Consider the following 72,089-nt stretch of genomic DNA (forward strand, 5'->3'; position numbering starts at 1 on the left):
CAACAGTTCTTTTAGTGTAGCTCGTTTCAGTGCGGCATAGTTCGTCTCCATTCACCGCCCGTTCGTATAGCCAAACATATTCCCGAACTCCAGTTTATATACGAATGGCTGTTTCAACTAACTGCTGTTTTGCTGTGAGGTTTGAATCCCGTTGCTTGCCACCAATTGTAGCGGAGTAACAGTATAATCCACGGTGTCAGCGCTGGTAGTCCTATCCAGCATACAAGATACAGGTAGCATAAGTAGAATCCCTTTGTCCCAAGAACTGGCCGACACACAGTCTGGGAGTCAACAACCCTTTTATTGAAATGTAAAGGTTTATATACGAGTCCCTATGCATGTGGTTTCCATAATGGCATTCCAGGAGTTTCCCCATGCAAGGGGTTTCCATAAAAACTTAACCTGCCATGCTATTCCCTCATTGTTCATTACTTGTAAGATAAAAGTAATCAGGGACCCGCCGAGCCCTCGTCTGGCTATTCAGCAGAAACACAATGGCTACAATGTCAATTGGGTTATCCCTCAGCTGAGGGGGGAGGGGATGTGTGGCATACACATCTGTTCCTGAACCCAGCATAGGAATGCCCTCCGTCTTGTACAGTGTGAAATTGACACATGAACCCAGTCTTTGATATACTGAAGTGGCTAGGTTTGCAAAAGTTGTCTTATCCAATATTCAGGCAGACACCGTTGACAATGCCTTGGTCGGGATATTCGCTAGGGTGGGTTTCCCTAGGGAGATCCTCTCCGACCAAGGGAGCCAGTTCACCGCTAAACTGACTCACCAATTGTGGAACGTCAGCCAAATCAAGTCCCTACTTAGCTTCCCGACCAACGGCCTCTCTGTGAGCTTTTTAATGGTACCCTCAAGCAAATTGAGCAGTTGAATGGATTAGGCAGTGGCTGAGGGACAGACAACAGAGGGTTGTAGTCCATGGAGTATATTCAGACCATGGTCTTGTTACCAGTGGGGTACCTCAGGGATCTGTTCTGGGACCCATATTGTTTAATATCTTTATCAGCGACATTGCAGAAGGCCTCGATGGTAAGGTGTGTCTTTTTGCTGATGACACAAAGATTTGTAACAGGGTTGATGTTCCTGGAGGGAAACGCCAAATGGAAAAGGATTTAGGAAAACTAGAGGAATGGTCAAAAATCTGGCAACTAAAATGTAATGTTGATAAGTGCGAGATAATGCACCTGGGGCGTAAAAACCCAAGAGCAGAATATACAATCAGTGACACAGTCCTAACCTCAGTATCTGAGGAAAGGGATTTAGGGGTCATTATTTCAGAAGACTTAAAGGTAGGCAGACCATGTCATAGAGCAGCAGGAGATGCTAGCAGAATGCTGGGGTGTATAGGGAAAGGCATTACCAGTAGACAGAGGGGGGCGCTCATGCCGCTCTACAGAGCACTAGTGAGACCTCATCTGGAGTATTGTGCTCAGTACTGGAGACCATATCTCCAGAAGGATACTGATACTTTGGAGAGAGTTCAGAGAAGAGCTACTAAACTGGTCCATGGATTGCAGGATAAAACTTACCAGGAAAGATTAAAGGACCTTAATATGTATAGCTTGGAAGAAAGACGAGACAGAGGGGATATGAGAGAAACTGCTAAATACATAAAGGGAATCAACAAAGTAAAAGAGGAGAGAAGATTTACAAGAAGAAAAACTGCTACAAGAGGACATAGGGTTAAATTAGAGGGGCAAAGGTTTAACAGTAATATCAGGAAGTATTACTTTACTGAGAGAGTAGTGGATGCATGGAATAGCCTTCCTGCAGAAGTGGTAGCTGCAAATACAGTGAAGGGTTAGGGTTAGGGTTAGGGTTAGGCATAAGGCCATCCTTCATATAAGATAGGGCCAGGGGCTATCCATAGTACTCAGTATATTGGGCAGACTAGATGGGCCAAATGGTTCTTATCTGCCGAAAAATCTAGGTTTCTATGTAAATGTTCACAAACGAATACCGTGACTGGGAACGGTTCCTGCCTCACCTCCTGTTTGCGTACAGAGAGGTGCCGCAGGAATCCACGGGGTTCTCTCCTTTTGAGCTACTGTACAGGCGAAGTGTGCGAGGCCCCCTGGATTTCATCAGGGAGCACTGGGAGGGAACCAACGAACAAGAGGGAGCCCCCATCGTGTCATATGTGGTGCAGCTCCGGGACCGCATGGAACAGCTGGCACGGATGGTTAAGGAAAACCTCCAGGCGGTGGTATGATCGGGGTGCTCGCCAACGGACGTTCCAAGTAGGACAGAAAGTCCTAGTGTTGAAACCGACCAAACAGGATAAGTTGCAAGCAGCCTGGCAGGGCCCTTACACGGTGGTAGACCAACTCTGCGATACCACATATGTAATCGCCAGCGACAAAGATGAGAGGGTACGTAAAGCCTTCCACATTAATATGTTCAAAGCATATCAAGAAAGACCCAAGGACATAGCTGCCGTTTGCGCCCCAACCACTGACGATCCAGACAGCTTACCGTTACCTGACCACTTGAGTAGACAGCCCCAGACCAATCCCCTTAGTCAGATAAAGCTAGGGGACCGACTGACAGCCACCGAGAGGGAGCAGATAAACTGCTTAATAGCCAGTAAGAGCCACACGTTCTCCCAAGAACCACACTAGCTACTCATAGGGTAGAAACCCCAGACCAGGCTTCGATTAGGCGACCCCCATACCGGATACCTGACGCCGTCAGAGCCGGCATGAGGGAGGAGATACAGGAAATGTTGAGGCTAAGAGTCATTGAGCCCTCCGATAGTCCCTGGGCATCCCAAGTAGTCCTGGTACCAATGAAGGATGGGACTACCCGGTTCTGCGTGGACTATCTGCGACTAAATGACAAAACCATGACAGATGCCTACCCCATGCCCCGAGTGGATGAGTTATTGGATCGCATTGCCAGGGGACGATATCTGACCACCATTGACCTCTGTAAGGGGTACTGGCAGAGTCCCCTGGCCGAGGAGGATATCCCCAAGTCGGCCTTTGTCACCCCGTTTGGCTTATACCAATTTAGGGTCATGCTATTCGGGATGAGAAACGCCCCAGCCACGTTCCAACACTTGGTGGATAGACTTAATGGCTTCCAGGATTTTGCTTGTGCGTACCTGGATGACATTTCGATCTATAGCGAGTCCTGGGATGAACAAGTGTTCATCCCAGGTGCATGTGGGATGCATGTGGGGGCAGTGCTGGATCAGATTCGGGCGGCTGGCCTGACTCTGAAACCAGACAAATGTCATATAGGCATGGTGGAGGTCCAGTATTTGGGCCACCAGGTCGGGTGTGGGCGGCAGTGGCCAGAGCCCGCCAAGATAGACGCTGTCGCTAACTGGGCCACACCCCGGACCAAGACCCAGGTCCTGGCCTTCCTGGGGACAGCAGGGTATTACAGACGGTTTGTACCAGACTACAGCACCCTAGCTAAACCCCTGACTGACCTCACGAAAAAGAACCTTCCCAGACAGGTCCTGTGGTCTACCGCCTGTGAAACTGCTTTTCAAGCCTTGAAAGATGCTCCTGTGTTGGCTGCCCCAGTCCCTAACAAACGTTTTACCGTTCACACAGACGCTTCCATGTTCGGACTGGGGGCAGTTCTAAGCCAAGTGGGAGAGGACGGAGGAGAGCACCCGTTCGCCTACATCAGCCGCAAACTATTGCCCCGGGAAGTGAGCTATGCGGCAGTTGAAAAGGAGTGTTTAGCTATGGTGTGGGTGCTGAAGAAACTCACCCCCCCCCCCTACTTGTATGGGCAAGAATTCACAGACCACAACCCATTTGTTTGGTTAACCACCTCAGCCCCCCTAGCTTAAACCCCCTTAATGACCAGACCACTTTTTACACTTCTGACCTACACTACTTTCCCGGTTTATTGCTCGGTCATGCAACTTACCACCCAAATGAATTTTACCTCCTTTTCTTCTCACTAATAGAGCTTTCATTTGGTGGTATTTCATTGCTGCTGACATTTTTACTTTTTTTTTATATTAATCAAAATTGACCGAAATTTTTGCAAAAAAATGAAATTTTTCACTTTCTGTTGTAAATTTTTTCAAATAAAACAACATTTCTATATAAATTTTTCTCTAAATTTATTGTTCTACATGTCTTTGATAAAAAATAATAATGGAATAAGTGTATATTTATTGGTTTGGGTAAAAGTTATAGCGTTTACAAACTATGGTGCAAAAAAATTAATTTACGCACTTTGACTTTCCGAGCACCTGTCATGTTTCCTGAGGTTCTACAATGGCCTAGACAGTAGAAACACCCCACAAATGACCCCATTTCGGAAAGTAGACACCCTAAGGTATTCGCTGATGGGCATAGTGAGTTCATGGAACTTATTATTTTTTGTCACAAGTTAGCGGAAAATGATGATTTTTTTATTTATTTTTTTCCCTACAAAGTCTCATATTCCACTAACTTGTTACAAAAAATCAAATTTTACATGAACTCGCCATACCCCTCACGAAATACCTTGGGGTGTCTTTTTTCCAAAATGGGGTCACTTGTGGGGTATTTATACTGCCCTAGCATTTTAGGGGACCTAAAGCGTGAGAAGTAGTTCGGAATCCAAATGCGTAACAAAATGCCCTGTGAAATCGTAAAAGTACTCATTGGAATTTGGGCCCCTTTGCGCACCTAGGCTGCAAAAAAGTGTCACACATGTGGTATCGCCGTACTCGGGAGAAGTAGGGCAATGTGTTCTGGGGTGTATTTTTACATATACCCATGCTGGGTGAGATAAATATCTCTGTAAAACACAACTTTTCCAATTTTTTTATACAAAGTTGTCATTTTACAGAGATATTTCTCTCACCCAGCATGGGTATATGTAAAAATACACCCCAGAACACATTGCCCTACTTCTCCCGAGTACCGTGATACCACATGTGTGCCACTTTTTTGCAGCTTAGGTGGGCAAAGGGGCCGAAATTCCAATGAGTATCTTTAGGATTTCACAGGGTATTTTTTACGCATTTGGATTCCAAACTACTTCTCACGCTTTAGGGCCCCTAAAATGCCAGGGCAGTATAAATACCCCACAAGTGACCCCATTTTGGAAAGAAGACACCCCAAGGTATTCCGTGAGGGGCATAGTGAGTTCATAGAATTATTATTTTCTTGGCACAAGTTAGCGGAAAATGTTATTTTATTTTTTTTCTTACAAAGTCTCATATTCCACTAACTTGTGACCAAAATTTTTTTTTTACATGAACTCACCATGCCCCTCACAGAATACCTTGGGGTGTCTTCTTTCCAAAATGGGGTTACTTGTGGGGTATTTATACTGCCCGGGCTTTTTAGGGGCCCTAAAGCGTGAGAAGTAGTTTGGAATCCAAATGCGTAAAAAATGCCCTGTGAAATCCTAAAGGTACTCATTGGAATTTCGGCCCCTTTACGCACCTAGGCTGCAAAAAAGTGTCACACATGTGGTATCGCCGTACTCGGGAAAAGTAGGGCAATGTGTTTTGGGGTGTATTTTTACATATACCCATGCTGGGTGAGATAAAGATCTCTGTAAAAGACAACTTTTCCCATTTTATTATACAAAGTTGTCATTTTACAAAGATATTTCTCTCACCCAGCATGGGTATATGTAAAAAGACACCCAAAAACACATTGCCCAACTTCTCCTGAGTACGGCGATACCACATGTGTGACACTTTTTTGCAGCCAAGATGCTTTAGGGCCCCTAAAATGCCAGGGCAGTATAAATACCCCACATGTGACCCCATTTTGGAAAGGAGACACCCCAATGTATTCCGTGAGGGGCACGGCGAGTTCATAGAAGATTTTTTTTTTGGGCACAAGTTAGCGGAAATTGATTTTTATTTTTTTTTTCCTCACAAAGTCTCCCTTTCCACTAACTTGTGACAAAAATTTCAATCTTTCATGGACTCAATATGCCCCTCTGCGAATACCTTGGGGTGTCTTCTTTCCAAAATGGGGTCATTTGTGGGGTGTTTGTACTGCCCTGGCATTTGAGGGTCTCCGCAATCATTACAAGTATGGCCAGCATTAGGAGTTTCTGCTATTCTCCTTAGGCCTCATGCACACGACCGTTGTTTGGGTCCGCATCCAAGCCGCCGTTTTGGAGGCTCGGATGCGGACCCATTCATTTCAATGGGGCCGCAAAACATGCGGACAGCACTCCGTTCCGCGACCCCGCTAAAAAAATATAACATGTCCTATTCTTGTCCGCGCTTTGCGTTTTTTGCGCATCCGCAGTTTGCGGACCGCAGAAAACGGCACGGTCGTGTGCATGAGGCCTTATATTGAGCATACGGGTAATGAGATTTCTTTTTTTCGTTCAGCCTCTGGGCTGAAAGAAAAAATGAACGGCACAGATTTCTTCATTCGCATCGAGCAATGTGGATGAAAAAATCTCTGCCAAAAAATGTGCAAAAAAAAAAGAAGCTGCGATCGCTAATAAAGATCCAAAAAACTCAAAAGTGATCTTTATAGCACTGCAGCGATTTTACTGTGTTTTTGCAGTGATCAGAAAAAAAACATTTCTGTCACTGCGGTGGGGCGGACTGAACGCAAGTGTGCGCACAAGATCAGGCCTGATCGGGCGAACACTGCGTTTTTTGTAGAGCCTAAGGTGACCCTAATGTACTGACATACAGTACAGACCAAAAGTTTGGACACACCTTCTCATTCAAAGAGTTTTCTTTATTTTCATGACTATGAAGGCATCAAAACTATGAATTACCACATGTGGAATTATATACATAACAAACAAGTGTGAAACAACTGAAAATATGTCATATTCTAGGTTCTTCAAAGTAGCCACCTTTTGCTTTGATTACTGCTTTGTACACTCTTGGCATTCTCTTGATGAGCTTCAAGAGGTAGTCCCCTGAAATGGTCTTCACTTCACAGGTGTGCCCTGTCAGGTTTAATAAGTGGGATTTCTTGCCTTATAAATGGGGTTGGGACCATCAGTGGCGTTGAGGAGAAGTCAGGTGGATACACAGCTGATAGTCCTACTGAATAGACTGTTAGAATTTGTATTATGGCAAGAAAATAGCAGCTAAGTAAAGAAAAACGAGTAGCCATCATTACTTTAAGAAATGAAGGTCAGTCAGTAAGCTGAAAAATTGGGAAAACTTTGAAAGTAAGGGCTATTTGACCATGAAGGAGAGTGATGGGGTGCTGCGCCAGGTGACCTGGCCTCCACAGTCACCGGACCTGAACCCAATCGAGATGGTTTGGGGTGAGCTGGACCGCAGAGTGAAGGCAAAAGGGCCAACAAGTGCTAAGCATCTCTGGGAACTCCTTCAAGACTGTTGGAAGACCATTTCAGGGGACTACCTCTTGAAGCTCATCAAGAGAATGCCAAGAGTGTGCAAAGCAGTAATCAAAGCAAAAGGTGGCTACTTTGAAGAACCTAGAATATGACATATTTTCAGTTGTTTCACACTTGTTTGTTATGTATATAATTCCACATGTGTTCATTCATAGTTTTGATGCCTTCATAGTCATGAAAATAAAGAAAACTCTTTGAATGAGAAGGTGTGTCCAAACTTTTGGTCTGTACTGTAGATCTGATTGCGATCAGTCTTGATCACTTCCAGACACTATATAGTACTAGTGCTGATTAGCGACAGCGATGACGCTAATCAGCGACTAATCAGTGACTGCGGTACGGTGGGCGCTAACTACCTAACAAGTGGCTAACTAACTGGCGGTGATAAGGGACCCTAAGGCCCCATTCACACGTCCGCAATTCTGTTCCGCATTTTGCGGAACGGAATTGCGGACCCATTTATTTTTATAGGAACAGACTTTGTCCCGCTCGGATCTGGAATTGCGGATCTGCACTTCCGTTCCGCAAAAATATAGAACATGTCCTATTCTTGTCCGCAATTGCAGACAAGAAAAGGCATTTTCTATATAGTTCTGGCAATGTGCGGATCCGCAAAACACATACGGACGTCTGAATGGAGCCTTACAGTGGGGTGATCAATGATAGGGGGGTGATCAGGGAGTCTATATGGGGTGATCATGGGTTAATAAGTGACGGGGGGGGCGGGTGTGGTGTAGTGTGGTGTTTGGTGCTACTTATTACTGAGCTGCCTGTGTCCTCTGGTGGTCGATCCAAGCAAAAAGGGACCACCAGAGGACCAGGTAGCAGGTATATCAGACGCTGTTAACAAAACAGCGTCTAATATACTTTTCTGGGGTTAAAAAAAATCGTATCTACAGCCTAGCAGCGAATGATCGCCGCTGGCAGGTTGTAGATCAGCTCGTTTACCTTCCGATCCTGTGAACGCGCGCTCTTGTGTGCGCGCGTTCACAGGAAATCTTGCGTCTCGCGAGATGACGCGCCGATGCGTCAACGAGGAATAACCCGGCCGCCCGCAGGACGTATCCCTGCGTTAGGCGGTCGGGAGGCGGTTAAACAGGGTGGCCGGAGACAACGGACGATTATTGAGATGGAGCCTAGCATTACAGGCATATAACTTTAACATCCAGTACCGCCCCGGGAAACAGAACGGGGACTCTGATGGGCTGTTTGCCAGACTGACCTCAGTCTTTGATTTGTCATCCAGGCAGCCTCCAGTTGACCCGAAAAGGATCAAACCGGGTCTGCTGGAGTGTTCCACAAAGAGGGAGCCATGTAACAGATAACAGATCCCCCTGTTTTAAAGATGGTTTTTAGCCAGGGCCTTGGATACCTGCTCTTAACAATGGAGCAGACATCTATGTGTATCAGGGACATAGGTGTAGACACACCTCCAGACATTCAGTCTGCTCTAACCACAAGACTGACCTACTTAATTACAATACACAAGATAACACTCTGGTCTATTGTCTTGGTAAAGACACAGTGTCTACTTGTAAGCCATGTGACCAAGCCCCTGTTTTGTGAGAGCGTTATCTGTTACTGTATACTGATTGGCTGCTGTAGTTTGTGTTCCTGCATAAAAGGCCGAGCTGTGGCCATCAATAAAGAGAGTTCTTCTTCACCCTCATTCTAGAGTCTTGTCTCTTATTGGGAGTAACAACTATGCTGAGAAGACTCCTCAATAATCGGGAAAAGGACACCCTCCAGCGGTGGAAACCCCTATATGCTCCGGGGTAACCGCTACAAGGGGAGATCTAATAACTATGTATAAATATATCAGGGGTCAGTACAGAGATCACTCCCATCATCTATTTATCCCCAGGACTGTGACGAGGGGACATCCTCTGCGTCTGGAGGAAAGAAGGTTTGTACACAAACATAGAAGAGGATTCTTTACTGTAAGAGCAGTGAGACTATGGACTCTGTACTGTAAGAGCAGTGAGACTATGGACTCTTTACTGTAAGAGCAGTGAGACTATGGACTCTTTACTGTAAGAGCAGTGAGACTATGGACTCTTTACTGTAAGAGCAGTGAGACTATGGACTCTTTACTGTAAGAGCAGTGAGACTATGGACTCTATACTGTAAGAGCAGTGAGACTATGGACTCTTTACTGTAAGAGCAGTGAGACTATGGACTCTTTACTGTAAGAGCAGTGAGACTATGGACTCTTTACTGTAAGAGCAGTGAGACTATGGACTCTTTACTGTAAGAGCAGTGAGACTATGGACTCTATACTGTAAGAGCAGTGAGACTATGGACTCTATACTGTAAGAGCAGTGAGACTATGGACTCTTTACTGTAAGAGCAGTGAGACTATGGACTCTTTACTGTAAGAGCAGTGAGACTATGGACTCTGTACTGTAAGAGCAGTGAGACTATGGACTATATAGTATAAGAGCAGTGAGACTATGGACTATATAGTATAAGAGCAGTGAGACTATGGACTATACTGTAAGAGCAGTGAGACTATGGACTCTTTACTGTAAGAGCAGTGAGACTATGGACTCTTTACTGTAAGAGCAGTGAGACTATGGACTCTTTACTGTCAGAGCAGTGAGACTATAGACTATATAGTATAAGAGCAGTGAGACTATGGACTCTTTACTGTAAGAGCAGTGAGACTATGGACTCTTTACTGTAAGAGCAGTGAGACTATGGACTCTTTACTGTAAGAGCAGTGAGACAATGGACTCTTTACTGTAAGAGCAGTGAGACTATGGACTCTTTACTGTAAGGGCAGTGAGACTATGGACTATATAGTATAAGAGCAGTGAGACTATGGACTATACTGTAAGAGCAGTGAGAATGTGGACTCTTTACTGTAAGTGCAGTGAGACTGTGGACTCTTTACTGTAAGAGCAGTGAGACTATGGACTCTATACTGTAAGAGCAGTGATACTATGGACTCTTCACTGTAAGAGCAGTGAGACTATGGACTCTTTACTGTAAGAGCAGTGAGACTATGGACCCTTTACTGTAAGAGCAGTGAGACTATGGACTCTATACTGTAAGAGCAGTGAGACTATGGACTCTTTACTGTAAGAGCAGTGAGACTATGGACTCTTTACTGTAAGAGCAGTGAGACTATGGACTCTTTACGGTAAGAGCAGTGAGACTATGGACACTTTACGGTAAGAGCAGTGAGACTATGGACTCTTTACGAGAAGAGCAGTGAGACTATGGACTCTTTACTGTAAGAGCAGTGAGACTATGGACTGTTTACTGTAAGAGCAGTGAGACTATGGACTCTTTACTGTAAGAGCAGTGAGACTATGGACTCTATACTGTAAGAGCAGCGAGACTATGGACTCTTTACTGTAAGAGCAGTGAGACTATGGGCTCTTTACTGTAAGAGCAGTGAGACTGTGGACTCTATACTGTAAGAGCAGCGAGACTGTGGACTCTTTACTGTAAGAGCAGCGAGACTGTGGGCTCTTTACTGTAAGAGCAGTGAGACTATGGACTCTTTACTGTAAGAGCAGTGAGACTATGGACTCTTTACTGTAAGAGCAGTGAGACTATGGACTCTATACTGTAAGAGCAGTGAGACTATGGACTCTTTACTGTAAGAGCAGTGAGACTATGGACTCTTTACTGTAAGAGCAGTGAGACTATGGACTCTATACTGTAAGAGCAGTGAGACTATGGACTATATACTGTAAGAGCAGTGAGACTATGGACTCTTTACTGTAAGAGCAGTGAGACTATGAACTCTTTACTGTAAGAGCAGTGAGACTATGGACTCTTTACTGTAAGAGCAGTGAGACTATGGACTCTTCACTGTAAGAGCAGTGAGACTACGAACTCTTTACTGTAAGAGCAGTGAGACTACGGACTCTATACTGTAAGAGCAGTGAGACTATGGACTCTTTACTGTAAGAGCAGTGAGACTATGGACTCTTTACTGTAAGAGCGGTGAGACTATGGACTCTATACTGTAAGAGCGGTGAGACTATGGACTCTTTACTGTAAGAGCAGTGAGACTATGGACTCTTTACTGTAAGAGCAGTGAGACTGTGGACTCTTTACTGTAAGTGCAGCGAGACTGTGGACTCTTTACTGTAAGAGCAGCGAGACTATGGACTCTTTACTGTAAGAGCAGTGAGACTATGGACTCTTTACTGTAAGAGCAGTGAGACTATGGACTCTTTACTGTAAGAGCAGTGAGACTATGGACTCTTTACTGTAAGAGCAGTGAGACTGTGGACTCTTTACTGTGAGAGCAGTGAGACTATGGACTCTTTACTGTAAGAGCAGTGAGACTATGGACTCTTTACTGTAAGAGCAGTGAGACTATGGACTCTTTACTGTAAGAGCAGTGAGACTATGGACTCTTTACTGTAAGAGCAGTGAGACTATGGACTCTACGGTAAGAGCAGTGAGACTATGGACTCTTTACTGTAAGAGCAGTGAGACTATGGACTCTATACTGTAAGAGCACTGAGACTATGGACTCTTTACTGTAAGAGCAGCGAGACTATGGACTCTTTACTGTAAGAGCAGTGAGACTATGGACTCTTTACTGTAAGAGCAGTGAGACTATGGACTATATACTGTAAGAGCAGTGAGACTATGGACTCTATACTGTAAGAGCAGTGAGACTGTGGACTCTTTACTGTAAGAGCAGTGAGACTATGGACTCTGAAATGTAAGAGCAGTGAGACTATGGACTCTATACTGTAAGAGCAGTGAGACTGTGGACTCTATAATGTAAGAGCAGTGAGACTATGGACTCTGAAATGTAAGAGCAGTGAGACTATGGACTCTATACTGTAAGAGCAGTGAGACTATGGACTCTTTACAGTAAGAGCAGTGAGACTATGAACTCTGTACTGTAAGAGCAGTGAGACTATGGACTCTTTACTGTAAGAGTAGTGAGACTATGAACTCTTTACTGTAAGAGCAGTGAGACTATGGACTCTTTACTGTAAGAGCAGTGAGACTATGGACTCTATAATTTAAGAGCAGTGAGACTATGGACTGTTTACTGTAAGAGCAGTGAGACTATGGACTCTGTACGGTAAGAGCAGTGAGACTATGGACTCTATACTGTAAGAGCAGTGAGACTATGGACTCTATACTGTAAGAGCAGTGAGACTATGGTTTTTGTGCATTTTCTCTACCCTCTCCTGTCTTCTTGGGCTATTAAACAAAATGTCAAATAATATTAGAAACACAGCGTTAGTGTTTAATATTACACCGCGCCGTCTCACGTGTTCTGCTTTTTCATACTCCGAAGCTTCCACAAATCCCTCCTAAAATGTCAGTTATTGGGAGCAGATGATGTTTACATACACGGTGTTATGGTGAAAAACTGGTTGAAACCAAGCATCCAAAAATCCTGCCTCGACAAGGTCAGATCCTCGCCTCTATAAGTGATGAGCGGCAGGGGCAATATTCGAATTCGCAATATTTCGCGAATATTCATCATAAATTTGAGAATTTGCTATTATTTTATTGATTGCGAAAATCGGCAACGTAATATGCGCGTAATGCGAGCGCAATACCGGCGTGGGTCACTGTTGCTACATTTTTCCAGCTGCTAGAAGTTTCCTGAGACTGGAGACAATGGTCGGCAGAACGTTACAATCGCTTTATATGCAGATAGAATGCTCCAATATATTCGCGATTGCAAAATCGGCACTAATGATGCGAATATTTCGGCGCAATATGTGAACCTTATTTCATCAGGTCTGACTACTGATTAGTGATTGGCGTAGTAAGTATTGTTGTGAACTTGTGACATCACAGCACTATGTCTGTATGGACAGCAGAACCTGTCAGCTCCACTATATCAGGATACAACCTGCACTGACTATCTGTATTATGTATATCAGCTAACTAACTAACTAACTAACTCTTAACTATCTAATGTAATTGGATAAGGAATAGGATCCAGATGAAAGCCCAGAGCTCAGCAATGTCACTGCTCTCTCTCTCAGATCTGCAGGATACAAGGGCTGTTGGGGAGGTTCTTATATAGTAAGGGGGAGGGGCAGCTTTCCTATTGGTTGCTAGGGATGTTGCTAAGCTCTGACAAAGACATTGCCGCCTTCTCATTGGCCCACAACCAAGAAGGGAGGTTACTGATGAAAAAAAGATCTAGAATATTCGTGAATACAAATATATACACTATTTTCTAAATCTTCACGACATTTGCGATTAAAATTCGCAATTTCGAATATTCGCGCCCAACACTACTATCTATACACGTTAATGTCAGAAGAAACTATTCATTCTGCACAAGTGTCCAAAAATTATGCTTCAAGGTCTCATTCACACAAGCATATTTTTGGTTCGCTGGTTGGATGTGGAACCATTCACTTCAAAGGGTGCCGCAAAAGATGCGGACGGCAGACCCATATGTCCGTTCTACAGTCCTGCAAAAAAATAGGACAAGACAGACGCCTCTGATGAGCTGCCACCGCCTCCCCTCCAAACAACATTTGCTCCCTGCTAAAGCTGGCTGATGCATGACAAAAACGACGATTTCTCACGGGTAATTGGATTTTCCAGAGCCCATCACAGCACCACGAGAGAGAGGATCGCCCCCCCCACAGCCAGGAAACCTGCAGAATAAAGGGCGGACACTCTCCTCCCAATTCAGTGTGATATCCAAGCATCTGGAGAAGTCCGCCCACATAATCTTTAGATAACAATAAGTTTCAACTTAATATACAAATTTTTTTTTTTTTGATATGCTACACGCGTGTGAGACTAGAAGAACCAGAAACAAACCCAGAAGGGAGGGAAAGTAAGGGTGCTGTCATGGGCTCTGGAAAATCCAATTGCTGGTGAATAATCATCATTTTTCCCTTCACCGATGACAGCACCATGATTTACCAGAGGAAAAAAATCAGGTTGGGAGAGCAGAAAGAAGCACCTTTTTTCAGAAGAAAACGCGTTCAAATCAAGCCGATAGTGCTTAACCCCTTCAGGACCAGGCCATTTTTTGCAAATCTGACCAGTGTCACTTTATGTGGTGATAACTTTAAAACGCTTTGACTTATCCAGGCCGTTCTGAGATAGTGTTTTCGTCACATATTGTACTTCATGACACTGGTAAAATGGAGTCAAAAAAATTCAAATTTGCCCAAAATTTGCAAATTTCCAAGTTTCAATTTCTCTACTTCTATAATACATATTAATACCTACAAAAATAGTTATTACTTTACATTTCCCATATGTCTTCTTCATGTTTGGATCATTTTGGGAATGACATTTTATTTTTGGGGGACGTTACAAGGCTTAGAAGTTTAGAAGTAAATCTTGAAATTTCTCAGAAATTTTCAAAAACCAACTTTTTAAAGGACCAGTTCAGGTCTGAAGTCACTTTGTAAAGCTTACATGATAGAAACCACCCAAAAATGACCCCATTCTAGAAACTACACCCCTCAAGGTATTCAAAACTGATTTTACAAACGTTGTTAACCCTTTAGGTGTTCCACAGGAATTAATGGAAAATAGAGATACAATTTAAAAATTTCACTTTTTTGGCAGATTTTCCATTTTAATATTTTTTTTACAGTTACAAAGCAAGGGTTAACAACCAAACAAAACATTATTTATGGCCCTGATTCTGTAGTTTACAGAAACACCCCATATGTGGTCGTAAACTGCTGTACGGGCACACGGCAGGGCGCAGAAGGAAAGGAACGCCGTATGGTTTTTGGAAGGCAGATTTTGCTAGACAGTTTTTTTGGACACCATGTCCCATTTGAAGCCCCCCTAGAGTAGAAACTCCATAAAAGTGACCCTATCTAAGAAACTACACCCTTCAAGGTATTCAAAACTGATTTTACAAACGTTGTTAACTCTTTAGGTGTTCCACAAGAGTTATTGGCAAATGGAGATGAAATTTTGGGCAAATTTTTCCTTTTAATCCATTTTTTCCAGTAACAAAGCAAGGGTTAACAGCCAAACAAATAACTCAATATTTATGGCCCTGATTCTGTAGTTTACAGAAACATCCCATATGTGGTCATAAACCGCTGTACGGGCACACGGGAGGGCGCAGAAGGAAAGGTGCGCCATATGGTTTCTGGAAGGCAGATTTTGCTGGATTGGTTTTTAGACACCATGTCCCATTTGAAGCCCCCTGATGCACCCCTAGAGTAGAAACTCCAAAAAAGTGGCCCCATTTTGGAAACTACGGGATAAGGTAGCAGTTTTGTTGGTACTATTTTAGGGTACATATGATTTTTGGTTGCTCTATATTACACTTTTTGTGAGGCAAAGTAACAAAAACTAGAAATTCTGAAATTTCATCTCCATTTGCCATTAACTCTTGTGGAACACTTAAAGGGTTAACAAAGTTTGTAAAATCAGTTTTGAATACCTTGAGGGGTGTAGTTTCCAAAATGGGGTCACTTTTTGGAGTTTCTACTCTAAGGGTGCATCAGGGGGGCTTCAAATGGGACATGGTGTCAAAAAAACAGTCCAGCAAAAACTGCCTTCCAAAAACCCTATGGCGCTCCTTTCCTTCTGCGCCCTGCCGTGTGGCCATACAGCAGTTTACGGCCACATATGGTCTACAGAATCAGGGCAATAAATATCGAGTTTTGTTTGGCTGTTAACCCTTGCGTTGTTACGGGAAAATAATGGATTAAAATGGAAAATTTGCCAAAAAAATAGATGTTTTGGCACGGTTTTTATTTTTTATTATTTACAATGTTCATCTGACAGGTTAGATTATGTTCTATTTTTATAGAGCAGGTTCTTACGGACGTGGCGATACCTAATATATATACTTTTTTTTATTTATTTAGGTTTTACACAATATCATCATTTTTGAAACAAAAAAAATATCATGTTTTAGTGTCTCCATAGTCTGAGAGCCATAGTTTTTTCAGTTTTTAGGCGATTGTCTCAGGTTGGGTATCAATTTTGCGGGATGAGATTACGGTTAGATTGGTACTATTTTGGGGTACATATGACTTTTTGATCGCTTGCTATTACACTTTTTGTGATGTAAGGTAACAAAAAAAATAGCTTTTTTGACACCGTTTTTCTTAAAAAATTTTTACAGTGTTCACTTGAGGAGTTAGGTCATGTGGTATTTTTATAGAGCAGGTTCTAACGGACGTGGCAATACCTAATATGTCCACCTTTTTTTAATTTATCTAGGTTTTACACAATAATATTTTTGAAACAACAAAAAAAATATGTTTTAGTGTCTCCATAGTCTGAGAGCCATATTTTTTTTATTTTTTGGGCGATTGTCTTATGTAGGGGGTCATTTTTTGCGGGATGAGATGACTGTTAGATTGGCACCATTGTGTGGGGGGGGGGCATACGCTTTTTTGATAGCTTTTTTTAGCACAGTTTTTATTTTATTTTTCTGACAGTGTTCCCCTGAGGGGTTATGTCATATGATATTTTTATAGAGCAGGTAGTTACGGACGTGGCGATACCTAATATGTATACTTTCTTTTATTTTTTTGTTTTACACAATAATATCATTTTTGAAACAAAAAAAAAATCATGTTATAGTGTCTCCATAGTCTGAGACCCATAGTTTTTTTTATTTTTTGGGCCATTGTCTCATGTAGGGGCTCATTTTTTGCGGGATGAGGTGACGGTTTTATTTGTACTATTTTGGCGTACATGCGACTTTTTTGATCACTTTTATTACCTTTTTTGGGAAGTAAGGTGGGCAAAATGTCAATTTCCTCATAGTTTTTATTTCCATGGCGTTCACCGTGCGGGGAAAGTAACATGATCATTTTATAGATCAGGTCCTTACAGACGCGGCGATACCTTATATGTGTAGTGTATTTAATTTTTTTAATTTTTATTCAGTGATAAGTGTTTTTTTTAACTTTACTATTTTCACATTTTTTTTTTAATTTTTTTGACCCAGACCCACTTGGTTCTTGAAGATCCAGTGGGTCTGATGTCTGTATAATACAGTACACTATATAGTGTATTGTACTGTATTTTACTTACACTTTGAACAGATCTATGCCTTTAGCACAGATCTGTTCAGCACCATGGACAGCAGGATGCCTGAGAAGGCGTCCTGTTGCCATGGGAACCTTCCCCATCTGCCACAACTGAGCAGACGGGGAAGGGGAAGGAGGGGGGCTCCCTCTGTAACACCATCCTGTCCGGGGACTGCAAAGGCACAGCAGCCCCCCGATGGGAGTGGGAGGGAGCTCCCTGACTGTTAACCTTTTCCATACAGCGGTCTGACTGTTAACCTCTTCCATATGTGCTGACACTCTGGTATACCCACTGGACGCCAATGAATATTCAAGAGGAGGCGGGGCGGGGGATCGCAATCCCGCCTGCAACCCCCCCCCTGCACCACCCGCCGGTATAAAATCATTCAGGGGTGCAGGGGGGGGTAAAAAAAATCTTTATTTTCGGCATTTAAAAGTTTCTGATCCCCACTGTCAGGGACCACGGCAATCAGAAACTGCAGAAAGCGCTGCAAACCGTAGGTCTGAATTGACCTGCGGTTTGCAGCAATCGCCAATACGAGGGGGTCATAGGACCCCCCTCGGCATTGACCCAAGGTGCCTGGCTGTGTGTAACAGCCGGGGTCTCAGCGCTGTCACCATGTCTGCAGACATGGTGACAGTTTAATGCCATGACATGTATACTCGTCATGGAGCGCTAAGTAGCAGTGTTCCATGATGAGTATACTCGTCATAGGTCGGGAAGGGGTTAAAAAAAGGTTGAAGGAGAAGACCAGGTAGCTGCCCTGCAAATATCCTCTATGGAAGCAGAGGTTCTTTCTGCCCAGGAGGTAGCAACTGCTCTGGTAGAATGTGCTTTTAGATTCACCAGAAGAGATAGAAATAGCAGAAACAATCATCTAGCAATGAAACCTTTGGTGGTCACTTTCCCCTTATTCACTCCTTGGAGGAGAACAAAGAGTGAAGAAGATTTTCGCCAACTTTCAATGCAAGACAGATACATAATCAAGGCTCTTCTTACATCCAAGCAATGACGCAACTTTTCTTCTTCCGACCTCGGGTTCTTAAAAAACGTAGCAAGGACAATTTCCTGGGATCTATGGAAACTGGAAGCTACTTTTGGAAGAAAAGCTGGATCAGGACGAATCTTCCTAAATAGTAGTGTATGGAGGTGAATGGATATGACTTGGATTTCATTAACCCTTCAAACTGATGTTAATGCTACTAGAAGACATCATTTTAAGGTAAGACATTTTATAGAGCTGACATCCAATGGTGGCTGTGTCAAGGCCCTTAAAACCAGGTTAAAGTCCCATGGAGGGGGGCTACGGGAGATTATCGGGGTGGATCTGCTTACTGCTCTAAAAAATCTTGAAACCCACGGGCACCCTGCAATATCCTGATCAAACAAGGCAGAAAGGGCCAAGACCTGAACTTTCAAGGTACTACCTGCAAGACGTAGTTCTAATCCCTTTTGAAGAAATTCTAAAACTAAGCTAATGGTAGCAGAGGAGGCAATTTCTTTAAACTGGATACCTGAAAACACCCAAAAAAAATTGCCAAACCCTAGCATAAATGGCCACCGTCAGCTTTTTCCTATTCTTAAGAGTGGAGATCAAGACGTCAGAAAACCCCTTCCTACCTAGTAAGTACCTTTCAAGTTCCAGAGATTTTTTATGCCGGGGTGAAATACTGGACCCTGGTTCAATAGGTTTCGGACCTCTGGAAGTACCCAAGGGTCTGAGACCAACATGATCCAAAGCCACGTGAACTACGATCTCCTTGGCCAAAACGGCGCTATGAGGGTAACCCTCGCACTATTTTCCCTGATTTTTCTTACAACTCTTGGAATCAATGGGAGGGGAGGAAAGGCGTAAGCTAGAGGGAAACTCCATTTTTGGAGAAAGGCATCTATCCCACAAGGGGATCCCGCTGGGTCTAGGGAAAAGAAATTCTGAACCTTCCTGTTCCGGAAAGTGGCAAAAAGGTCTATTACTGGATGACACCAGAGAACAGTTATTTTCTCGAAAATTGACTGGTTCAGACTCCATTTGCCCTGCGAGAGAAAATGGCAACTCAAAGTCTGACTGCCCACTTTCCACCGCCTTGATATGTACTGGAGATTGAGGCACACGCTCTTTCTGCTAATAAGAGGATATTCTGTGCTTCCTGCATCACAATTTAGCATTTTGTACCCCTTGTCTGTTCAGATAAGAGACCAGCGTTATGTGGTCTGTCATAATTCTGAGATTCTTCCCCCTTATTCTCGGAAGGACTGACCTCATCGCTAGACCTACTGCTGCCAGTTCTTTTAGGTTGGAGGAGCCCCCCTTTTTGGTCATCCCCCCAAGACCCTGTAGGGAGATTCCCTGAATATGAGCCCCCCAACCCCAGAGACTTACATCCATGGTTAGACATATCAGGTTTTCTAATCTCAATGGAACTCCCTGAATCAAGTTTTTTCTTTCTAACCACCATCCTAAGCTCAGGAGAGTTTGGTCTGAGATTCCTATTTTTTATTCTAGGGAGCCACTTTTCCCCAGAAAGAAAGGATTTCCCACTGGAGACCCCTTGAGTGAAGCTGTGCCCATTTTACCACCGGAATACATGATGTGAGGGACACCAAGATAGACATTCCTTTTCTCATAGAAATTATTGGGTTTCTGATCAGATCTCCGATTCTTTCCTAATTGCGTTTGACCTTTTCTTCTGGCAACATACATTTCTGGGAGTTCAGAATCAACCCCAAAAATATCTGAGTTCTGGTAGGAAGAGGCCTTGACTTTTCTAGGTTTAAGACCCAGCCCAACCTGTCTAGAATTTTTGATACTGCAGAAACTGCTCTTCCACAGGCCTCTTCTGTTTCGCCCAGGAATGGTATAAAAATATATTTTCCTTTTATATGAGCCGCCATCTCCTTTATTATTTTCGTGAAGACTCTTGGAGCCATGGAAAGGCCAAACGGGAGAGCCTGGAACTGAAGATGTTGTAGCTGCCCTCTCAAGAACTTTTGATGTCCCTGGAAAATTGGAATGTGATAGTATGCATCCCTGAGATAGAGTACTGCCATGAAACAGTGAGGAGGAAGAAGGTTTATTACTGATCTTATAGCTTCCATCTTGATTTTTTTTTTTTTTTAGCAACCGGTTTAGCTTTTTTAAGTTTATAATTCTGAAAGAACTTTATTTTTATTTTTTACTAGAAATAGGGGAGTGTAAAACCCATCGCTGCCTTCTCCTTTTGGGACGGGCACTAAAACCGATTTTTCAACTATATTAGTTCTTCCATAGCTGATTTTCCTTGAGCCAAAGTCTGAGCTTTTGTTATTAAGAAACTCACTGGAGGGACCATACGAAAAGGTTAATTACTCTTAATGGTAATTGGATTTTCCAATAGCCTCCCCAACTGCACTGACAGGAGGGTGCTCCCCGCCTCCAGGATAGGAAACAACACGGAAGCTCAAGCTTTAAAAGGGGCCTCCACCCCTTACCTAATCAGTGTTGTTTCCTGTCCCGGATAGCATGGAAGCTCCTGCGTTCCCGAGCAGGTTCACTTGGGGGAGGGCCATTGCAGTGGACAGGGGCTCCGGGGACGCGTAGCCTCCCTTCCCTGTACCTCTGGCATAAGTCCTGTTGAAGGGCATTCTTGCGGCATTCCGATGGGCGGAGACTCCCGGAGGTTGGGTAGTCTCGTTCTGGATTGCAGGAGTTGCGTGTGTCAGGGCGCTACAGCATCACACAAGTACGGACGTCATGCGTCACGGACGTCCTTCAGAAGGGCGAGAAATTTAAATGGAAGCCAGATTCAGGGAGCAGCGACACGTGCTGTTCCCTTCCTTGCAATGTTGGCTCCTACTGACCCGGATACCACCCGCAAGCCTCTGGATGTGGCCGCAAGCACCATCAGCCCGGTAAGCCTCCTCTCCTGACTTGGGCAGATTTTGGTGTATGGGTTACGCCTATTATCCACCTTGGGTGCCTGGTGTTGGTGTCTGTTCCTTGGAAGTTTTCTGAACCCCATTTCATTTATTTTTTTAAATTTTGTAGGGTAGAGACAACTCCACCTCCAAGGCAAAAAATCCACTATCTGCAAAAAGTCATTTATCTAAAGCCAAAAAATCACTTTGCCCCAAATGTGCTGAAAAAGTGGTGGCTGGAGAATCTCCTTCCTTCTTAGACTCCATGCGGAGTATGATTCGTGAAGAGGTTAATGCTGCAGTGGAGTCTAGGCTACCTCCCTCTTCACCGCAAGCCTCTACGTCTCAAAAATCCCAGAATTCCCAATTATTCGAGTTGGATTTGGATGAAGGGGAGATTGCTTCTGACAGACTCTAATTCATCTGACGACGGGGCAGGGGAGACCATTGTTTCTCCCGCAAGATACGGTCTCTTAAAAACTATAAGAACTACTATGCACCTGGAGGAGTCTAAATAAAGTCGTTCCATCCAGGATCAGATGTTTCAGGGTGTAGGAAAAATGAAAAGAAGTGTATTTCCGATCCATAATAATGTCAAGGCCCTAATCTCAAGGGAGTGGAAGGATCCCAAAAAGAGAACCGCGATTACAAACACTTTCAAAAGAAAGTATCTATTTTCGGGCTCTGACGCTCCAGTGGCACGGATATCCCAAAAATCCTCCCTCCCGTTTGAGGACATGGGATTACTTCGGGATCCAATGGATAAGAAGTGTGAGAACCTACTGAAAAAGGCTTGGGAAGTAGATACAGCTATGTTCAGACCAAGCATTGCATCGACCTATACCACCAGATCCCTATTTGTATGGCTTAAATCAGCTAGAGAATCATCTTCCAGCAGTAACCCCAAGGGAAGAGATTTTGGCCTCATTGCCCATGCTTAAACAAGCCTCAAATTTTCTGGCCGACGCCTTGGCAGATTTAGTCAGGTTCTCAGCAAGATCAGCTGCTATTTCAAATGCCGCCCGCAGGGCCGTATGGCTCCGCTCTTGGTCAGGAGATGCTGGTTCGAAAAACCGGGTATGTTCCATCCCATGTGAGGGGGATAGGCTTTTTGGGTCAGTGTTGGATGACGATTTAGAGCAAGCTTCCGATAAGAAAGATTTTCCCACTGACTCAAAATATTTTCATCAGAGACTCCTTTCGTAGGAAGCCTAAACCAGAACAAAAGAAGCGAGAGTACTCAAGATGGCAATCATCAAGAGGAAGAAACAAGGGATTCCTCTTCAATCCTGACAACTCGTCAAAAGCCGCTCAATGACAAAGGCCAGGTGGGGGCAAGATTAAAAAATGTTGTTCCACAATGGAGAGATATAGGAACCTACCCTTGGATACTAGCTGCCATTCTAAGGGGTTTCATGCTAGAATTCAGCACTTACCCACCAGACCACTTTATCGTCAACAAACCGTTGGCAAAGAAAGAGGAACAGTCTTCCCTAGAGGCAGAGATAACCAACTTAATTCAAAAAGAGGTCCTGCTACTAGTTCCAGAAAGAGAGCAACAGCAAGGATTTTATTCCCGTTTTTTTTTTTTTTAATGAATGCACATGTCGCTGCTCCCTGAATCTGGCTTCCATTTAAATTTCCCAGCCTTCTGAAGAATGTCCGTGACACATGACGTCCATACATGTGCAATGCCATAGAGCCATGACACACGCAACTCCCACAATCCAGAACGACACTCTCCAACGTCCGGGAGTCTCTGCCCATCGGAATGCCGCAAGAATGCCCTGCGCTCCTCCAACGGAGAATACAGGATAGAGCCCGGGCTGGCTCCAACAGGACTTATGGCAGAGGTACAGGGAGGGGAGGAGACGCGTCCCCGGAGTCCCTGTCCACTGCAACGGCCCTCCCCCAAGTGGGAAGGCAAGAAGAGACCAGGCCGTGTGGTTGAAATTTTTTGCAAACCTGCCCTGGAAGACAGGAGCTTCCATGCTATTCGGAGCAGGAAACACTGATTAGGTAAGGGGCAGAGGCCCCTTTTAAAGTTGGAGCTTCCGTGTCGTTTCCTGTCCTGGAGGCGGGGAGAACCCTCCTGTCAGTGCCGTTGGGCGAGGCAGCGGGGAAAATTCTAGTTATAGTCCGGTGAGAATAGTGTCTGAAATCCACAAGTTGCAAGAACTTTGAGACCAGGCAGGGAAAAAGTTTTAATCTGCCCCCTACCTGACCTCGGGCGTCATTGCTGATCCCGTTTCTTCTTTTTGTCTCCAAAGGGCTGGTTGAAGAAAACATTTCTTCCTATTCTTTGGGTTTTAAATCTATCATGCCTTGATTTTTTGTCTCCTTTTCTGTTATTCCTACAGGAACGACAAGGAAAGCGGAATCTACTTCATGAGGAGAAGGAACCATTTTATCCGCTGCTTTGTCTAGTAGGTCATCTAGAGCCGGCCCAAAAACATATTCCCCTTCACACGGACCACCACGTGGCTTGTTCCCTTTGTTTATGGGACGTCACCAACCCAGTTTTTAAGCCAGAGCGCTCTACTAGCAGAATTTGATAATGCAGCGGATCTAGCCACCAATCTTACAGGATCGGCCGAGGCATTGGCCAAGAAATCTGCCGCTTTTTTCATAGTGGGCAAAGAAGCGAATATCTCTTCCCTAGGACATTTATTTTTATTTCTTTTCTAGCTCAGAGAGCCAGACCATAAGGGAACGGGCCGTACACGTGGAAGCAATACTTGGTCTAAAGGAGGAGGGTGACTCCTCCCAGGCTCCTTTTAAAAAAGCCTCAGCTTTCTTATCTAAAGGGTCCCCAAGTACCCCCATATCATAAAAGGGAAGGGCCGTTTTCCTAGTGACTAGATATAGCCACATCCATTCTAGGCGCCTTATGTCTGAACTTTCTGTTTCATATCACTGGTATGAAAATGGCGTTTAAGGAGATGGATCTAGTGTGCGATTGCTCAGTATTGGGGCGCTGTAGCAGAGTATTTCAGGGGAATAATGTGCCGGTGTCGGACAGCAGGAGCACAGGACACAACGCCATGCTCACATCCAGCAGATGGCCACGTTGGCTGTATCTTCTGGCCGTTACCACTCATGCTCGCCACACACGGCTCCTCGCTGCATCCTCCATCGCTCCCAGTACAACTGGTCAGACTGGGGGCAATGGACTAATTATATGAGGTGAACGAGCAGCACCCAGTACGGACCACCGGCCCGGCTGCTGAACAAGCAACTCCTGCACACCTTGGTTATAAAATACTTTTTTACATTTTATTGTTGGGTTTATACACTAAAAAAGTAATAAATACCATAAAAAGCAAGTAATTGAGGCACTTAACTCCCCGCAGTGGGAGGGCACGCTTGCCACACCGCGGGGTCACATACTACTACCTTCTCTCCCACAAGGCACAGGCCACGTCCTGAAGACACCGTACTCATCTGTGATCCCTGGGAGAAGGAGCCATCAGGTTCACAGCCACAGCATTACATAGGTATAACATGTCAGTAACATAAGCTTAAACCGCTCGTACAAGTCCCTCCCCTCCCCCACCTAACGCTGAGGGAGGAACAAAACAAGAACACTGCTAATATGGAGAAACAATAATACTTCATAGTAACGGCGGCGTCCGTACCGTCTGCTCTACGTCATACATGTGCGCGTATATAATTAGTGTCCGAGGCCGATAGAGGTCTCCACGTCCTCGCGTACCTTAATAAAGATGGCTCCTGACCAGAGCCACCATCTCAGATGCTAGTTTTGGTCATTGGGTATAAATGGTGGACTTTTTCGTCCCGAATTCCTCACCATCGGCCTCTACACTCGTCTAGAAGATGACTGAAATGTATTGGTTTTAATGGCCGCACAGACTTACAGCTCCTCCCCCTCGTCACATGACATCGACAAAAAACTCGCTGGGGTTGCCCATGGCCATGTGAAAGGACTGGCGGCTGGCCGTCAGCTCAGGAGGAACGGATGCCAGGTCTCGAACAAGAGGCGGAGCTCCAGGAGGAACGGAAGAGGAAGGGCATGAGGATGGTGGAGGGAGAGGCGGGGGAGGCATCATCATCAGCATCATGGGGTTGTAGGACAGCGGGACCCCCGGAGCATGATACGAGTGCACAGAGGGAGGGTGGTGAGCAGCTTGAGAGCGAGCGGATGCGGAGCGTTCACTGGGGGGCCCAGCCTCCCCACCTCTCCTCAGGCTGCTCCGGGTGGAGTATTCAGACTCGCTACCAGAGCCGGACTTGGAGTCTCCTCCACCTGCAGAACGATCCTCCTTCTGGACACCGCGACCCCCATCACTGCGTGTAGAGCCACTGCTCCTGCTCCCTGTGGAGGAAACAAAAGGATTCACACACCGTTTTCAGAGCTCAGTTACTCGGCAGCACCAGCCAAACTGACTGGATTCTGAGGAGCAACTAGGGCTCTAGTGACAATGGCGTCCTCGTGGAACGTTCTGGAGGCTGTGGGCACTCACCTTCACTATGCTGGCTTCCAGCACTGCCCAGGCCATAGCTGTAGGAGGACAGCTCGTGGTAGGCAGGCGGCTGGGCGCTGTACGGATGGGGGGCAGGATACTGATAGGAGAAGGTGGGAAGAAGAGGCCATGGTGATGCTCCAGGAAGAGGCAGAGGAGCCAGTGTGTCCTGGTCAGATGCTCCACTCGACCCATCATTATCATTAAGGGACAGGTTGGCCATGTCTGAGAAAGTAGAGGACAGCAACATGACTACCGCGGCCCTCACAGGCACAGCCACCATACTGCAACACAACAGACACTCACAGTTCTCGCAGCTGGTCAGGTCACCAAAGATGTAGTAGCACTGCTCGGAGAAGGTGATCTTATTGACCGTGTGACGGATGAATCCGGCCTTCAGCAAATTGCTGGCAAATTTCCGAGCCTCGCGTCGGTCCTGGAAGCCTTCAACGTGGTGATACAACCAGTCCACCACATCTGAACCTGAGGGAGGGCCCGGAAGGCAACATGAGCTTTGTACAGGCAGTCTACATTACCCTCCTCCATCCCTCACCAGGATCACAGGTTGCGTGGACACTCACCTAGGAAAGCATTGGGGATCGTGATCTTCAGCCACATACGATCTCTAACTTCAAGGCCAGATTCGGGAGAGGCCATGACCTTGACCACAGAGGCCAAATCTGTATGTATGGAGAGGCTGAAGAGAGACACTGGAGGGAGGGCATGAGAGACTGCAAATAGAGAGAGAGTCAGTAAGGAGAGCACTACCTCAGAACATGTATGACACACGTGGAGCACACTCACGTTCAGTCTCGGTCACAGATGTGCTGGAGTTCATACTACTCATGGATGCACTGCCCGGATACACGGGGAACGAGCCGCTCATGGCAACAGAGTGAGACACCCAGGCTGCAGGGTCGATTGGCTGAATGGGCTCATCTACAAAGAAGAACCACCTGTCAAAAGGGGAGGCGGCGAGGGAGAGACAGAGGGGAGGCGGCGAGGGAGAGACAGAGGGGAGGCGGCGAGGGAGAGACAGAGGGGAGGCGGCGAGGGAGAGACAGAGGGGAGGCGGCGAGGGAGAGACAGAGGGGAGGCGGCGAGGGAGAGACAGAGGGGAGGCGGCGAGGGAGAGACAGAGGGGAGGCGGCGAGGGAGAGACAGAGGGGAGGCGGCGAGGGAGAGACAGAGGGGAGGCGGCGAGGGAGAGACAGAGGGGAGGCGGCGAGGGAGAGACAGAGGGGAGGCGGCGAGGGAGAGACAGAGGGGAGGCGGCGAGGGAGAGACAGAGGGGAGGCGGCGAGGGAGAGACAGAGGGGAGGCGGGAGAGAGAGTGATGAGGAATGTAAGAGGAGTTGAAGACCACGAGGGATGGGAGAGAAGAAGGGGGCTTGGAATGGAGCGATGAGAGAAGAGGAAGTACTCACTGCGTGGCAGAGTGAAGTAACCCTGCGGAGATGGATCCCAGCATTTTGCCACAGTTAAGACAATCGGCCTGAAAGACAGTTACAAAAAAATTACCCAGAAGCTGTGAGACCCCCAAGCCAAGGCTGTAAGACCCCACCTCCATTCTCCACTCCTGCCCCTACATATATAACCGTACACCTCACCTCCATCCTCCACTTCTGCCCCTACATATATAACCGTACACCTCACCTCCATTCTCCACTCCTGCCCCTACATATATAACCGTACACCTCACCTCCATCCTCCACTCCTGCCCCTACATATATAACCGTACACCTCACCGCCATCCTCCACTCCTGCCCCTACATATATAACCGTACACCTCACCGCCATCCTCCACTCCTGCCCCTACATATATATGACCGTACACCTCACCGCCATCCTCCACTCCTGCCCCTACATATATATATCCGTACACCTCACTGCCATCCTCCACTCCTGCCCCTACATATATATGACCGTACACCTCACCGCCATCCTCCACTTCTGCCCCTACATATATATATCCGTACACCTCACCGCCATCCTCCACTCCTGCCCCTACATATATAACCGTACACCTCACCGCCATCCTCCACTCCTGCCCCTACATATATAACCGTACACCTCACCGCCATCCTCCACTCCTGCCCCTACATATATATATCCGTACACCTCACCGCCATCCTCCACTCCTGCCCCTACATATATAACCGTACACCTCACCGCCATCCTCCACTCCTGCCCCTACATATATAACCGTACACCTCACCGCCATCCTCCACTCCTGCCCCTACATATATATGACCGTACACCTCACCGCCATCCTCCACTCCTGCCCCTACATATATAACCGTACACCTCACCGCCATCCTCCACTCCTGCCCCTACATATATAACCGTACACCTCACCGCCATCCTCCACTCCTGCCCCTACATATATATATCCGTACACCTCACTGCCATCCTCCACTCCTGCCCCTACATATATATGACCGTACACCTCACCGCCATCCTCCACTTCTGCCCCTACATATATATATCCGTACACCTCACCGCCATCCTCCACTCCTGCCCCTACATATATAACCGTACACCTCACCGCCATCCTCCACTCCTGCCCCTACATATATAACCGTACACCTCACCGCCATCCTCCACTCCTGCCCCTACATATATAACCGTACACCTCACCGCCATCCTCCACTCCTGCCCCTACATATAACCGTACACCTCACCGCCATCCTCCACTCCTGCCCCTACAGATATACAACACCAAAAGCCTCCCCACCATCCTCCACTCCTGCCCCTACAGATATACAACACCAAAAGCCTCCGCTCCCGCCCGCATCGCTAGAGTGACGCCCCTCACGCACCCAGGTTTATGGACGATGTCTCGCAGGACTCGGACGGCGTCATCGTTGCTCATGTTTTCAAAGTTTATGTCATTCACCTGCAAAACAGATCAGAGTCAGCACCAGGAAAGATCATGAGGAGAGCAGAGAACGGGGGCGTGGACTCACCTGCAGCAGCATATCCCCCGGCTCAATCCTCCCGTCAGCGGCTACCGCCCCACCCTTCATTATGGATCCAATGTAAATCCCTCCATCGCCGCGCTCGTTACTCTGCCCCACAATGGAAATGCCGAGGAAGTTGTACTTCTCTGCAGGTAAACAGGACAGCAGAGTGAGGAGGGGGCCCTGGACCCCACAGGACAGCAGAGTGAGGAGGGGGCCCAACAGGACAGCAGAGTGAGGAGGGGGCCCAACAGGACAGCAGAGTGAGGAGGGGGCCCCCGCCCCAATACATGACATACAGGACCCACACTCACCCATGTTTAATGTCACAGTGATGATGTTCAGGGACATGGTGGAGTCGGTCACACTGCTGAGCGAGGACGCCTGAAAGACACAGAGACAGCGGCTGTAGAGGAGCAGTGCGGGGGATGGGCATTACAGCACTCGACACTCTGCTCACCCTCTCCAGGCGCGGGGGCCGCAGCTTACGCCTTCGGCGGTGACGTTTCAGCAAACGAGACGCGCTGCTCTGCTCAGTAGAACTGCTGAACCTAAAGGGAGCGAAACAGAGGTTCCAACATCAGAAAACAGCCCCCAATAGAGAGCAGCGCATGCTGGGAGCACAGACCCCGGACATGAGAACCCTTCGGGGCGCAGCACATGCTGGGAGCACAGACCCCGGACATGAGCGCCCCCAATAGAGAGCAGCGCATGCTGGGAGCACAGACCCCGGACATGAGCGCCCCGTAGAGAGCAGCGCATGCTGGGAGCACAGACCCCGGACATGAGCGCCCCGTAGAGAGCAGCGCATGCTGGGAGCACAGACCCCGGACATGAGCGCCCCGTAGAGAGCAGCGCATGCTGGGAGCACAGACCCCGGACATGAGAACCCTTCAGGGCGCAGTGCATGCTGGGAGCACAGACCCCGGACATGAGAACCCTTCGGGGCGCAGTGCATGCTGGGAGCACAGACCCCGGACATGAGCGCCCCGTAGAGAGCAGCGCATGCTGGGAGCACAGACCCCCGACATGAGCGCCCCGTAGAGAGCAGCGCATGCTGGGAGCACAGACCCCGGACATGAGCGCCCCGTAGAGAGCAGCGCATGCTGGGAGCACAGACCCCCGACATGAGCGCCCCGTAGAGAGCAGCGCATGCTGGGAGCACAGACCCCGGACATGAGCGCCCCGTAGAGAGCAGCGCATGCTGGGAGCACAGACCCCGGACATGAGAACCCTTCGGGGCGCAGTGCATGCTGGGAGCACAGACCCCGGACATGAGAACCCTTCGGGGCGCAGTGCATGCTGGGAGCACAGACCCCGGACATGAGCGCCCCGTAGAGAGCAGCGCATGCTGGGAGCACAGACCCCCGACATGAGCGCCCCGTAGAGAGCAGCGCATGCTGGGAGCACAGACCCCGGACATGAGCGCCCCGTAGAGAGCAGCGCATGCTGGGAGCACAGACCCCCGACATGAGCGCCCCGTAGAGAGCAGCGCATGCTGGGAGCACAGACCCCGGACATGAGCGCCCCGTAGAGAGCAGCGCATGCTGGGAGCACAGACCCCGGACATGAGAACCCTTCGGGGCGCAGTGCATGCTGGGAGCACAGACCCCGGACATGAGAACCCTTCGGGGCGCAGTGCATGCTGGGAGCACAGACCCCGGACATGAGAACCCTTCGGGGCGCAGTGCATGCTGGGAGCACAGACCCCGGACATGAGCGCCCCGTAGAGAGCAGCGCATGCTGGGAGCACAGACCCCGGACATGAGCGCCCCATAGAGAGCAGCGCATGCTGGGAGCACAGACCCCGGACATGAGCGCCCCGTAGAGAGCAGCGCATGCTGGGAGCACAGACCCCGGACATGAGCGCCCCGTAGAGAGCAGCGCATGCTGGGAGCACAGACCCCGGACATGAGCGCCCCGTAGAGAGCAGCGCATGCTGGGAGCACAGACCCCGGACATGAGCGCCCCGTAGAGAGCAGCGCATGCTGGGAGCACAGACCCCGGACATGAGAACCCTTCGGGGCGCAGTGCATGCTGGGAGCACAGACCCCGAACATGAGCGCCCCGTAGAGAGCAGCGCATGCTGGGAGCACAGACCCCGGACATGAGAACCCTTCGGGGCGCAGTGCATGCTGGGAGCACAGACCCCGGACATGAGAACCCCGTAGAGAGCAGTGCATGCTGGGAGCACAGACCCCGGACATGAGAACCCTTCGGGGCGCAGTGCATGCTGGGAGCACAGACCCCCGACATGAGCGCCCCGTAGAGAGCAGTGCATGCTGGGAGCACAGACCCCGGACATGAGAACCCTTCGGGGCGCAGTGCATGCTGGGAGCACAGACCCCGGACATGAGCGCCCTGTAGAGAGCAGCACATGCTGGGAGCACAGACCCCGGACATGAGCGCTCCGTAGAGAGCAGCGCATGCTGGGAGCACAGACCCCGGACATGAGCGCCCCGTAGAGAGCAGTGCATGCTGGGAGCACAGACCCCGGACATGAGCGCCCCGTAGAGAGCAGTGCATGCTGGGAGCACAGACCCCGGACATGAGAACCCCGTAGAGAGCAGCGCATGCTGGGAGCACAGACCCCGGACATGAGAACCCTTCGGGGCGCAGTGCATGCTGGGAGCACAGACCCCGGACATGAGAACCCTTCGGGGCGCAGTGCATGCTGGGAGCACAGACCCCGAACATGAGCGCCCCGTAGAGAGCAGCGCATGCTGGGAGCACAGACCCCGGACATGAGAACCCTTCGGGGCGCAGTGCATGCTGGGAGATGGGCTTGGTACCTGCTCATGGTGTCGTCCTCCTCAGAGTCACAGATGCTGGTCTCTATCTCACTGGTCAGGAGGGTTGAGGACGACTCGTACCCGGACAGGTGACGATCAATGCGACCATTCACGGCCCGGACGCCTGCTGCAACGAAACCAGCATAATCAGCACCTGGAGGGACCTCAAAAGGGCATCCCAAAACGCTTCCCCCCGCCACCTGGAGAAGACTAGATCTCTTCCTGTCACCTTGGTCTCCACTTTCTCTCCTCCGCGGCCGCTCCCGGCGTACAGACACCACAGAGTCCGTCTCCGTCTCCTGGTCCAGGTTCTCGGCGCTGTCAGACACCAGAGGACTGAAAGCGACAAATCCTTATAATCCGACCACAACATCACACCGCGCGATACACGGGTCAGGTGGGGGGTGGTGGGACAGCCGCGCCAATACACGGGTCAGGTGGGACAGCCGCGCCAATACACGGGTCAGGTGGGACAGCCGCGCCAATACACGGGTCAGGTGGGACAGCCGCGCCAATACACGGGTCAGGTGGGACAGCCGCGCCAATACACGGGGCAGGTGGGACAGCCGCGCCAATACACGGGTCAGGTGGGACAGCCGCGCCAATACACGGGTCAGGTGGGACAGCCGCGCCAATACACGGGTCAGGTGGGACAGCCGCGCCAATACACGGGTCAGGTGGGACAGCCGCGCCAATACACGGGTCAGTGGGACAGGCGCGCCAATACACGGGTCAGGTGGGACAGGCGCGCCAATACACGGGTCAAGTGGGGGATGGGGGAACAGCCGCACCAACACACGGATCAGGTGGGGGATGGGGAACAGCCGCACCAACACACGGATCAGGTGGGGGATGGGGGAACAGCCGCCCCAACACACGGTTCAGGTGGGAGGTGGGGGGAACAGCCGCGCCAATACACGGGTCAGGTGGGGGGTGGGGGAACAGCCGCGCCAATACACGGGTCAGGTGGGGGGTGGGGGAACAGCCGCGCCAATACACGGGTCAGGTGGGGGGTGGGGGAACAGCCGCGCCAATACACGGGTCAGGTGGGAACAGCCGCGCCAATACACGGGTCAGGTGGGAACAGCCGCGCCAATACACGGGTCAGGTGGGACAGCCGCGCCAATACACGGGTCAGGTGGGACAGCCGCGCCAATACACGGGTCAGGTGGGACAGCCGCGCCAATACACGGGTCAGGTGGGACAGCCGCGCCAATACACGGGTCAGGTGGGACAGCCGCGCCAATACACGGGTCAGGTGGGACAGCCGCGCCAATACACGGGTCAGGTGGGACAGCCGCGCCAATACACGGGTCAGGTGGGGGGTGGGGGAACAGCCTCGCCAATACACGGGTCAGGTGGGAACAGCCGCGCCAATACACGGGTCAGGTGGGACAGCCGCGCCAATACACGGGTCAGGTGGGACAGCCGCGCCAATACACGGGTCAGGTGGGACAGCCGCGCCAATACACGGGTCAGGTGGGACAGCCGCGCCAATACACGGGTCAGGTGGGACAGCCGCGCCAATACACGGGTCAGGTGGGACAGCCGCGCCAATACACGGGTCAGGTGGGACAGCCGCGCCAATACACGGGTCAGGTGGGACAGCCGCGCCAATACACGGGTCAGGTGGGACAGCCGCGCCAATACACGGGTCAGGTGGGACAGCCGCGCCAATACACGGGTCAGGTGGGACAGCCGCGCCAATACACGGGTCAGGTGGGACAGCCGCGCCAATACACGGGTCAGGTGGGACAGCCGCGCCAATACACGGGTCAGGTGGGACAGCCGCGCCAATACACGGGTCAGGTGGGACAGCCGCGCCAATACACGGGTCAGGTGGGACAGCCGCGCCAATACACGGGTCAGGTGGGACAGCCGCGCCAATACACGGGTCAGGTGGGACAGCCGCGCCAATACACGGGTCAGGTGGGACAGCCGCGCCAATACACGGGTCAGGTGGGACAGCCGCGCCAATACACGGGTCAGGTGGGACAGCCGCGCCAATACACGGGTCAGGTGGGACAGCCGCGCCAATACACGGGTCAGGTGGGACAGCCGCGCCAATACACGGGTCAGGTGGGACAGCCGCGCCAATACACGGGTCAGGTGGGACAGCCGCGCCAATACACGGGTCAGGTGGGGGGTGGGGGAACAGCCTCGCCAATACACGGGTCAGGTGGGAACAGCCGCGCCAATACACGGGTCAGGTGGGTGGTGGGGGAACAGCCGCGCCAATACACGGGTCAGGTGGGGGGTGGGGGAACAGCCGCGCCAATACACGGGTCAGGTGGGGGGTGGGGGAACAGCCGCGCCAATACACGGGTCAGGTGGGAACAGCCGCGCCAATACACGGGTCAGGTGGGGGGTGGGGTAACAGCCGCGCCAATACATGGGTCAGGTGGGAACAGCCGCGCCAACACACGGTTCAGGTGGGGGGCGGGGGGGGGGGGGGGGTGGAACAGCCGCGCCAATAGACGGGTCAGGTGGGGGAGGACAGCCGCGCCAATACACGGGTCAGGGGGGGGGGGGAACAGCGGATGGACTTGGGGAGGTGATGCTGAGGGGTCATCTTTGCAGATGGAGGAGAAGGGGCAGTATGTACTCACTGGAAGGAGGGGGGCCTCGAGTCCCCAATGCCACTGGTTCTCTCTGCCGGGGGCGGTGGCAGTGGAGGCGGCACCGGGGAAGGCTCAGGTCTGATATCTGGAGGAGGGGGTGGAGCCGGCTCAGGAGGCGCGTTCTCAGCAGATACCAGCTGTCGTGGAATAAAAAGGGTTAATTACATCAGCATAGCGGGGAAGGGGGAGAAGACAACGGTCCAAAACAGACTCACCCAGGACACCACACGGCCGTTAAAACACGGCAGCTTAGCGTTATCATCCGAGATCTCCTCCTTCACCACCCTGCAGACAAGCAGACATCATGTCAAGATGGCGGAAAATGGGTGGAGCTAGAGCAGAAGGAGACCGCGGGAAAAGCAGCCAGCTGTAATATCCCATCCCGGGAGCGGAAGGGGGAAGAGGGAGCGGAAGGCGGAAGAGGGAGCGGAAGAGGGAGCGGAAGAGGGAGCGGAAGAGGGAGCGGAAGAGGGAGCGGAAGAGGGAGCGGAAGAGGGAGCGGAAGAGGGAGCGGAAGAGGGAGCGGAAGAGGGAGCGGAAGAGGGAGCGGAAGAGGGAGCGGAAGAGGGAGCGGAAGGGGGAGCGGAAGGGGGAAGAGGGAGCGGAAGGGGGAAGAGGGAGCGGAAGGGGGAAGAGGGAGCGGAAGGGGGAAGAGGGAGCGGAAGGGGGAAGAGGGAGCGGAAGGGGGAAGAGGGAGCGGAAGGGGGAAGAGGGAGCGGAAGGGGGAAGGGGGAAGAGGGGGGGGAAGAGGGAGCGGAAGGGGGAAGAGAGGGGGGGGGCGGAAGGGGGAAGAGAGGGGGGGGCGGAAGGGGGAAGAGAGGGGGGGGCGGAAGGGGGAAGAGAGGGGGGGGCGGAAGGGGGAAGAGAGGGGGGGGCGGAAGGGGGAAGAGAGGGGGGGCGGAAGGGGGAAGAGAGGGGGGGGCGGAAGGGGGAAGAGAGGGGGGGGCGGAAGGGGGAAGAGAGGGGGGGGCGGAAGGGAAGAGAGGGGGGGGGGCGGAAGGGAAGAGAGGGGGGGGCGGAAGGGAAGAGAGGGGGGGGCGGAAGGGAAGAGAGGGGGGGGCGGAAGGGAAGAGAGGGGGGGGGCGGAAGGGAAGAGGAAAAGGCTGAGATGTGGGGGGCTGTAGAGGGGGTAGTTATGGAGATGTGGGGGCTGTAGAGGGGGTAGTTATGGAGATGTGGGGGCTGTAGAGGGGGGTAGTTATGGAGATGTGGGGGGTAGTTATGGAGATGTGGGGGGCTGTAGAGGGGGGCAGTTATGGAGATGTGGGGGGCTGTAGAGGGGGGCAGTTATGGAGATGTGGGGGCTGTAGAGGGGGTAGTTATGGAGATGTGGGGGGTAGTAGTTATGGAGATGTGGGGGGCTGTAGTTATGGAGATGTGGGGGGCTGTAGTTATGGAGATGTGGGGGGCTGTAGTTATGGAGATGTGGGGGGCTGTAGTTATGGAGATGTGGGGGGCTGTAGTTATGGAGATGTGGGGGGCTGTAGTTATGGAGATGTGGGGGGCTGTAGTTATGGAGATGTGGGGGGCTGTAGTTATGGAGATGTGGGGGGCTGTAGTTATGGAGATGTGGGGGGCTGTAGTTATGGAGATGTGGGGGGCTGTAGTTATGGAGATGTGGGGGGCTGTAGTTATGGAGATGTGGGGGGCTGTAGTTATGGAGATGTGGGGGGCTGTAGTTATGGAGATGTGGGGGGCTGTAGTTATGGAGATGTGGGGGGCTGTAGTTATGGAGATGTGGGGGGCTGTAGTTATGGAGATGTGGGGGGCTGTAGTTATGGAGATGTGGGGGGCTGTAGTTATGGAGATGTGGGGGGCTGTAGTTATGGAGATGTGGGGGGTAGTAGTTATGGAGATGCGGGGGGTAGTAGTTATGGAGATGGGGGGCTGTAGTTATGGAGATGCGGGGGGTAGTAGTTATGGAGATGCGGGGGGCTGTAGTTATGGAGATGTGGGGGGCTGTAGTTATGGAGATGGGGGGCTGTAGTTATGGAGATGTGGGGGGGTAGTAGTTATGGAGATGTGGGGGGCTGTAGTTATGGAGATGTGGGGGGCTGTAGTTATGGAGATGTGGGGGGCTGTAGTTATGGAGATGTGGGGGGCTGTAGTTATGGAGATGTGGGGGGCTGTAGTTATGGAGATGTGGGGGGTAGTAGTTATGGAGATGCGGGGGGGATGTAGTTATGGAGATGCGGGGGGTAGTAGTTATGGAGATGTGGTGGCTGTAGTTATGGAGATGTGGGGGGCTGTAGTTATGGAGATGTGGGGGGGTAGTAGTTATGGAGATGTGGGGGGCTGTAGTTATGGAGATGTGGGGGGTAGTAGTTATGGAGATGCGGGGGGCTGTAGTTATGGAGATGCGGGGGGGCTGTAGTTATGGAGATGTGGGGGGCTGTAGTTATGGAGATGTGGGGGGTAGTAGTTATGGAGATGTGGGGGGTAGTAGTTATGGAGATGGGGGGTAGTAGTTATGGAGATGGGGGGCTGTAGTTATGGAGATGTGGGGGGCTGTAGTTATGGAGATGTGGGGGGCTGTAGTTATGGAGATGCGGGGGGGCTGTAGTTATGGAGATGTGGGGGGCTGTAGTTATGGAGATGTGGGGGGTAGTAGTTATGGAGATGTGGGGGGTAGTAGTTATGGAGATGGGGGGTAGTAGTTATGGAGATGGGGGGTAGTAGTTATGGAGATGTGGGGGGCTGTAGTTATGGAGATGTGGGGGGCTGTAGTTATGGAGATGTGGGGGGTAGTAGTTATGGAGATGGGGGGTAGTAGTTATGGAGATGCGGGGGGTAGTAGTTATGGAGATGGGGGGCTGTAGTTATGGAGATGCGGGGGGTAGTAGTTATGTGTTTATCTGGAGGCGGTTACCCGAAGTCCTGGTCCATGGCCTTGAAGAAATACTTGGCATGGCCCCGGCCCAGCGCCGCCTTGAAGTCCCGCAGGCGGATGTCGGCGGCCGGCACGGGCACCTTCACCAGGTACGGCGTCTCCTCCTCGTCCAGGTGGTAGATCACCTTGGTCTCCCCCATTGTGAGGCCTAGCGGAGCCCGGAGCCGCGGCCTCGATTACCTCCCAGCACGGCCGCGTCCCGGGGCCAGCGTCTGACGTCAGAGCGAACGCGCCGAGTACCCGCCTCCTCCGCGCGAGCTCCGCCCAATGCCGTGTAGCAGAGCCATGTGACCCTCCCACTGAGTCGAACACGTCTCATCCACGAGCAAACCCCGCCCAGACCTCAAAAGAACAACAGAAGAAATCTCCGCCCACTTCCCTGGCCACACCCACAAGCGGTGATGTGCTCACTGCTGACCCCCGGAGAGCGGCAGACTGAGGGGAACACCCGAATATAGACCGGACACCCGAAAAAAGCCGGCTACACCCGAATATAGACCGGACACCCGAAAAAAGCCGGCTACACCCGAATATAGACCGGACACCCGAAAAAAGCCGGCTACACCCGAATATAGACCGGACACCCGAAAAAAGCCGGGTACACCCGAATATAGACCGGACACCCGAAAAAAGCCGGCTACACCCGAATATAGACCGGACACCCGAAAAAAGCCGGCTACACCCGAATATAGACCGGACACCCCAATATATATAGACCGGACACCCGAAAATAGCCATGTACACCCCAATATAGACCGTACACCCCAATATATATAGACCGAACACCCCAATATATATAGACCGTACACCCCAATATATATAGACTGTACACCTGAATATATTTAGACCGTACACCCCAATATATATAGACCGTACACCCCAATATATATAGACCGTACACCCCAATATATATAGACCGTACACCTGAATATATATAGACCGTACACCTGAATATATATAGACCGTACACCCCAATATATATAGACCGTACACCTGAATATATATAGACCGTACACCCCAATATATATAGACCGTACACCCCAATATATATAGACCGTACACCCCAATATATATAGACCGTACACCTGAATATATATAGACCGTACACCCCAATATATATAGACCGTACACCCGAATATATATATATAGACCGTACACCCCAATATATATAGACCGTACACCCCAATATATATAGACCGTACTCCCGAATATATATAGACCGTACACCCCAATATATATAGACCGTACACCCGAATATATATATATAGACCGTACACCCCAATATATATAGACCGTACACCCCAATATATATAGACCGTACACCTGAATATATATAGACCGTACACCTGAATATATATAGACCGTACACCCCAATATATATAGACCGTACACCCCAATATATATAGACCGTACACCTGAATATATATAGACCGTACACCCCAATATATATAGACCGTACACCCCAATATATATAGACCGTACACCTGAATATATATAGACCGTACACCCCAATATATATAGACCGTACACCCCAATATATATAGACCGTACACCTGAATATATATAGACCGTACACCCCAATATATATAGACCGTACACCTGAATATATATAGACCGTACACCCCAATATATATAGACCGTACACCCCAATATATATAGACCGTACACCCCAATATATATAGACCGTACACCCCAATATATATAGACCGTACACCCCAATATATATAGACCGTACACCTGAATATATATAGACCGTACACCCCAATATATATAGACCGTACACCTGAATATATATAGACCGTACACCCCAATATATATAGACCGTACACCCCAATATATATAGACCGTACACCCCAATATTTATAGACCGTACACCTGAATATATATAGACCGTACACCCAATATATATAGACCGTACACCCCAATATATATAGACCGTACACCTGAATATATATAGACCGTACACCTGAATATATATAGACCGTACACCCCAATATATATAGACCGTACACCCGAATATATATAGACCGTACACCCCAATATATATAGACCGTACACCCGAATATATATATATAGACCGTACACCCCAATATATATAGACCGTACACCCCAATATATATAGACCGTACACCTGAATATATATAGACCGTACACCCCAATATATATAGACCGTACACCCGAATATATATAGACCGTACACCCCAATATATATAGACCGTACACCCTATATATATAGACCGTACACCTGAATATATATAGACCGTACACCCCAATATATATAGACCGTACACCCGAATATATATAGACCGTACACCCCAATATATATAGACCGTACACCTGAATATATATAGACCGTACACCCGAATATATATAGACCGTACACCCCAATATATATAGACCGTACACCCCATATATATAGACCGTACACCTGAATATATATAGACCGTACACCCGAATATATATAGACCGTACACCCCAATATATATAGACCGTACACCTGAATATATATAGACCGTACACCCGAATATATATAGACCGTACACCCCAATATATATAGACCGTACACCTGAATATATATAGACCGTACACCCGAATATATATAGACCGTACACCCCAATATATATAGACCGTACACCCGAATATATATAGACCGTACACCCGAATATATATAGACCGTACACCCCAATATATATAGACCGTACACCCGAATATATATAGACCGTACACCCCAATATATATAGACCGTACACCCTAATATATATAGACCGTACACCCCATATATATAGACCGTACACCTGAATATATATAGACCGTACACCTGAATATATATAGACCGTACACCCCAATATATATAGACCGTACACCTGAATATATATAGACCGTACACCCCAATATATATAGATCGTACACCTGAATATATATAGACCGTACACCCGAATATATATAGACCGTACACCCCAATATATATAGACCGTACACCTGAATATATATAGACCGTACACCCCAATATATATAGACCGTACACCCGAATATATATAGACCGTACACCCCAATATATATAGACCGTACACCCCAATATATATAGATCGTACACCCCAATATATATAGACCGTACACCCCAATATATATAGACCGTACACCTGAATATATATAGACCGTACACCCCAATATATATAGACCGTACACCCCAATATATATAGATCGTACACCCGAATATATATAGACCGTACACCCGAATATATATAGACCGTACACCCCAATATATATAGACCGTACACCTGAATATATATAGACCGTACACCCGAATATATATAGACCGTACACCCGAATATATATAGACCGTACACCCCAATATATATAGACCGTACACCCCAATATATATAGACCGTACACCCCAATATATATAGACCGTACACCCGAATATATATAGACCGTACACCCCAATATATATAGACCGTACACCTGAATATATATAGACCGTACACCCGAATATATATAGACCGTACACCCGAATATATATAGACCGTACACCCCAATATATATAGACCGTACACCTGAATATATATAGACCGTACACCCCAATATATATAGACCGTACACCCCAATATATATATATAGACCGTACACCCGAATATATATAGACCGTACACCCGAATATATATAGACCGTACACCCCAATATATATAGACCGTACACCCCAATATATATAGACCGTACACCCCAATATATATAGACCGTACACCTGAATATATATAGACCGTACACCCGAATATATATAGACCGTACACCCCAATATATATAGACCGTACACCCGAATATATATAGACCGTACACCCCAATATATATAGACCGTACACCCGAATATATATAGACCGTACACCCGAATATATATAGACCGTACTCCCGAATATATATAGACCGTACACCCCAATATATATAGACCGTAAACCTGAAAATATATAGACCGTACACCCCAATATATATAGACCGTACACCCCAATATATATAGACCGTACACCTGAATATATATAGACCGTACACCCCAATATATATAGACCGTACACCCCAATATATATAGACCGTAAACCTGAATATATATAGACCGTACACCCCAATATATAAAGACCGTACACCCCAATATATATAGACCGTACACCCCAATATATATAGACCGTACACCCCAATATATATAGACCGTAAACCTGAATATATATAGACCGTACACCTGAATATATATAGACCGTACACCCCAATATATATATATATAGACCGTACACCCCATATATATATATAGACCGTACACCCCAATATATATAGACCGTACACCCCAATATATATAGACCGTACACCCCAATATATATAGACCGTACTCCCGAATATATATAGACCGTACACCCCAATATATATAGACCGTACACCCCAATATATATAGACCGTACACCCCAATATATATAGACCGTACACCCCAATATATATAGACCGTACACCCCAATATATATAGACCGTACACCCCAATATATATATATAGACCGTATACCCCAATATATATAGACCGTACACCTGAATATATATAGACCGTACACCCCAATATATATAGACCGTACACCCCAATATATATAGACCGTACTCCCGAATATATATAGACCGTACACCCCAATATATAGACCGTACACCCCAATATATATAGACCGTACACCTGAATATATATAGACCGTACACCCGAATATATATAGACCGTACACCCCAATATATATAGACCGTACACCCCAATATATAGACCGTACACCCCAATATATATAGACCGTAAACCTGAATATATATAGACCGTACACCCCAATATATATAGACCGTACACCCCAATATATATAGACCGTACACCCCAATATATATAGACCGTACACCCCAATATATATAGACCGTACACCCCTTATATATAGACCATACACCCCAATATATATAGACCGTACACCCCAATATATATAGACCGTACACCCCAATATATATAGACCGTACACCCCATATATATAGACCGTACACCCCAATATATATAGACCGTACACCCGAATATATATAGACCGTACACCCCAATATATATAGACCGTACACCCCAATATATATAGACCGTACACCCCAATATATATAGACCGTACACCCCAATATATATAGACCGTACACCCCATATATATAGACCGTACACCCCAATATATATAGACCGTACACCCCAATATATATAGACCGTACACCCCAATATATATAGACCGTACACCCCAATATATATAGACCGTACACCTGAATATATATAGACCGTACACCTGAATATATATAGACCGTACACCCCAATATATATAGACCGTACACCCCAATATATATAGACCGTACACCCGAATATATATATATAGACCGTACACCCCATATATATATATAGACCGTACACCCCAATATATATAGACCGTACACCCCAATATATATAGACCGTACACTAGAATATATATAGACCGTACACCCCAATATATATAGACTGTACACCCCAATATATATAGACCGTACACCCCAATATATATAGACCGTACACACCATATATATATAGACCGTATACCCCAATATATATAGACCGTACACCCCAATATATATAGACCGTACACCCCAATATATATAGACCGTACACCCCAATATATATAGACCGTACACACCTTATATATATAGACCGTACACCCCAATATATATAGACCGTACACCCCAATATATATAGACCGTACACCCGAATATATATAGACCGTACACCACAATATATATAGACCGTACACCCGAATATATATAGACCGTACACCTGAATATATATAGACCGTACACCCCAATATATATAGACCGTACACCCCAATATATATAGACCGTACTCCCGAATATATATAGACCGTACACCCCAATATATATAGACCGTACACCTGAATATATATAGACCGTACACCCGAATATATATAGACCGTACACCCCAATATATATAGACCGTACACCCCAATATATATAGACCGTACACCTGAATATATATAGACCGTACACCCCAATATATATAGACCGTACGCTCGAATATATATAGACCGTACACCCCAATATATTTAGACCGTAAACCTGAATATATATAGACCGTACACCCCAATATATATAGACCGTACACCCCAATATATATAGACCGTACACCCCATATATATAGACCGTACACCCCAATATATATAGACCGTACACACCATAAATATATAGACCGTATACCCCAATATATATAGACCGTACACCTGAATATATATAGACCGTACACCCCAATATATATAGACCGTACGCTCGAATATATATAGACCGTACACCCCAATATATTTAGACCGTAAACCTGAATATATATAGACCGTACACCCCAATATATATAGACCGTACACCCCAATATATATAGACCGTACACCCTATATATATAGACCGTACACCCCAATATATATAGACCGTAAACCTGAAAATATATAGACCGTACACCCCAATATATATAGACCGTACACCCCAATATATATAGACCGTACACCCTATATATATAGACCGTACACCCCAATATATATAGACCGTAAACCTGAAAATATATAGACCGTACACCCCAATATATATAGACCGTAAACCTGAATATATATAGACCGTACACCCCAATATATATAGACCGTACACCCCAATATATATAGACCGTACTCCCCAATATATATAGACCGTACACCTGAATATATATAGACCGTAAACCTGAATATATATAGACCGTACACCTGAATATATATAGACCGTACACCTGAATATATATAGACCGTACACCCCAATATATATAGACCGTACACACCAATATATATAGACCGTACACACCAATATATATAGACCGTACACCCCAATATATATAGACCGTACACCCCAATATATATAGACCGTACACCTGAATATATATAGACCGTACACCCCAATATATATAGACTGTACACCCCGTATATATAGACCGTACACCCCAATATATATAGACCGTACACCCCAATATATATAGACCGTACACCCCATATATATAGACCGTACACCCCAATATATATAGACCGTACACCCCAATATATATAGACCGTACACCCCAATATATATAGACCGTACACCCCAATATATATAGACCGTACACCTGAATATATATAGACCGTACACCTGAATATATATAGACCGTACACCTGAATATATATAGACCGTACACCCCAATATATATAGACCGTACACACCAATATATATAGACCGTACACACCAATATATATAGACCGTACACCCCAATATATATAGACCGTACACCCCAATATATATAGACCGTACACCTGAATATATATAGACCGTACACCCCAATATATATAGACCGTACACCCCAATATATATATAGACCGTACACCCCAATATATATAGACCGTACACCTGAATATATATAGACCGTACACCCCAATATATATAGACTGTACACCCCGTATATATAGACCGTACACCCCAATATATATAGACCGTACACCCCAATATATATAGACCGTACACCCCAATATATATAGACCGTAAACCTGAATATATATAGACCGTACACCCCAATATATAAAGACCGTACACCCCAATATATATAGACCGTACACCCCAATATATATAGACCGTACACCCCAATATATATAGACCGTAAACCTGAATATATATAGACCGTACACCTGAATATATATAGACCGTACACCCCAATATATATATATATAGACCGTACACCCCATATATATATATAGACCGTACACCCCAATATATATAGACCGTACACCCCAATATATATAGACCGTACACCCCAATATATATAGACCGTACTCCCGAATATATATAGACCGTACACCCCAATATATATAGACCGTACACCCCAATATATATAGACCGTACACCCCAATATATATAGACCGTACACCCCAATATATATAGACCGTACACCCCAATATATATAGACCGTACACCCCAATATATATATATAGACCGTATACCCCAATATATATAGACCGTACACCTGAATATATATAGACCGTACACCCCAATATATATAGACCGTACACCCCAATATATATAGACCGTACTCCCGAATATATATAGACCGTACACCCCAATATATAGACCGTACACCCCAATATATATAGACCGTACACCTGAATATATATAGACCGTACACCCGAATATATATAGACCGTACAACCCAATATATATAGACCGTACACCCCAATATATAGACCGTACACCCCAATATATATAGACCGTAAACCTGAATATATATAGACCGTACACCCCAATATATATAGACCGTACACCCCAATATATATAGACCGTACACCCCAATATATATAGACCGTACACCCCAATATATATAGACCGTACACCCCTTATATATAGACCATACACCCCAATATATATAGACCGTACACCCCAATATATATAGACCGTACACCCCAATATATATAGACCGTACACCCCATATATATAGACCGTACACCCCAATATATATAGACCGTACACCCGAATATATATAGACCGTACACCCCAATATATATAGACCGTACACCCCAATATATATAGACCGTACACCCCAATATATATAGACCGTACACCCCAATATATATAGACCGTACACCCCATATATATAGACCGTACACCCCAATATATATATAGACCGTACACCCCAATATATATAGACCGTACACCCCAATATATATAGACCGTACACCCCAATATATATAGACCGTACACCTGAATATATATAGACCGTACACCTGAATATATATAGACCGTACACCCCAATATATATAGACCGTACACCCCAATATATATAGACCGTACACCCGAATATATATATATAGACCGTACACCCCATATATATATATAGACCGTACACCCCAATATATATAGACCGTACACCCCAATATATATAGACCGTACACTAGAATATATATAGACCGTACACCCCAATATATATAGACTGTACACCCCAATATATATAGACCGTACACCCCAATATATATAGACCGTACACACCATATATATATAGACCGTATACCCCAATATATATAGACCGTACACCCCAATATATATAGACCGTACACCCCAATATATATAGACCGTACACCCCAATATATATAGACCGTACACACCTTATATATATAGACCGTACACCCCAATATATATAGACCGTACACCCCAATATATATAGACCGTACACCCGAATATATATAGACCGTACACCACAATATATATAGACCGTACACCCGAATATATATAGACCGTACACCTGAATATATATAGACCGTACACCCCAATATATATAGACCGTACACCCCAATATATATAGACCGTACTCCCGAATATATATAGACCGTACACCCCAATATATATAGACCGTACACCTGAATATATATAGACCGTACACCCGAATATATATAGACCGTACACCCCAATATATATAGACCGTACACCCCAATATATATAGACCGTACACCTGAATATATATAGACCGTACACCCCAATATATATAGACCGTACGCTCGAATATATATAGACCGTACACCCCAATATATTTAGACCGTAAACCTGAATATATATAGACCGTACACCCCAATATATATAGACCGTACACCCCAATATATATAGACCGTACACCCCATATATATAGACCGTACACCCCAATATATATAGACCGTACACACCATAAATATATAGACCGTATACCCCAATATATATAGACCGTACACCTGAATATATATAGACCGTACACCCCAATATATATAGACCGTACGCTCGAATATATATAGACCGTACACCCCAATATATTTAGACCGTAAACCTGAATATATATAGACCGTACACCCCAATATATATAGACCGTACACCCCAATATATATAGACCGTACACCCTATATATATAGACCGTACACCCCAATATATATAGACCGTAAACCTGAAAATATATAGACCGTACACCCCAATATATATAGACCGTACACCCCAATATATATAGACCGTACACCCTATATATATAGACCGTACACCCCAATATATATAGACCGTAAACCTGAAAATATATAGACCGTACACCCCAATATATATAGACCGTAAACCTGAATATATATAGACCGTACACCCCAATATATATAGACCGTACACCCCAATATATATAGACCGTACTCCCCAATATATATAGACCGTACACCTGAATATATATAGACCGTAAACCTGAATATATATAGACCGTACACCTGAATATATATAGACCGTACACCTGAATATATATAGACCGTACACCCCAATATATATAGACCGTACACACCAATATATATAGACCGTACACACCAATATATATAGACCGTACACCCCAATATATATAGACCGTACACCCCAATATATATAGACCGTACACCTGAATATATATAGACCGTACACCCCAATATATATAGACTGTACACCCCGTATATATAGACCGTACACCCCAATATATATAGACCGTACACCCCAATATATATAGACCGTACACCCCATATATATAGACCGTACACCCCAATATATATAGACCGTACACCCCAATATATATAGACCGTACACCCCAATATATATAGACCGTACACCCCAATATATATAGACCGTACACCTGAATATATATAGACCGTACACCTGAATATATATAGACCGTACACCTGAATATATATAGACCGTACACCCCAATATATATAGACCGTACACACCAATATATATAGACCGTACACACCAATATATATAGACCGTACACCCCAATATATATAGACCGTACACCCCAATATATATAGACCGTACACCTGAATATATATAGACCGTACACCCCAATATATATAGACCGTACACCCCAATATATATATATAGACCGTACACCCCAATATATATAGACCGTACACCTGAATATATATAGACCGTACACCCCAATATATATAGACTGTACACCCCGTATATATAGACCGTACACCCCAATATATATAGACCGTACACCCCAATATATATAGACCGTACACCCCAATATATATAGACCGTACACCCCAATATATATAGACCGTACACCCCATATATATAGACCGTACACCCCAATATATATAGACCGTACACCCCAATATATATAGACCGTACTCCCGAATATATATAGACCGTACACCCCAATATATAGACCGTACACCCCAATATATATAGACCGTACACCCGAATATATATAGACCGTACACCCGAATATATATAGACCGTACACCCCAATATATATAGACCGTACACCCCAATATATAGACCGTACACCCCAATATATATAGACCGTAAACCTGAATATATATAGACCGTACACCCCAATATATATAGACCGTACACCCCAATATATATAGACCGTACACCCCAATATATATAGACCGTACACCCCAATATATATAGACCGTACACCCCAATATATATAGACCGTACACCTGAATATATATAGACCGTACACCCCAATATATATATAGACCGTACACCTGAATATATATAGACCGTACACCCCAATATATATAGACCGTACACCCCAATATATATAGACCGTACACCTGAATATATATAGACCGTACACCCCAATATATATATATAGACCGTACACCCCAATATATATAGACCGTACACCTGAATATATATAGACCGTACACCCCAATATATATAGACTGTACACCCCGTATATATAGACCGTACACCCCAATATATATATATAGACCGTACACCCCAATATATATAGACTGTACACCCCGTATATATAGACCGTACACCCCAATATATATATATAGACCGTACACCCCAATATATATAGACCGTACACCTGAATATATATAGACCGTACACCCCAATATATATAGACCGTACACCCCAATATATATAGACCGTACACCCCAATATATATAGACCGTACACCACAATATATATAGACCGTACACCCCAATATATATATATAGACCGTATACCCCAATATATATAGACCGTACACCTGAATATATATAGACCGTACACCCCATATATATAGACCGTACACCCCAATATATATATAGACTGTACACCCCGTATATATAGACCGTACACCCCAATATATATATATAGACCGTACACCCCAATATATATAGACCGTACACCTGAATATATATAGACCGTACACCCCAATATATATAGACTGTACACCCCATATATATAGACCGTACACCCCAATATATATAGACCGTACACCCCAATATATATAGACCGTACACCTGAATATATATAGACCGTACACCCCATATATATAGACCGTACACCCCAATATATATATAGACCGTACACCCCAATATATATATAGACCGTACACCCCAATATATATAGACCGTACACCCCAATTTCCCTTATCGTCCTCGGCAGCACAGAATGGGTTAACGTTGACCTCTTTAGTTTCATAGGACCGCCCACCTAGATTTAAACAATCAAACAATTAGTTAATCACATAATCAATACGCCTATAAGGTCTGGTGAATTGCAACTGCCCCTTGTATTTTTTTATGTCCTCATTTCTGAGGAATCTGCCCACCTGTCTGGTGTGGTGAAGATCGGCCACCTATGCCGTGGGGTGTGTCCCAGGCTCCAGGCCAGGTGTCCAGCATTGCCACGGGTGTGTCCTTGGCGCTGGCACTATGCCGCATCCACGATGTGCGCGCCGGCAGGAAAGATCCATTGCGGTCTGATAGCCGCTGCCCTGCCGATTGTTCGCGCGAGTGCGCCCGGCATTAACATCCCCAGCATTTGACATCCCCAGCATGCCTCTCCTAGGATCACAGGCCACCGCCGCTCTTCCGGGTTCGGGCAGCGTCTGACGTCATCAGTCAGCGCGCCCTCTGGGGCCAATGGGAAGCCGCAGGAGCGGCTGACGTCATCGGTCTGCGTCCAGGGCGCCAGATTCAAGTATTTAAAGCTGGATGCAGGCTGGAGCAAGCTGCCATAAGTGCCTGGCAGCCGAGCTCCTGTGAGATTAAGGTATTGTGTCAGCTGGGGCCCTTCGGACAGAGATCCTTGCTGGTTTTGCTCATGATATGTCTGTTTTTCTCTGTTCCAGATGTCTGGGCTTCCTGGTTCTGTGAGAAAGAGGTCTAAGAAGCACAGACACAGATATTGCCTGTCATGTGAGCAGCCCCTACCTGATGAACAGCGAGAGGACTACTGTGACAACTGTATGGCGGCTGATTCTGTCCATTCTTATAGATCTTCTGCTGGTTCAAAAAAGTCTAGGAAGAAGCAATCCCGCTGCATCTCCTGTATTCAGCCCTTACCGGAGGATTCACAGTCCAATATCTGCGCTTCCTGTACTCAGCCTGAAGACGAGTCTGACGCAGAGTCCAGAAGACTAATGAGCCTCTTTAAGTCCTTTCTGACAAAGCAGAAACAGAAAGCCAAAAAGAGAAAGCGCGATCCTATCTCCTCATCCTCTGACGAGTCTCTGACGTCTGAGAGCGAAGACTCAGGCTCGGATTGGGAAGTCTCTAATATGGAGGAGAATTTCCTTTTTGAGAGGAAAAATGCGAACCGCTTAATCAAGGTAGGAAGGGACATCGAGGACGGAGTCTCCAGAGAAGACCTGCTTCTCCAACTGCCGTCCCTTAAAATGGCCGCTGAGTTTTTGTGCGACTTTCCAGTGGATTCGCTGAGATTTCTGGCTAAAGATATGGCTCTCTCAAATTCGATAAGAAGAACCTTGTGGCTCCAGCTATGGGCAGGAGATGTTGCCTCTAAGACCAACCTCTGCGCTCTACCCTTTGAGCCTGGGAGACTGTTCGGCTCTCAGCTAGACAAGCTGTTAGAAGCCAACTCTGACGAAAAATCTCTGAAGTTCCCTCAGTTTAAGACTAAGAATCGTCCGAAGAATTTTCGTCCCTTTGGTAGGCAGCCTTACCGCAGAACAGGTGTCACAACCAGACAGCTGAGAAGCTCTGACAGAAACTGTTCAGATCCTCCTCCTTGAGTTTTCTTTGTTTTGGTTTCAGTTCCTCACCTTGTTAGCCTATCTCAGCTGTCATGCAGTTGGACTGATTGCTTCCCTTTAAATTCCTCCCCATAATGCAGTAGTGTGCGGCTTATACAACTTCCTGGAGTGTGTGTGCATGCTGTTCCTAGTTCCCAGTTCCCAGTCGTCTGCAAGATAAGTGCTGTATATGTATTTGTGATTTTCTGTTTGCTGGATCCAGGTGACCCTGACTCCCTCCGTGTCTAGTGTAGGGAGCCGGTGGTCGTGTCCCCTCACTATTGTAGGGTCTTCAGGTATTAGATAGCCGAGGTACGTGGATATGCGACCATTCACCTTTGGGGTGTTCGCATAGGCTGAGCAGTGAGGGAGAGCGGCAGGTCTATTGCAGGGGTCTCCCTTTTGTTCCTTAGTTGTGGATCCAGAGAGACATTGTTTATATGGTTTTGTCTTGTTTCCTGTACACCATCCGTGACATTATAAGCCGCCAAAACCGTCTCAAGCATGGATCCGGTTTCACTTTTGGCTGAACGCTTCCAGGGTCTTTCATTGGAGGTAGCTGATCTCCGTAAGACTTTTTCTCAGTTTCAAGTGACCGGTTCAGCTTGCGTTCATGGAGTTTGTTCTGAGCCTAAGATCTCGCTCCCGGATACGTTCTCCGGGGGTAGTGAGAATTTTGTGCGTTTTAAAGAGGCTTGCAAACTCCATTTTCGCCTTCTTCCCCATTCCTCTGGTGATGAGGAACGGAGGGTGGGAATCATTATATCGCTGCTCAGGGGTAACGCTCAGTCCTGGGCCTTTTCGCTACCGGAGGGGGCACGGCCCCTCCGCTCAGTGGATGAATTCTTTTTAGCCCTGGGTCAGATATATGATAATCCGGATCGTATTGCTCTGGCTGAGTCTAGACTACGTCTGTTATGCCAGGGTAAACAATCCGCAGAGATATACTGCTCAGAATTTCGGAGATGGGCAGCTGATACTGGTTGGAATGATGCTGCACTCCGAAGTCAATTTTGCCATGGTCTTTCAGAGGGATTGAGAGATGCATTTTCCTTTCATGAGAGACCTTCCTCCTTGGATTCTGCTATGTCTCAGGCCGTTCGTATTGACAGGCGTCTTAGAGAGAGAGGAGAGATCTCTCCTTCCTGTCATACTCAGTCCCGGGACAGTGCAGCGGTCTCATTCTGTGCACAGGGGTCTCAGTCGCTGTCAGCCCCTTCTGAGCAGGAGTCCATGCAGCTGGGGTTGATTGCCTCTGACAATAGAAGATTCAGCCCGCAGGGGAGGGTTTGTTTTTGTTGTGGAGGTATAAATCATCTGGCAAATGTTTGTCCCTCTAGGAGATTCAGGCAGTTTTCTGGGAGTAATAAAGAAACAAAAAGGAAAAAATCTTTTAAAAATGTTCCGTCTGTTACTATTGGCAGGGTTGAGGCGGAAATTGAAGGTTTTCCGTTTGCTTGTAGTTCCCGTTTTGTCCTGCCTGCTAGGGTGGCGCTAGAGAGCAAGAGCATTTTTTTGTGAGATTTTTGTAGATAGTGGAGCAGCTGTCAATCTCATTGATAATCAATTTGCAATAACTCATGGTTTCCAGGTATGCACTTTGGGAAAGGACATTCCTGTTTTTGCTATTGATTCAGCTCCACTTTCTCAGAAATCATTAAAGGACATAGTTCACAATATCCGTTTAATTGTGAGTGATGCTCATGTTGAGGATGTGTCATGTTTCGTCCTTAGCGGTTTGCCTACTCCTCTAGTGTTGGGGCTACCCTGGCTCACTAAACATAACCCCACCATTGATTGGCAAGCGAGGCAAATAAATGGTTGGAGTAACTTTTGCAGAGAGAATTGCCTCATAACATCTGTTTCTGAGGTTTCTACTAAGACTGTACCACCTTTCCTCTCTGAATTTTCGGATGTCTTCTCTGAGAGTGGAGTTCAGGGTTTGCCTCCGCACAGGGAGTACGATTGCCCTATTAATCTCATCCCAGGCGCCAAGCTGCCTAAATCTCGTTTATACAATCTCTCCCAACCTGAGAGGGTCGCTATGCGGGCTTATATCTCTGAGATTCTGAGAAAAGGACACATACGACCCTCGAAGTCACCTGTTGCCGCTGGTTTTTTCTTTGTTAAGAAAAAAGATGGTTCTTTAAGACCTTGTCTGGATTTCAGGGAGCTGAACAGTATCACTATTCGTGACCCTTATCCGCTTCCTCTGATCCCGGACTTGTTTAACCAGGTTGTTGGGGCGAAAGTCTTTTCCAAATTAGACCTAAGAGGGGCATACAACCTGGTCAGGGTCAGAGAAGGAGACGAATGGAAGACGGCTTTCAATACCCCTGAGGGCCATTTCGAGAGTTTGGTTATGCCTTTTGGTTTGATGAATGCCCCAGCCGTTTTTCAGCATTTCGTCAACAGCATTTTTTTTCATTTAATGGGAGAATTTGTATTAGTGTATCTGGATGACATTTTGATTTTTTCTCCTGATTTCAAGACTCATAAGGAACACTTACGTCAGGTCTTGCTCATCCTGCGGAAGAATAAATTATACGCAAAACTGGAAAAATGTGTGTTTGCGGTTCCAGAGATCCAATTTCTGGGGTTTCTTGTCTCCGCTTCTGGTTTTCGCATGGACCCCGAGAAGGTCCGCGCTGTGCTTGAGTGGGAGCTTCCTGAGAATCAGAAGGCGCTGATGCGTTTTTTGGGCTTTGCCAATTATTACAGGAAATTTATTTTGAATTATTCCTCTGTTGTTAAACCACTCACTGATATGACCAGAAAGGGGGTAGATTATTCTTCCTGGTCGGTAGAGGCGCGTAAGGCCTTTTCTAATATCAAGGAGAGTTTTGCTTCCGCTCCCATCCTAGTACAACCTGATATTTCGTTACCCTTCATAGTTGAGGTTGATGCTTCTGAGGTAGGGGTGGGTGCGGTCTTGTCTCAGGGTTCCTCTCCTGCCAAATGGCAACCGTGTGCCTTTTTCTCGAAGAAACTCTCCTCCGCAGAGAGAAATTATGATGTGGGAGATAGGGAATTGTTGGCCATCAAGTTGGCTTTTGAGGAATGGCGCCATTGGCTAGAGGGAGCCAGACACCCTATTACCGTGTTTACTGACCATAAAAATCTGGCCTACTTGGAGTCAGCCAAGCGTCTGAACCCGAGACAGGCCAGATGGTCTTTGTTCTTTTCAAGGTTTAATTTTGTTGTCACGTTCCGCCCTGGGGTTAAGAATGTGAAGGCAGATGCCCTGTCACGTTGTTTTCCGGGAGGTGGGAATTTTGAAGACCCGGGTCCCATTTTGGCTGAAGGTGTGGTGGTCTCTGCTCTTTTTCCTGAATTGGAGGCAGAGGTGCAGGCAGCCCAGTCAGAAGCTCCTGATCTTTGTCCTCCTGGGAGGTTGTTTGTGCCTCTCGCTTTGAGACACAAGATTTTTAAAGAACACCACGATACTGTCCTTGCTGGGCACCCGGGGACAAGAGCCACACTGGATCTCATTGCCCGGAGATTCTGGTGGCCTGCGCTTCGTAAGTCGGTTGAGGGTTTTGTGGCAGCCTGTGAGACTTGCGCTCGTGCCAAAGTCCCTCATTCACGGCCATCAGGTCCTCTCCTTCCCTTACCCATTCCTTCCCGTCCTTGGACACATCTGTCCATGGACTTTATAACGGACCTGCCTCGTTCCTCGGGGAAGACTGTGATTCTGGTGGTGGTGGACCATTTTAGCAAAATGGTGCATTTCATTCCTTTTCCTGGTTTGCCCAATGCTAAGACGCTGGCGCAGGCATTTATTGATCACATTGTCAAATTGCATGGGATTCCTTCAGACATAGTCTCTGATAGGGGCACGCAGTTTGTTTCCAGATTCTGGAAGGCTTTCTGTTCTCGCTTGGGGGTTCGGTTGTCATTCTCTTCTGCTTTCCACCCGCAGTCGAATGGCCAGACAGAGCGTGTCAATCAGAATCTGGAGACATATCTGCGCTGTTTTTATGGCGGAGAATCAGGAGGATTGGTGTTCTTTTTTGTCCCTTGCTGAGTTTGCTTTAAATAACCGTCGTCAGGAGTCCTCTGATAAGTCACCATTTTTTGGTGCATATGGGTTTCATCCGCAGTTTGGGACTTTCTCGGGAGAGGGGTCTTCTGGTTTATCTGATGAGGAGAGATTTTCCTCGTCTTTGTCATCTATTTGGCAAAAGATTCAGGATAATCTAAAGAGCATGAGTGAGAGATATAAGCGTGTGGCAGATAAGAGACGTGTGCCTGGTCCGGACCTGAATGTTGATGATCTGGTGTGGTTGTCTACCAAGAATATCAAATTGAAGGTTCCCTCCTGGAAGTTGGGTCCTAGGTTTATTGGGCCTTACAAGATCCTGTCTGTCATCAATCCTGTTGCCTACCGTCTTGATCTTCCTCAGACTTGGAAGATCCATAATGTTTTTCATAAGTCCTTATTGAAACCTTATGTTCAACCCATTGTACCCTCGCCTTTGCCTCCTCCTCCGATTATGGTTGATGGGAATCTTGAATTTCAGGTCTCTAGGATTGTGGATTCTCGACTTGTCCGCGGTTCTCTCCAGTACCTCGTTCATTGGGAAGGTTATGGTCCTGAGGAGAGGATGTGGGTCCCAGTGACGGACATTAAGGCCACTCGTCTCATCAGGGCTTTCCATAGGTCCCATCCTGAGAAGGTGGGCTCTGAGTGTCCGGAGTCCACTCGTAGAGGGAGGGGTACTGTCACAACCAGACAGCTGAGAAGCTCTGACAGAAACTGTTCAGAACCTCCTCCTTGAGTTTTCCTTGTTTTGGTTTCAGTTCCTCACCTTGTTAGCCTATCTCAGCTGTCATGCAGTTGGACTGATTGCTTCCCTTTAAATTCCTCCCCATAATGCAGTAGTGTGCGGCTTATACAACTTCCTGGAGTGTGTGTGCATGCTGTTCCTAGTTCCCAGTTCCCAGTCGTCTGCAAGATAAGTGCTGTATATGTATTTGTGATTTTCTGTTTGCTGGATCCAGGTGACCCTGTCTCCCTCCGTGTCTGTGTAGGGAGCCGGTGGTCGTGTCCCCTCACTATTGTAGGGTCTTCAGGTGTTAGATAGTCGAGGTACGTGGATATGCGACCATTCACCTTTGGGGTGTTCGCATAGGCTGAGCAGTCAGGGAGAGTCTGTCAGGTCCATGCAGGGCTCTCCCTTTTGTTCCTTAGTTGTGGATCCAGTGAGTCATTGATTATATTGCATTGTCTTGTTTCCTGTACACCATCCGTGACAACAGGCTATCGTGGGCGATCTAGCAGAGGCCGGTCAGACAGAAGAGTCCTTCCCAGTTCTTCTGAAAAAGCAAGAGGAAAGGAGGACATCAGTAAAAGCTCCAAGGCTGATTTCTGACGGCGAAAGCCAGTCTGTAGGAGGTCGCTTATCCTACTTCTCCAACAACTGGGAGAGAATCACTACAGACAAATGGGTTCTGGATCTAGTAAGAGACGGATACTCGCTAGAATTTCTGCACCATCCAAGGGACAGATTTCTGTATCAAAGAGAAGACCCTCGTATAGATCACCTGGTGGACCAATTTCTAAAGAAAGGAGCTTTAGAACGGGTGCCAAGAGGTCAAGAAAAAAAGGGAGTCTACTCCAGGTTGTTTCTAGTCCCAAAAGCAAGCGGGGATTGGCGTCTCGTTATAGACCTCAGATACCTAAACACTTTTCTAAGAAAAATCCATTTCAAAATGGAAACTTTAAGATCGGTGGTGTCCACACTTCAGCGAAACCAGTTCATGGCCTCCCTGGACTTGGAGAACGCCTACCTGCATGTACCCATAAGATCTTCCTCAAGGAAATTCCTGAGAGTAGCCGTCAGAAGAGCAGGGAAAATCCTGCACTTTCAATTCAGAGCATTGCCCTTCGGGCTGACGTCCGCACCCAGAATTATTACCAAGATATCAGTGTTGGCAGCGGTGCATCTACGCCTACAGGCCATTCAAGTCTACCCTTACCTGGACGACTGGCTAGTGGCAGCAGCAACGGAGGAACAGTTACAACTTCATCTCCGTACAGTCATCTCGCTTCTCCAGTCCCTCGGTTTCATAATGAGTTGGAAGAAATCTCAGCTCTCCCCAACAACATCAAAAAGATTCTTGGGGATGGTGATAGACACCCGCTGCATGAAGGTTTTTCTTCCTTCAGACAAGAGTCAGAAGATCAGAGAGGAAGTGAAAACCTTGAGGTCCATTCACAAGCCATCCATACGCAGAGTGATGAAGACCTTGGGCCATCTGACTTCTACCATAGATGCGGTCCCCTGGGCGAAGATCCATATGGGAGACCTTCAATGGAATATGATACAGGCAAGACGCACCAGTGATTACGATTTGGAGAGAAGAGTCAGCCTAAGACCATCCGTTATTCAGAGTCTGAACTGGTGGTTACAGACGGAGAAGCTCACAGTAGGGAAATCATTTCAGTATCTGTCACCGATAATAATGACCACGGATGCCTCAGCCAGAGGCTGGGGAGCTCATGTGCAGAACAGATGGGTCCAAGGGAAATGGTCTCCCCAGGATCTGCGACAGTCCTCGAACTTCAAGGAAATGAAGGCTGTTCTGAAATCGCTAGTCCGTTTTCAAACTCTCCTGGAAGGAAAGTCCGTGCTGGTTCGCTCAGACAACCTCTCCACTGTGTTCTACCTGAACAAACAGGGAGGAACGAGGAGCCCGTCCTTGATGAAATTATGCAAGCAGATTTTCACCTGGGCAGAATCACATCTTGTGCAATTAAGAGCGATTCATATAAGAGGCTGTTACAATATACAAGCAGATCGTCTGAGTCGGATGACAATCAGTCCGAGCGAGTGGGGTTTGAATCCGGTTTACTTCAATCAAATCATAACCAGATGGGGTTGTCCAACCTGGGATCTGATGGCCTCCAGACTAAATCGGAAACTCCAGAAGTTCTGTTCCCGGAGCGAACACGACGGGCCGACAGTGGTAGACGCCTTCTCGATGTCTTGGAGTCACCTATTTGTCTACCTATTTCCACCAGCTTCCCTCATACCGAGGGTTCTACAGATCGCGGTAGAAAGACCCAAAGTAATACTAATAGCACCATTTTGGCCCCGCAGGCCATGGTTTCCTCTTCTTCTCCAACTGTCCAAAGGGAACTATTGGAAGCTTCCAAGAGCCCCCGACCTTCTCCTCCAGCAGGGTCTATTCCATCAGAACCTAGACAGGTTACACCTCACGGCCTGGATGTTGAGAGAAGCAGATTAGAGGAAGAGGGCCTACCAGCTTCGGTCATTGACACACTAATGAATTCCCGCAAGCGTTCTCCTAATGTGAAATATGCCAAAGTATTAAGAAAATTCCGGTCCTGGTTGTCTGAGAAAGGTTATACGGAAATAAACATCTCCAGTATTCTTCAGTTCCTTCAAGAAGGATTTGATATGGGCTTGAAGCTGAATACCTTAAAATCCCAGATGACTGCCATTAATATCTTGACAGAGAATAAATATCTGTTCCATCCTCTGATAGTCAGATTCTTCAAGGCCTTGAAGAGGCTAAGACCGGTGATTCACGAACCCTTTCCTGTGTGGGACTTATCCCTAGTACTAAGGGGACTCACAAGACCACCCTTTGAGCCGTTGGAACAGGTGGACATCAGATATCTCTCCTGCAAAGTTCTGTTTCTTGTAGCCATTACTTCGGCGAAAAGATTGGGGGAACTACGAGCGTTATCTTCCAGACATCCATATATACGAATCCTTCCTGATGGGATATTGATTAGAACCATACCTTCCTTTCAACCAAAGGTTCCTTCCACTATGAATATTAATAGGGAAACCTTCTTGCCTACATTCTTCCCAAATCCGGCGGATGAAGAACAGGAGCAATTACATATGCTGGATGTGAAAAGAGCAGTAGAAACATATTTGCGAAGAACGGAAGAGTTCCGTTTAGACGAAAGTCTTTTTTTGCTTTATTCTGGACCGAGAAGAGGGCGAACGCCATCCAAGGATTCACTCGCCCGGTGGATAAAGAACACCATCACAGAAACCTACTTGTTAGAGGGGGAAACTCCACCACTTTCCATCAAGGCTCATTCCACGAGGTCGACAGCAGCCTCTTGGGCGGAATATGGGCAGGTGTCTATACAAGAAATCTGCAGCGCAGCCTCCTGGTCCACTCCTTCCACCTTCGCAAAGCATTATCGCCTTGACATCGAGTCCAGGAGCTCAGCCTTTGGCACAGGCATTCTAAGTTCAGCTTCAGTATAATCCCCCCCTTTGGAATCTATAAAAATCCCATTCTGTGCTGCCGAGGACGATAAGGGAAAGTAGAAAATTGGTACCTGGAATTTTACTTTCCTTGAGTCCGAAGGCAGCACAGGCTTAGGCTACTTTCACACCTGCGTTAGGAGCGGATCCGTCTGGTGTCTGCACAGACGGATCCGCACCTATAATGCAAACGCTTAGATCCGTTCAGAACGGATCTGTTTGCATTACCATGAACAAAAAAAAATATATATATATATCTTTTTTGTTCATGATAATGCAAACGGATCCGTTTTGACTTTACATTGAAAGTCAATGGGGGACGGATCCGTTTGAAAATTGAGCCATATTGTGTCATCTTCAAGCGGATCTGTCCCCATTGACTTGCATTGTAAGTCTGGACGGATCCGCTTGCCTCCGCACGGCCGTGCTGCAAGCAGCGCTCAGGTGTCTGCCTGCTGAGCGGAGCGGAGGCTGAGCGCTGCCAGACTGAGGCATTCTGAGCGGATCCGCGTCCAGTCAGAATGCATTAGGGCTGGACGTTCGGGGCCGCTTGTGAGAGCCTTCAAACGGAACTGACAAGCGGAGCCCCGAACGCAGGTGTGAACGTAGCCTAACCCTCCCTAAATAAATTGTGTTTTTTGTTCTGCAACTGTGTGGATCTATTTTTTAATACAAGGGGCAGTTGCATTCACCAGACCTTATAGGTGTATTGATTATGTGATTGACTAATTGTTTGATTGTTTAAATCTAGGTGGGCGGTCCTATGAAACTAAAGAGGTCAACGTTAACCCATTCTGTGCTGCCGAGGACTCAAGGAAAGTAAAATTCCAGGTACCAATTTTCTACTGTATACACCTCCATATACTGTATATGTATCCTGTATACACCTCCATATACTGTATATGTATCCTGTATACACCTCCATATACTGTATATGTATCCTGTATACACCTCCATATACTGTATATGTATCCTGTATACACCTCTATATACTGTATATGTATCCTGTATACACCTCCATATACTGTATATGTATCCTGCATACACCTCCATGTACTGTATATGTATCCTGTATACACCTCTATATACTGTATATGTATCCTGTATACACCTCCATATACTGTATATGTATCCTGTATACACCTCTATATACTGTATATGTATCCTGTATACACCTCCATGTACTGTATATGTATCCTGTATACACCTCCATATACTGTATATGTATCCTGTATACACCTCCATATACTGTATATGTATCCTGTATACACCTCCATATACTGTATATGTATCCTGTATACACCTCTATATACTGTATATGTATCCTGTATACACCTCCATATACTGTATATGTATCCTGCATACACCTCCATGTACTGTATATGTATCCTGTATACACCTCTATATACTGTATATGTATCCTGTATACACCTCCATATACTGTATATGTATCCTGTATACACCTCTATATACTGTATATGTATCCTGTATACACCTCCATGTACTGTATATGTATCCTGTATACACCTCCATATACTGTATATGTATCCTGTATACACCTCCATATACTGTATATGTATCCTGTATACACCTCCATGTACTGTATATGTATCCTGTACACACCTCCATATACTGTATATGTATCCTGTATACACCTCCATGTACTGTATATGTATCCTGTACACACCTCCATATACTGTATATGTATCCTGTATACACCTCCATGTACTGTATATGTATCCTGTATACACCTCCATGTACTGTATATGTATCCTGTATACACCTCCATATACTGTATATGTATCCTGTATACACCTCTATATACTGTATATGTATCCTGTATACACCTCCATATACTGTATATGTATCCTGTATACACCTCCATGTACTGTATATGTATCCTGTATACACCTCCATATACTGTATATGTATCCTGTATACACCTCCATGTACTGTATATGTATCCTGTATACACCTCCATGTACTGTATATGTATCCTGTATACACCTCCATATACTGTATATGTATCCTGTATACACCTCCATATACTGTATATGTATCCTGTATACACCTCCATATACTGTATATGTATCCTGTATACACCTCCATATACTGTATATGTATCCTGCATACACCTCCATGTACTGTATATGTATCCTGTATACACCTCTATATACTGTATATGTATCCTGTATACACCTCCATATACTGTATATGTATCCTGCATACACCTCCATGTACTGTATATGTATCCTGTATACACCTCTATATACTGTATATGTATCCTGTATACACCTCCATATACTGTATATGTATCCTGCATACACCTCCATGTACTGTATATGTATCCTGTACACACCTTTATATACTGTATATGTATCCTGTATACACCTCCATATACTGTATATGTATCCTGTATACACCTCCATATACTGTATATGTATCCTGTATACACCTCTATATACTGTATATGTATCCTGCATACACCTCCATGTACTGTATATGTATCCTGTACACACCTTTATATACTGTATATGTATCCTGTATACACCTCCATGTACTGTATATGTATCCTGTATACACCTCCATATACTGTATATGTATCCTGCATACACCTCCATGTACTGTATATGTATCCTGTACACACCTTTATATACTGTATATGTATCCTGTATACACCTCTATATACTGTATATGTATCCTGTATACACCTCCATATACTGTATATGTATCCTGTATACACCTCTATATACTGTATATGTATCCTGTATACACCTCCATGTACTGTATATGTATCCTGTATACACCTCTATATACTGTATATGTATCCTGTATACACCTCCATATACTGTATATGTATCCTGTATACACCTCCATATACTGTATATGTATCCTGTATACACCTCCATATACTGTATATGTATCCTGTATACACCTCCATATACTGTATATGTATCCTGTATACACCTCCATATACTGTATATGTATCCTGTATACACCTCCATATACTGTATATGTATCCTGTATACACCTCTATATACTGTATATGTATCCTGTATACACCTCCATATACTGTATATGTATCCTGTATACACCTCTATATACTGTATATGTATCCTGTATACACCTCTATATACTGTATATGTATCCTGTATACACCTCCATATACTGTATATGTATCCTGTATACACCTCCATATACTGTATATGAATCCTGTATACACCTCCATGTACTGTATATGTATCCTGTATACACCTCCATATACTGTATATGTATCCTGTATACACCTCTATATACTGTATATGTATCCTGTATACACCTCTATATACTGTATATGTATCCTGTATACACCTCCATATACTGTATATGTATCCTGTATACACCTCCATATACTGTATATGAATCCTGTATACACCTCCATGTACTGTATATGTATCCTGTATACACCTCTATATACTGTATATGTATCCTGTATACACCTCTATATACTGTATATGTATCCTGTATACACCTCTATATACTGTATATGTATCCTGTATACACCTCCATATACTGTATATGTATCCTGTATACACCTCTATATACTGTATATGTATCCTGTATACACCTCCATGTACTGTATATGTATCCTGTATACACCTCCATATACTGTATATGTATCCTGTATACACCTCCATATACTGTATATGTATCCTGCATACACCTCCATGTACTGTATATGTATCCTGTATACACCTCTATATACTGTATATGTATCCTGTATACACCTCCATATACTGTATATGTATCCTGCATACACCTCCATGTACTGTATATGTATCCTGTACACACCTTTATATACTGTATATGTATCCTGTATACACCTCTATATACTGTATATGTATCCTGTATACACCTCCATATACTGTATATGTATCCTGTATACACCTCTATATACTGTATATGTATCCTGTATACACCTCCATGTACTGTATATGTATCCTGTATACACCTCCATATACTGTATATGTATCCTGTATACACCTCCATGTACTGTATATGTATCCTGTATACACCTCATATACTGTATATGTATCCTGTATACACCTCTATATACTGTATATGTATCCTGTATACACCTCCATATACTGTATATGTATCCTGTATACACCTCTATATACTGTATATGTATCCTGTATACACCTCCATGTACTGTATATGTATCCTGTATACACCTCCATTTACTGTATATGTATCCTGTATACACCTCCATATACTGTATATGTATCCTGTATACACCTCCATATACTGTATATGTATCCTGTATACACCTCCATATACTGTATATGTATCCTGTATACACCTCCATATACTGTATATGTATCCTGTATACACCTCCATATACTGTATATGTATCCTGTATACACCTCCATATACTGTATATGTATCCTGTATACACCTCTATATACTGTATATGTATCCTGTATACACCTCTATATACTGTATATGTATCCTGTATACACCTCCATATACTGTATATGTATCCTGTATACACCTCTATATACTGTATATGTATCCTGTATACACCTCTATATACTGTATATGTATCCTGTATACACCTCCATATACTGTATATGTATCCTGTATACACCTCCATATACTGTATATGAATCCTGTATACACCTCCATGTACTGTATATGTATCCTGTATACACCTCCATATACTGTATATGTATCCTGTATACACCTCCATATACTGTATATGAATCCTGTATACACCTCCATGTACTGTATATGTATCCTGTATACACCTCTATGTACTGTATATGTATCCTGTATACACCTCTATATACTGTATATGTATCCTGTATACACCTCTATATACTGTATATGTATCCTGTATACACCTCCATATACTGTATATGTATCCTGTATACACCTCTATATACTGTATATGTATCCTGTATACACCTCCATGTACTGTATATGTATCCTGTATACACCTCCATATACTGTATATGTATCCTGTATACACCTCCATGTACTGTATATGTATCCTGTATACACCTCCATGTACTGTATATGTATCCTGTATACACCTCTATATACTGTATATGTATCCTGTATACACCTCCATATACTGTATATGTATCCTGTATACACCTCCATATACTGTATATGTATCCTGTATACACCTCCATGTACTGTATATGTATCCTGTATACACCTCTATATACTGTATATGTATCCTGTATACACCTCTATATACTGTATATGTATCCTGTATACACCTCCATTTACTGTATATGTATCCTGTATACACCTCTATATACTGTATATGTATCCTGTATACATCTATATGTACTGTATATGTATCCTGTATACACCTCCATGTACTGTATATGTATCCTGTATACACCTCCATTTACTGTATATGTATCCTGTATACACCTCTATGTACTGTATATGTATCCTGTATACACCTCCATACACTGTATATGTATCCTGTATACACCTCCAAGTACTGTATATGTATCCTGTATACACCTCTATATACTGTATATGTATCCTGTATACACCTCTATATACTGTATATGTATCCTGTATACACCCCCATATACTGTATATGTATCCTGTAAACACCTCCATGTACTGTATATGTATCCTGTATACACCTCCATATACTGTATATGTATCCTGTATACACCTCCATATACTGTATATGTATCCTGTATACACCTCCATGTACTGTATATGTATCCTGTATACACCTCCATGTACTGTATATGTATCCTGTATACACCCCCATATACTGTATATGTATCCTGTATACACCTCCATGTACTGTATATGTATCCTGTATACACCTCCATTTACTGTATATGTATCCTGTATACACCTCTATGTACTGTATATGTATCCTGTATACACCTCCATACACTGTATATGTATCCTGTATACACCTCCAAGTACTGTATATGTATCCTGTATACACCTCTATATACTGTATATGTATCCTGTATACACCTCTATATACTGTATATGTATCCTGTATACACCCCCATATACTGTATATGTATCCTGTATACACCTCCATGTACTGTATATGTATCCTGTATACACCTCTATATACTGTATATGTATCCTGTATACACCTCCATATACTGTATATGTATCCTGTATACACCTCCATGTACTGTATATGTATCCTGTATACACCTCCATGTACTGTATATGTATCCTGTATACACCTCTATATACTGTATATGTATCCTGTATACACCTCCATATACTGTATATGTATCCTGTATACACCTCCATATACTGTATATGTATCCTGTATACACCTCCATGTACTGTATATGTATCCTGTATACACCTCTATATACTGTATATGTATCCTGTATACACCTCCATTTACTGTATATGTATCCTGTATACACCTCTATATACTGTATATGTATCCTGTATACATCTATATGTACTGTATATGTATCCTGTATACACCTCCATGTACTGTATATGTATCCTGTATACACCTCCATTTACTGTATATGTATCCTGTATACACCTCTATGTACTGTATATGTATCCTGTATACACCTCCATATACTGTATATGTATCCTGTATACACCTCCAAGTACTGTATATGTATCCTGTATACACCTCTATATACTGTATATGTATCCTGTATACACCTCTATATACTGTATATGTATCCTGTATACACCTCCATATACTGTATATGTATCCTGTATACACCTCCATATACTGTATATGTATCCTGTATACACCTCTATATACTGTATATGTATCCTGTATACACCTCTATGTACTGTATATGTATCCTGTATACACCTCCATATACTGTATATGTATCCTGTATACACCTCTATATACTGTATATGTATCCTGTATACACCTCCATATACTGTATATGTATCCTGTATACACCTCCATATACTGTATATGTATCCTGTATACACCTCTATATACTGTATATGTATCCTGTATACACCTCCATGTACTGTATATGTATCCTGTATACACCTCTATATACTGTATATGAATCCTGTATACACCTCCATATACTGTATATGTATCCTGTATACACCTCCATATACTGTATATGTATCCTGTATACACCTCCATATACTGTATATGTATCCTGTATACACCTCCATGTACTGTATATGTATCCTGTATACACCTCCATATACTGTATATGTATCCTGTATACACCTCCATGTACTGTATATGTATCCTGTATACACCTCCATGTACTGTATATGTATCCTGTATACACCTCCATGTACTGTATATGTATCCTGTATACACCTCTATATACTGTATATGTATCCTGTATACACCTCCATATACTGTATATGTATCCTGTATACACCTCCATATACTGTATATGTATCCTGTATACACCTCTATATACTGTATATGTATCCTGTATACACCTCTATATACTGTATATGTATCCTGTATACACCTCTATATACTGTATATGTATCCTGTATACACCTCCATGTACTGTATATGTATCCTGTATACACCTCCATGTACTGTATATGTATCCTGTATACACCTCTATATACTGTATATGTATCCTGTATACACCTCTATATACTGTATATGTATCCTGTATACACCTCCATATACTGTATATGTATCCTGTATACACCTCCAAGTACTGTATATGTATCCTGTATACACCTCCATATACTGTATATGTATCCTGTATACACCTCCATATACTGTATATGTATCCTGTATACACCTCCATATACTGTATATGTATCCTGTATACACCTCCATATACTGTATATGTATCCTGTATACTTCTCCATGTACTGTATATGTATCCTGTATACTTCTCCATGTACTGTATATGTATCCTGTATACACCTCCATATACTGTATATGTATCCTGTATACACCTCCATTTACTGTATATGTATCCTGTATACACCTCCATGTACTGTATATGTATCCTGTATACACCTCCATGTACTGTATATGTATCCTGTATACACCTCCATGTACTGTATATGTATCCTGTATACACCTCCATGTACTGTATATGTATCCTGTATACACCTCCATATACTGTATATGTATCCTGTATACACCCCATATACTGTATATGTATCATGTATACACCTCCATATACTGTATATGTATCCTGTATACACCTCCATATACTGTATATGTATCCTGTATACACCTCCATATACTGTATATGTATCCTGTATACACCTCCATATACTGTATATGTATCCTGTATACACCTCTATATACTGTATATGTATCCTGTATACACCTCCATGTACTGTATATGTATCCTGTATACACCTCTATATACTGTATATGTATCCTGTATACACCTCTATATACGGTATATGTATCCTGTATACACCCCATATACTGTATATGTATCCTGTATACACCTCCATGTACTGTATATGTATCCTGTATACACCTCTATGTACTGTATATGTATCCTGTATACACCTCTATATACTGTATATGTATCCTGTATAAACCTCCATGTACTGTATATGTATCCTGTATACACCTCCATTTACTGTATATGTATCCTGTATACACCTCTATATACTGTATATGTATCCTGTATACACCTCCATATACTGTATATGTATCCTGTATACACCTCCATGTACTGTATATGTATCCTGTATACACCTTTATATACTGTATATGTATCCTGTATACACCTCCATGTACTGTATATGTATCCTGTATACACCTCCATGTACTGTATATGTATCCTGTATACACCTCCATATACTGTATATGTATCCTGTATACACCTCCATGTACTGTATATGTATCCTGTATACACCTCTATATACTGTATATGTATCCTATATACACCTCCATGTACTGTATATGTATCCTGTATACACCTCCATGTACTGTATATGTATCCTGTATACACCTCCATGTACTGTATATGTATCCTGTATACACCTCCATGTACTGTATATGTATCCTGTATACACCTCCATATACTGTATATGTATCCTGTATACACCTCTATATACTGTATATGTATCCTGTATACACCTCCATATACTGTATATGTATCCTGTATACACCTCCATATACTGTATATGTATCCTGTATACACCTCTATATACTGTATATGTATCCTGTATACACCTCCATGTACTGTATATGTATCCTGTATACACCTCTATATACTGTATATGAATCCTGTATACACCTCCATATACTGTATATGTATCCTGTATACACCTCCATATACTGTATATGTATCCTGTATACACCTCCATGTACTGTATATGTATCCTGTATACACCTCCATGTACTGTATATGTATCCTGTATACACCTCTATATACTGTATATGTATCCTGTATACACCTCCATATACTGTATATGTATCCTGTATACACCTCCATGTACTGTATATGTATCCTGTATACACCTCCATATACTGTATATGTATCCTGTATACACCTCCATGTACTGTATATGTATCCTGTATACACCTCATATACTGTATATGTATCCTGTATACACCTCCATGTACTGTATATGTATCCTGTATACACCTGCATATACTGTATATGTATCCTGTATACACCTCATATACTGTGTATGTATCCTGTATACACCTCCATGTACTGTATATGTATCCTGTATACACCTCTATGTACTGTATATGTATCCTGTATACACCTCCATATACTGTATATGTATCCTGTATACACCTCCATATACTGTATATGTATCCTGTATACACCTCCATATACTGTATATGTATCCTGTATACACCTCCATGTACTGTATATGTATCCTGTATACACCTCATATACTGTATATGTATCCTGTATACACCTCTATATACTGTATATGTATCCTGTATACACCTCCATGTACTGTATATGTATCCTGTATACACCTCCATATACTGTATATGTATCCTGTATACACCTCCATATACTGTATATGTATCCTGTATACACCTCCATATACTGTATATGTATCCTGTATACACCTCCATATACTGTATATGTATCCTGTATACTTCTCCATGTACTGTATATGTATCCTGTATACTTCTCCATGTACTGTATATGTATCCTGTATACACCTCCATATACTGTATATGTATCCTGTATACACCTCCATTTACTGTATATGTATCCTGTATACACCTCCATGTACTGTATATGTATCCTGTATACACCTCCATGTACTGTATATGTATCCTGTATACACCTCCATGTACTGTATATGTATCCTGTATACACCTCCATGTACTGTATATGTATCCTGTATACACCTCCATATACTGTATATGTATCCTGTATACACCCCATATACTGTATATGTATCATGTATACACCTCCATATACTGTATATGTATCCTGTATACACCTCTATATACTGTATATGTATCCTGTATACACCTCCATATACTGTATATGTATCCTGTATACACCTCCATATACTGTATATGTATCCTGTATACACCTCTATATACTGTATATGTATCCTGTATACACCTCCATGTACTGTATATGTATCCTGTATACACCTCTATATACTGTATATGTATCCTGTATACACCTCTATATACGGTATATGTATCCTGTATACACCCCATATACTGTATATGTATCCTGTATACACCTCCATGTACTGTATATGTATCCTGTATACACCTCTATGTACTGTATATGTATCCTGTATACACCTCTATATACTGTATATGTATCCTGTATAAACCTCCATGTACTGTATATGTATCCTGTATACACCTCCATTTACTGTATATGTATCCTGTATACACCTCTATATACTGTATATGTATCCTGTATACACCTCCATATACTGTATATGTATCCTGTATACACCTCCATGTACTGTATATGTATCCTGTATACACCTTTATATACTGTATATGTATCCTGTATACACCTCCATGTACTGTATATGTATCCTGTATACACCTCCATGTACTGTATATGTATCCTGTATACACCTCCATATACTGTATATGTATCCTGTATACACCTCCATGTACTGTATATGTATCCTGTATACACCTCTATATACTGTATATGTATCCTATATACACCTCCATGTACTGTATATGTATCCTGTATACACCTCCATGTACTGTATATGTATCCTGTATACACCTCCATGTACTGTATATGTATCCTGTATACACCTCCATGTACTGTATATGTATCCTGTATACACCTCCATATACTGTATATGTATCCTGTATACACCTCTATATACTGTATATGTATCCTGTATACACCTCCATATACTGTATATGTATCCTGTATACACCTCCATATACTGTATATGTATCCTGTATACACCTCTATATACTGTATATGTATCCTGTATACACCTCCATGTACTGTATATGTATCCTGTATACACCTCTATATACTGTATATGAATCCTGTATACACCTCCATATACTGTATATGTATCCTGTATACACCTCCATATACTGTATATGTATCCTGTATACACCTCCATGTACTGTATATGTATCCTGTATACACCTCCATGTACTGTATATGTATCCTGTATACACCTCTATATACTGTATATGTATCCTGTATACACCTCCATATACTGTATATGTATCCTGTATACACCTCCATGTACTGTATATGTATCCTGTATACACCTCCATATACTGTATATGTATCCTGTATACACCTCCATATACTGTATATGTATCCTGTATACACCTCTATATACTGTATATGTATCCTGTATACACCTCCATGTACTGTATATGTATCCTGTATACACCTCTATATACTGTATATGTATCCTGTATACACCTCCATATACTGTATATGTATCCTGTATACACCTCCATGTACTGTATATGTATCCTGTATACACCTCCATATACTGTATATGTATCCTGTATACACCTCCATGTACTGTATATGTATCCTGTATACACCTCATATACTGTATATGTATCCTGTATACACCTCCATGTACTGTATATGTATCCTGTATACACCTGCATATACTGTATATGTATCCTGTATACACCTCATATACTGTGTATGTATCCTGTATACACCTCCATGTACTGTATATGTATCCTGTATACACCTCTATATACTGTATATGTATCCTGTATACACCTCCATATACTGTATATGTATCCTGTATACACCTCCATATACTGTATATGTATCCTGTATACACCTCCATATACTGTATATGTATCCTGTATACACCTCCATGTACTGTATATGTATCCTGTATACACCTCATATACTGTATATGTATCCTGTATACACCTCTATATACTGTATATGTATCCTGTATACACCTCCATGTACTGTATATGTATCCTGTATACACCTCCATATACTGTATATGTATCCTGTATACACCTCCAAGTACTGTATATGTATCCTGTATACACCTCTATATACTGTATATGTATCCTGTATACACCTCCATATACTGTATATGTATCCTGTATACACCTCCATGTACTGTATATGTATCCTGTATACACCTCCATATACTGTATATGTATCCTGTATACACCTCCATGTACTGTATATGTATCCTGTATACACCTCCATGTACTGTATATGTATCCTGTATACACCTCCATGTACTGTATATGTATCCTGTATACACCTCCATATACTGTATATGTATCCTGTATACACCTCTATATACTGTATATGTATCCTGTATACACCTCCATGTACTGTATATGTATCCTGTATACACCTCCATGTACTGTATATGTATCCTGTATACA

The 72,089-nt window shown here is 45.0% G+C and overlaps 1 protein-coding gene across 2 annotated transcripts; it reads right to left on the reverse strand.

Annotated features, from left to right (window-relative positions):
- Positions 1-25,024: 25,024 nt before the first annotated feature.
- DVL2 (dishevelled segment polarity protein 2) lies at positions 25,025-37,219 on the reverse strand. 2 transcript variants are annotated; one of them, XM_040415414.1, is made up of 15 exons: positions 36,947-37,218; positions 34,293-34,362; positions 34,066-34,214; positions 31,686-31,792; positions 31,457-31,583; positions 29,125-29,215; positions 28,979-29,048; positions 28,671-28,810; positions 28,524-28,600; positions 27,129-27,196; positions 26,506-26,640; positions 26,283-26,432; positions 26,008-26,184; positions 25,702-25,926; positions 25,025-25,553 (listed from the first exon to the last, which is right to left on the reverse strand). In XM_040415414.1, exons 1-15 carry the CDS (start codon positions 37,105-37,107, stop codon positions 25,111-25,113), a joined length of 2,190 nt encoding a protein of 729 aa, XP_040271348.1. In that variant the 5' UTR covers positions 37,108-37,218; the 3' UTR covers positions 25,025-25,110. The 2 variants fall into 2 exon arrangements, with proteins under 2 accessions (XP_040271348.1, XP_040271349.1); XM_040415415.1 differs by having other exon boundaries at positions 25,111-25,553; positions 31,457-31,580; positions 36,947-37,219.
- Positions 37,220-72,089: the final 34,870 nt, after the last annotated feature.

Source organism: Bufo bufo, chromosome 1 (assembly GCF_905171765.1).
Source record: "Bufo bufo chromosome 1, aBufBuf1.1, whole genome shotgun sequence".
In the NCBI taxonomy this organism is placed as follows: domain Eukaryota; kingdom Metazoa; phylum Chordata; class Amphibia; order Anura; family Bufonidae; genus Bufo; species Bufo bufo.

Bases quoted from the DNA above. Each gene is read 5' to 3' on its own strand.
- DVL2 (XM_040415414.1), bottom strand. From the start codon at position 37,107: ATGGGGGAGACCAAGGTGATCTACCACCTGGACGAGGAGGAGACGCCG. The intron at 34,363-36,946 runs GTAACCGCCTCC...GCTTGTCTGCAG, and splicing joins GCCATGGACCAGGACTTCGG to GGTGGTGAAGGAGGAGATCT. The intron at 26,185-26,282 runs GTGAGTGTCCAC...GCCCTCCCTCAG, and splicing joins GATCCCCAATGCTTTCCTAG to GTTCAGATGTGGTGGACTGG.